This window comes from Perissodus microlepis, chromosome 8, assembly GCF_051167445.1.
Source record: "Perissodus microlepis isolate ML-2025 ecotype Zambia chromosome 8, ASM5116744v1, whole genome shotgun sequence".
In the NCBI taxonomy this organism is placed as follows: domain Eukaryota; kingdom Metazoa; phylum Chordata; class Actinopteri; order Cichliformes; family Cichlidae; genus Perissodus; species Perissodus microlepis.
In genome coordinates, this window is record NC_140468.1 from 846,199 (window position 1) to 907,146 (window position 60,948).

The window sequence follows — 60,948 nt, forward strand, 5'->3', positions numbered from 1 at the left end:
ATAATTCAGCAGAAAAGTAATAACTTTAGCAGAAATATTGGAAACGCAAAACGGCCAGCTTCAAAAAGCTGAAGTTCCCTCAAAAGATTAGTTATTGTTCAACTGTGAAAAATTGGCAGAAACATGAGAAAAGTTACAAAGGAACTGCCAGCAGATACACAAAGCTAAGGCAAAAATGACATGCCTAGCAATGTTTACAAATAGGGACACACACACACACAGAGAGACACATAACCCATGTTCAGAAAACAATGTGTACAAACATAGATGCAAGCATAAACACAGACATAGAAACATACACACACAAGGCCACACAGAGACAAACAGAGCATGAAGTGTCCTGTGTGTTTCTATGCCAGTCAATCAGTCTGAATCTGGTCAAGTTGAATCCACTAATGGATGCTGGTCACCAACGAATAAAAATTGAGTCACACAAGCACAGACAAAGACACACACACACACACACACACACGCACACACACACACACACACTTCTGTAAAGTTATTAGAAGTTAAAAAACTTTTTCAAACACTGACATCGGCTTCTTCAGGTTTTTTTTTCCAGCTGTATCTATGAGAGTCAAAAGAATAAAAATTGAGTCACTATACTATATATATATATATATACTATAATACTATATTAGGCACAAATCCTATAAAAAGCAGAAATAGTATGATTAAGCATAAATACTACATTTAGTAAAAATACTATGTTTTAGCACAAATAGTATAAAAAGCAGAAATACTATAATTGAGCAGAAATACTATATTAGGCACAAAGCCTATGAAAAGCAGAAATAGTATGATTTAGCAGAAATACTGTATTTAGCACAAGTACCGAAAAGTAGCAGAAATACTATGATTTAGCAGAATAGTAATAACTTACAAAATTACAAATATGGACGCATATTGAAATGCAAATGCACAGAGGGACACACAAACACAGGCTCTAATCCAGTCAAGCAGTCTAACTATATTCAATTTAAATCCTACAATGACATGCTGCCAAATAAGGGTAGGGTTCTCTCTCTCCCACTAAACACACACACACACACACACACACACACACACACACACACACACACACACACACACACACACACAAGATCCAATTGAGTCAACCAGTCTAAATATATTGAATTTGAATCTTACAATGACATCATCCCATAAAAAGGCTCTCTCTCTCTCTCTCTCTCTCTCTGTCACACACACACACACACACACACACAAGATCCAATTGAGTCAACCAGTCTAAATATATTGAATTTGAATCTTACAATGAGATCATCCCATAAAAAGTCTCTCTCTCTCTCTCTCTCTCTCTGTCACACACACACACACACACACTCACTCACTCACTCACACACAGAGGGTGAGAGAAGTAAGTTTGTAGTTCAGTCAAGCAGGCTGGGAGCTGCTGAATTTGAATCCACCAATCAGAGAGCCTGTGCACTTTTTCCCGCCAAAACAGGTGCACGCAGCACATAGAGAGACACAGGATTTTTGCAGTCTATTTCTCATAGTGACGACTCCCCTCAAAAAAATGACCATAATTTCCTAACCGTAGGGGCTAAAACGGTCATTCTTACACCGTTTTGTTCAGAAGAGATTGGGGAATCTTCAAGTGTTGACAATTTATCATTAAAATATGAATTTTTAGAGATATATGACATGGTTGACTTCTTGACTTAGAAGCCACGAATTCCCCAATATGCAAATTTGAATGCCTCAGCCCACATATATGATTGGCTGGCTGGGAAGCCGTGCAGGCCCTGATTTGTGGATTTGAATTCCTCAGCCCTCAGCTATGATTGGCTGGCTTGGAAGCCATGAAGGCCCCAATATGCAAATTTGAATGCCTCAGCCCACATATATGATTGGCTGGGAAGCCTGATTTGAAAATTTGAATGTCTCAGTCCTCACAGAGGATTGGCTGCCTTGGGACCTGGCAGAAATATATAGAAATAGTATGATTAAGCATAAATACTACATTTAGTAGAAATACTATGTTTTAGCACAAATACTATAAAAAGAAGAAATACTATAATGTAGCAGAAATACTATATTAAGCAATATAAATATCCTATAAAAATCCTATAAAAGCAAAAATACTGTACTATGATTTGGTAGAAAAATTATAATTAATCAGAAATACTATATTTGGCACAAATCTTATAAAATAGCAGAAATAGTATGATTTAGCACAATAGTAATAACTTAAACAGAAAAATTGGAAAAGCAAAATGGACAGCTGAAAAAATGCCTATCATGCTGAGGGTCCCTCAAATATACTTGCTAAATGAAAAAAATCAGCAAAAAAATATATAACAGCCACACAATCACAAAAAATTGTCACATAAGGAAACACACATGCACAGAGAGACACACACACAAGATCCAATTCAGTCAACCAGTCTAAATATATTGAATTTGAATCTTACAATGAGATCATCCCATAAAAAGGCTTTCTCTCTCTCTCTCTCTCTCTCTCTCTCTCTCTCTGTAGCACACACACACACACACACACACACACAAGATCCAATTCAGTCAACCAGTCTAAATATATTGAATTTGAATCTTACAATGAGATCATCCCATAAAAAGGCTTTCTCTCTCTCTCTCTCTCTCTCTCTCTCTCTCTCTGTAGCACACACACACACACACACACACACACACAAGATCCAATTCAGTCAACCAGTCTAAATATATTGAATTTAAATCTTAGAATGAGATCATCCCATAAAAAGGCTTTCTCTCTCTCTCTCTCTCTCTCTCTCTCTCTGTAGCACACACACACACACACACACACACACACACACACACACACAAACACACACACACACACACACACACACACACACACACACACACACACACACACACACAGGGAGAGAGAAGCAAGTTTTCAGTCAAGCAGGCTGGGAGCCGCTGAATTTGAATCCACCAATCAGAGAGCCTGTGCACTTTTTCCCGCCAAAACAGGTGCATGCAGCACAGAGAGACACAGGATTTTTGCAGTCTATTTCTCATAATGACGACTCCCCTCAAACAAATGACCATAATTTCCTAACCGTAGGGGCTAGAACGGTCATTCTTACACCGTTTTGTTCAGAAGAGATGGGGGAATCTTCAAGTGTTGACAATTTATCATTAAAATATGAATTATTAAAGATATTTGACTTGTAATGCACCATAACTGAGTAGAGCCGAAGCGAAAACTGCCTTGACCTGCCCTCAAACAACGCTTTGTAACTCGAAATCTATTTGGAGTATCGATATCATTCTTTCACCGTAAGAGACAGCAGGCTTTGGTGAACAGTCATGGAAATTTTCAGGTCTCTGTGGAAATCCAAAAAAAAGATATGACGAGAGAAAAAAGTGGTTCATTTCCAGAGTTTGAAATCTGAAGAAATCTGAGCAAAGGACGAATTTCCTACCCTCAAACAAGTCCAACTCATTTCAGAACGGTAATAGGTGAGAAAGAAATTCTTGAATTGTGAGCGTCAGGAGTGTCTGAAGATATACGGGGACAAGCCTTATGTCTTAACTTCGCTTCGTTAAGGAGATATGACGATTCAAAAATGCCTCTCATTACAGAAATCAAGCGGTGATTTTGAACAAACTCTCCATTGACTTTCTATGGAGAGTTTTGAGACTTTGTGTTGGTCTTAGGAGATTTGCCAAAATTCTATAAATCTCACAACAATGATAGTGACATTTTCTGAAAGTCAGCAAAAATACCTACGTTTTGATGTATAATTTGTGGAAGTTGAGTGAAAATTGAGCGAGTAGCGAGAAGTTGTTCGGACATGAAGAGAAGACTGCGAAAGCTAGAGTGGCTCACTTAGAACCAACTGCATAGCAACCATAACAACGCATGTATTTTGTGAAAATTCAAAAAGATGAAACACAAAACTTAAAGAGGGATAAGATGAAAACAGTAACAGATATGAAAAAGCTGAATCATACATGAATAGCCCAATAATTTGTGAACATTTTAAAGTTTAAATGGTTGTTCTATGTGAAAGTATGAGGAAGTAGTTAAGTTTCAAAAACAAGCAAGTTTTAGCAGAATTTTGGAAGTTTTCCATTCATTTCAATGGGACAAATTAAAGGAAAAAAGCTTAATATTTTAAAAAGTATAATAGCAGAAAATACCAAAAATCATAGCACACTTTAGCAGAAATAGCAGAATAGTTTAAAATTTGAACGGTGAAAATAGCACAAAAATTGTGGAAGTAGTTAAACAGCAAAAAACGTACGGAAGCAACTTGAAGAATATATAATAATAATAATAACTAGAAAAATTTGCATTTCCTGCGAAAATGCAGTGTGAATGCTGTAAAGCTGAAGCTGTCTGCTGAAAAGTGCTGAAAAGCTGAAAATAGCTGAAGAAGTTGAAGTCAGTATCAGAAAAGTTGTTGAAATTGTAATAAATTTGTAGATGAATAACAACTGAGCCAAAATATAATAACTTTGCAGAAACTTAAGAAGAAACATAAAGCATTTGCAAAAATACTATATCAAAGGAGAAAAAAGCAGAAATGTTGGAACTCAGCAGAAACATAGTAACTTGGCTGAAATAGTACAACATGGCAGAAGTGTTATAATACAGCAGAAATGTTAATATGTAGCACAAACCGAAAAACCTGGAAAAATGTTGTAAGAGTACAACTTAACATACAGTAGTATAATAGTAACACCTAGTAGAAATGCAACATAGGAGCTGAAATAGTATAATTCAGCAGAAAAGTAATAACTTTAGCAGAAATATTGGAAACGCAAAACGGCCAGCTTCAAAAAGCTGAAGTTCCCTCAAAAGATTGGTTATTGTTCAACTGTGAAAAATTGGCAGAAACATGAGAAAAGTTACAAAGGAACTGCCAGCAGATACACAAAGCTAAGGCAAAAATGACATGCCTAGCAATGTTTACAAATAGGGACACACACACACACAGAGAGACACATAACCCATGTTCAGAAAACAATGTGTACAAACATAGATGCAAGCATAAACACAGACATAGAAACATACACACACAAGGCCACACAGAGACAAACAGAGCATGAAGTGTCCTGTGTGTTTCTATGCCAGTCAATCAGTCTGAATCTGGTCAAGTTGAATCCACTAATGGATGCTGGTCACCAACGAATAAAAATTGAGTCACACAAGCACAGACAAAGACACACACACACACACACACACACACGCACACACACACACACACACACACACACACTTCTGTAAAGTTATTAGAAGTTAAAAAACTTTTTCAAACACTGACATCGGCTTCTTCAGGTTTTTTTTTCCAGCTGTATCTATGAGAGTCAAAAAGCCTGGATCTGCTCATTTTGAATCCACCAATCAGAGCTTTCACTTCTGTCTGCTTAATCAGGCTATGTAGTTGTCCCTGTCAATGCAGCTGCATCCCTTGCTCACACCGACAGAGACATGGGCTTTCTGTAATGTATTTCAGACATGGAGCAGTAACATAACATCTTAGCAAAAAAATTGTGACTTAAGAGAAACATAATAACTTAGCAGAAATACTATTATTTGGAAGAAATAATAGTATTAGAAAAATTTTGCATTTCCTGCGAAAATGCAGTGTGGATGCTTTAAAGCTGAAGCTGTCTGCAAAAACTAGCTGAAAAAGCTGAAAAGTTGCAGAAATTGTAATAACTTTGCAGAAGCAAAAGAAGTTTGCTAAAATGTAATAACTTAGCGGAAACATAATACTTGGCAGAAATACAATAGCATAGCAGAACTTAGCAGAAATATTGTAACTTACCAGAAACATGATAATTTCTCAAAAATACAAGAATTTAGGAGAAATAGTATAAGATAACAGAAATAATATATTTAGCCAAAAATACTTGAACATTACAGAAACACGATGATTTAGAAAAAGAGTACAACATAGCAGAAATACTGTGATTTACCAGAGACACTGTGATGAACTATGAATATTGTAATTTTAAATCAATACTATGTTTTAGCACAAATAGTATAATTTGACAGAAATACTATCATTTGGCAGAAATACTATGTTTCAGCAAAAATACTCTGGTTTAGCACAAATATTATAACATAGCAGTAATACAATTATATAGCAGAAATGCTATATTTAGAAAGAAAATTATAATATAGTAGAAATACTATGATTTAGCAGAAATACTGTATTTAGCACAAGTACCAAAAAGAAGCAGAAATACTATGATTTAGCAGAAATACTATGATTGAGCAGAAGTACTAAGGTGTAGTAAAACTACTTTGATTTAACAGAAATACAATTATGGAGGAGTAATACTTTAAAATGGGAGAAATATTGATACACACACACATACACAGAGCCTAAAGGGAAGAGTATTTGTGCCATGGAGTGTTAACAAGAATGTGAGGTCCAGATTAGAAAAGCTGGTAAAATCATAAAAGTTTGCAGAATTGTAATAAATGATGAATATGAATTACTGGTCTGTGATAGTGTATTAATTTGTAGGGAAAAAAACCTGTTGACTAAGGTGGAATCGAACCCACGACGTTTGGGTTGCAGTCCCGTGTCATTACCAACTGCGCCACTGGGAAAGAGAGAGGGCGCCTTGAAAAACAGGGTGATGAGCAGTCAGAATTAGATCGCGGTGAGAGGCAAAAAGCGCCGTTTTTTTGAGTTACAAAACGTTGTGTAACTCAAAAACTAGGTGGACTAGAAGCTTAATTCTTGTACTGGCTGAATCAGCGGACTTTGGTGTACTTTGACCGCGATTTTCATTGCTCTCTGTACATCCGTCGCTGAGATATGACGAGAGAAGAAACGGCAGACCTCAGATATGATTGGCTGGCTGAGAAGCCGTGCAGGCCCTGATATGTGCATTTGAATGTCTGAGTCCTCACAGAGGATTGGCTGCCTGGCAGAAATATATAGAAATAGCATGATTAAGCATAAATACTACATTTAGCAGAAATACTATATTAAGCACAAATCCTATAAAAAGCAGAAATACTATATTAAGCACAAATACTATAAAAAGCAGAAATACTATATTAAGCACAAATCCTATAAAAAGCACAAATACTATATTAAGCACAAATCCTATAAAAAGCAGAAATACTATATTAAGCACAAATACTATAAAAAGCAGAAATACTGTACTATGATTTGGGAGAAAAACTATAATTATTAGAAATACTATATTTGGTAGAAATACTATGTTTTGGCAGAAATACTATATTTACCTCAAATCCTATAAAATAGCAGAAATAGTATGATTTAGCAGAAATACTGTATTTAGCACAAGTACCAAAAAGTAGCAGAAATACTATGATTTAGCAGAAATACTATGATTGAGCAGAAGTACCAAGATGTAGTAAAAGTACTTTGATTTAACAGAAATACAATTATGGAGGAGTAATACTTTAAAATGGGAGAAATATTGATACACACACACATACACAGAGCCTGAAGGGAAGAGTATTTGTGCCATGGAGTGTTAACAAGAATGTGAGGTCCATATTAGAAAAGCTGGTAAAATGCTAAAAGTTTGCAGAATTGTAATAAATGATGAATATGAATTACTGGTCTGTGATAGTGTATTAATTTGTAGGGAAAAAAACATGTTGCCTAAGGTGGAATCGAACCCACGACGTTTGGGTTGCAGACCCGTATCATTACCAACTGCGCGTGAGAGGCAAAAAGCGCCGTTTTCTGGAGTTACAAAACGTTGTGTAACTCAAAAACTAGGTGGACTAGAAGCATAATTCTTGTACTGGCTGAATCAGCGGACTTTGGTGTACTTTGACCGCGATTTTCATTGCTCTCTGTACATCTGTCGCTGAGATATGACGAGAGAAAAAACGGCAGACCGCAGATATGATTGGCTGGCTGGGAAGCCGTGCAGGATTTTTGCAGTGTATTTCTCATAGTGACGACTCCCCTCAAACAAATGACCATAATTTCCTAACCGTAGGGGCTAGAACGGTCATTCTTACACCGTTTTGTTCAGAAGAGATTGGGGAATCTTCAAGTGTTGACAATTTATCATTAAAATAGGAATTTTTAGAGATATATGACATGGATGACTTGTTGACTTAGAAGCCACGAATTCCCCAATATGCAAATTTGAATGCCTCAGCCCACATATATGATTGGCTGGCTGGGAAGCCGTGCAGGCCCTGATTTGTGGATTTGAATTCCTCAGCCCTCAGATATGATTGGCTGGCTTAGAAGCCATGAAGGCCCCAATATGCAAATTTGAATGCCTCAGCCCACATATATGATTGGCAGGCCCTGATTTGAAAATTTGAATGTCTCAGTCCTCACAGAGGATTGGCTGCCTGGGGACCTGGCAGAAATATATAGAAATAGTATGATTAAGCATAAATACTACATTTAGTAGAAATACTATGTTTTAGCACAAATACTATAAAAAGCAGAAATACTATAATTTAGCAGAAATACTATATTAAGCACAAATCCTATAAAAAGCAGAAATACTATATTAGGCACAAATCCTATAAAAAGCAGAAATAGTATGATTAAGCATAAATACTACATTTAGTAAAAATACTATGTTTTAGCACAAATAGTATAAAAAGCAGAAATACTATAATTGAGCAGAAATCCTATGAAAAGCAGAAATAGTATGATTTAGCAGAAATACTGTATTTAGCACAAGTACCGAAAAGTAGCAGAAATACTATGATTTAGCAGAATAGTAATAACTTACAAAATTACAAATATGGACGCATATTGAAATGCAAATGCACAGAGGGACACACAAACACAGGCTCTAATCCAGTCAAGCAGTCTAACTATATTCAATTTAAATCCTACAATGACATGCTGCCAAATAAGGGTAGGGTTCTCTCTCTCCCACTAAACACACACACACACACACACACACACACACACACACACACACACACACACACACACAAGATCCAATTGAGTCAACCAGTCTAAATATATTGAATTTGAATCTTACAATGAGATCATCCCATAAAAAGTCTCTCTCTCTCTCTCTCTCTCTCTCTATCACTCACTCACACACAGAGGGTGAGAGAAGTAAGTTTGTAGTTCAGTCAAGCAGGCTGGGAGCTGCTGAATTTGAATCCACCAATCAGAGAGCCTGTGCACTTTTTCCAGCCAAAACAGGTGCACGCAGCACAGAGAGACACAGGATTTTTGCAGTGTATTTCTCATAGTGACGACTCCCCTCAAACAAATGACCATAATTTCCTAACCGTAGGGGCTAGAACGGTCATTCTTACACCGTTTTGTTCAGAAGAGATTGGGGAATCTTCAAGTGTTGACAATTTATCATTAAAATATGAATTTTTAGAGATATATGACATGGATGACTTGTTGACTTAGAAGCCACGAATTCCCCAATATGCAAATTTGAATGCCTCAGCCCACATATATGATTGGCTGGCTGGGAAGCCGTGCAGGCCCTGATTTGTGGATTTGAATTCCTCAGCCCTCAGATATGATTGGCTGGCTTAGAAGCCATGAAGGCCCCAATATGCAAATTTGAATGCCTCAGCCCACATATATGATTGGCTGGGAAGCCGTGCAGGCCCTGATTTGAAAATTTGAATGTCTCAGTCCGCACAGAGGATTGGCTGCCTTGGGACCTGGCAGAAATATATACAATTAATATGATTAAGCATAAATACTACATTTAGTAGAAATACTATGTTTTAGCACAAATACTATAAAAAGCAGAAATACTATATTAGGCACAAATCCTATAAAAAGCAGAAATAGTATGATTAAGCATAAATACTACATTTAGTAAAAATACTATGTTTTAGCACAAATACTCTGGTTTAGCACAAATAGTATAACATAGCAGAAATACAATTATATAGCAGAAATGCAATATTTAGAAAGAAAAATATAATATAGTAGAAATACTTTGATTTAGCTTAAATACTACAATATAGCATAATAACAATGATTTAGAACAAATACTATGATTGAGCAGAATAGCAATAACTGAAGTAGAAATATTGGAAAAGTAAAATGGCAAGATGAAAAAAAAAACAGAACATGGTTAAGTTCCCTCAAAATCTAATTGTTGTTCACCTGTGAAAAAAAAATAAAGAAATAAAAATAAATTAAAAAACAAGAAGGAACAGCCAACAGATACACATAAAATCAAATATGTATACACAAATGCACAGAGAGAGAGACACACGGAGGGTCTATGCCAGTCAACCAGTCTGAATATATTATATGTTTTTCCAACAATGAGATGCCCTAAAGTGGGTCTCTCTCTCTCTCTCTCTCTCTCTGTTACACACACACACACACACACACACACACACACACTCACACTCACACACACACAGGGAGAGAGAAGCAAGTTTTCAGTCAAGCAGCCTGGGAGCTGCTGAATTTGAATCCACCAATCAGAGAGCCTGTGCACTTTTTCCCGCCAAAACAGGTGCACGCAGCACAGAGAGACACAGGATTTTTGCAGTCTATTTCTCATAGTGACGACTCCCCTCAAACAAATGACCATAATTTCCTAACCGTAGGGGCTAGAACGGTCATTCTTACACCGTTTTGTTCAGAAGAGATGGGGGAATCTTCCAGTGTTGACAATTTATCATTAAAATATGAATTGTTAAAGATATTTGACTTGTAATGTACCCTAACTGAGTAGGGGCGAAGAGAAAACTGCCTTGACCTCCCCTCAAACAACGTTTTGTAACTCGAAATCTATTTGGAGCATCGATATCATTCTTTCACCGTAAGAGACAGCAGGCTTTGGTGAACAATCATGGAAATTTTCAGGTCTCTGTGGAAATCCATTAAAAAGATATGACAAGAGAAAAAAGTGGTTCATTTCCAGAGTTTGAAATCTGAAGAAATCTGAGCGAAGGACGAATTTCCTACCCTCAAACAAGTCCAACTCATTTCAGAACGGTAATAGGTGAGAAAGAAATTCTTGAATTGTGAGCGTCAGGAGTGTCTGAAGATATACGGGGACAAGCCTTATGTCTTAACTTCGCTTCGTTAAGGAGATATGACGATTCAAAAATGCCTCTCATTACAGAAATCAAGCGGTGATTTTGAACAAACTCTCCATTGACTTTCTATGGAGAGTTTTGAGACTTTGTGTTGGTCTGAGGAGATTTGCCAAAATTCTATAAATCTCACAACAATGATAGTGACATTTTCTGAAAGTCAGCAAAAATACCTACGTTTTGATGTATAATTTGTGGAAGTTGAGTGAAAATTGAGCAAGTAGCAAACAGTTGTTCGGACATGAAGAGAAGATTGCGAAAGCTAGAGTGGCACACTTAGAACCAACTGCATAGCAACCATAACAACGCATGTATTTTGTGAAAATTCAAAAAGATGAAACACAAAACTTAAAGAGGGATAAGATGAAAACAGTAACAGATATGAAAAAGCTGAATCATACATGAATAGCCCAATAATTTGTGAACATTTTAAAGTTTAAATGGTTGTTCTATGGGAAAGTATGAGGAAGTAGTTAAGTTTCAAAAACAAGCAAGTTTTAGCAGAATTTTGGAAGTTTTCCATTCATTTCAATGGGACAAATTAAAGGAAAAAAGCTTAATATTTTAAAAAGTATAATAGCAGAAAATACCAAAAATCATAGCACACTTTAGCAGAAATAGCAGAATAGTTTAAAATTTGAACGGTGAAAATAGCACAAAAATTGTGGAAGTAGTTAAACAGCAAAAAACGTACGGAAGCAACTTGAAGAAAATATAACTAGAAAAATTTGCATTTTCTGCGAAAATGCAGTGTGGATGCTTTAAAGCTGAAGCTGTATGCAAAAACTAGCTGAAAAAGCTGAAAAGTTGCAGAAATTGTAAAAACTTTGCAGAAGCAAAGGAACTTTGCTAAAATGGAATAACTTAGCAGAACTGCAATATCTTAGAGGAAACATAATACTTGGCAGAAATACAATAGCATAGCAGAACTTAGCAGAAATATTGTAACTTACCAGAAACATGATAACTTCCTCTCTCTCTCTCTCTGTCACACACACACACACACACACACACACACACACACACACACACACACAAGATCCAATTCAGTCAACCAGTCTAAATATATTGAATTTGAATCTTACAATGAGATCATCCCATAAAAAGGCTCTCTCTCTCTCTCTCTCTCTCTCTCTCTCACACACACACACACACACACACACACACACACACACACACAAGATCCAATTCAGTCAACCAGTCTAAATATATTGAATTTGAATCTTACAATGAGATCATCCCATAAAAAGGCTCTCTCTCTCTCTCTCTCTCTCTCTCTCTCTCACACACACACACACACACACACACACACACACACACACACACAGGGAGAGAGAAGTACGTTTCTAGCTCAGTCAAGCAGCCTGGGAGCTGCTGAATTTGAATCCACCAATCAGAGAGCCTGTGCACTTTTTCCCGCCAAAACAGGTGCACACAGCACAAAGAGACACAGGATTTTTGCAGTCTATTTCTCATAATGACGACTCCCCTCAAACAAATGACCATAATTTCCTAACCGTAGGGGCTAGAACGGTCATTCTTACACCGTTTTGTTCAGAAGAGATGGGGGAATCTTAAAGTGTTGACAATTTATCATTAAAATAGGAATTATTGAAGATATTTGACTTGTAATGCACCATAACTGAGTAGAGGGAAGCGAAAACTGCCTTGACTTGCCCTCAAACAACGCTTTGTAACTCTAAATCTATTTGGAGTATCGATATCATTCTTTCACCGTAAGAGACAGCAGGCTTTGGTGAACAGTCATGGAAATTTTCAGGTCTCTGTGGAAAACCATCAAAAAGATATGACGAGAGAAAAAAGTGGTTCATTTCCAGAGTTTGAAATCTGAAGAAATCTGAGCGAAGGACGAATTTCCTACCCTCAAACAAGTCCAACTCATCTCAGAACGGTAATAGGTGAGAAAAAATTCTTGAATTGTGAGCATCAGGAGTGTCCGAAGATATACCGGGACAAGCCTTATGTCTTAACTTCGCTTCGTTAAGGAGATATGACGATTCGAATATGCCTCTCATTACAGAAATCCAGCGGTGATTTTGAACAAACTCTCCATTGACTTTATATGGAGAGTTTTGAGACTTTGTGTTGGTCTGAGGAGATTTGCCAAAATTCTATATATCCCACAACAATGATAGTGACATTTTCTGAAAGCCAGCAAAAATACCTACGTTTTCATGTATAATTTGTGGAAGTTGAGTGAAAATTGAGCAAGTAGCAAGAAGTTGTTCGGACATGAAGAGAAGACTGCAAAACCTTCAGTGGCACACTGGAAGCCAAGTGCATAGCAACCATAACAACGCATGTATTTTGTGAAAAATCACAATTTTGCAACTGAAAACTTTAAGAGGCATAAAAGCAAAACGGTAAAAGATTTGAAAAAGCTGATTCATACCTGAATAGCCCAATAATTTGAGAACATTTTAAAGTTTGAATGGTTGTTCTACGTGAAAATATGAGGAAGTAGTTAAGTTTCAAAAACAAGCAAATTTTAGCAGAATTGCAGAAGTTTCCCATTCATTTCAATGGGACAAATTAAGCTTAATATTTTAAAAAGTATAATAGTGAAAAATACCAAAAGACATAGCACACATTAGCAGAAATAGCAGAATAGTTTAAAATTTGAACGGTGAAAATCGGCTGAAAATTGTGGAAGTAGTTAAGTGCCAAAAAGCGTACGGAAGTCCCAAGAGGAACTCAATAGTGTGGATGCTTAAAGCATCCACACAATAATAAAGAATAAAGAGAAACAGGAACTCAATAGCTGAAAATAGCTGAAGAAGTTGAAGTCAGTATCAGAAAAGTTGTTGAAATTGTAATAAATTTGTGGATGAATAACAACTGAGCCAAAATATAATAACTTTGCAGAAACTTAAGAAGAAACATAAAGCGTTTGCAAAAATACTATATCAAAGGAGAAAAAAGCAGAAATGTTGTAACTCAGCAGAAACATAGAAACTTGGCCGAAATAGTACAACATGGCAGAAGTGTTATAATACAGCAGAAATGTTAATATGTAGCACAAACCTAAAAACTTGGAAAAATGTTGTAAGAGTACAACTTGACATACAGTAGTATAATAGTAACACTTAGTAGAAATGCAACATAGGAGCTGAAATAGTATAATTCAGCAGAAATATTGGAAACGCAAAACGGCCAGCTTCAAAAAGCTGAAGTTCCCTCAAAAGATTGGTTGTTGTTCAACTGTGAAAAATTGGCAGAAACATTAGAAAAGTTATAAAGGAACTGCCAGCAGATACACAAAGCTAAGGCAAAAATGACATGCCTAGCAATGTTTACAAATAGGGACATACACACACAGAGACACATAACCCATGTTCAGAAAACAATGTGTACAAACATAGATGCAAGCATAAACACAGACATACAAACATACACACACAAGGCCACACAGAGACAAACAGAGCATGAAGTGTCCTGTGTGTTTCTATGCCAGTCAATCAGTCTGAATCTGGTCAAGTTGAATCCACTAATGGATTCTGGTAACCAACGAATAAAAATTGAGTCACACAAGCACAGACAAAGACACACACACACACACACACACACACCACAGATGCTGCTTGTGTCAGAAATATTATGATTTGGTAGACATACTATAATTAAACAGAAGTACTACTTTTAGTAGAAATGCTATGTTTTAGCAGAAATACTGTATTCATCAAAAATACCAAAAAGAAGCAGAAATACTATGATTTAGCAGAATTACTATGATTAGCACAAACCCTTTAAAATAGCAGAAATTCTATGTTTTAGTAGAAATACTGTATTTATCACAAATACCAAAAAGAAGCATAAATACTATGATTTAGCAGAAATACTATTATTTGGTAGAAATCCTGTAATTCAGCATAAATACTATATTTAGCACAAATCATATAAAATAGCAGAAATAGTATGATTTAACAGAATAGTAATAACTTAAATAGAAAAATTGGAAAAGTAAAATGGACAGCTGAAAAAATGCTGAACATGGTATGGGTCGCTCAAATTGAAAAATTGACAAAGAAAAAGAAAGAAAGAACAGCCAGCAGATACACACAATTACAATTATGGACACAAATGGAAACACAAATGCACAGAGAGACACACACACAGGATGTAATCCAGTCAACCAGTCTAAATATAATCCATTTGAATCCTACAATGAGATGCTGCCATAAAAAGGGTCTCTCTCTCTCTCTCTCTCTCTCACACACACACACACACACACACACACACCAGGAAGTGAACAGGGGCTTTTAATGGTGCTGCCTGTATGTTTCTACGTCAGTCAAATTGCCTGGGAGCTGCTGAATTTGAATCCACCAATCAGAGAGGCTGTTTACGTTTTCCCGCCAAAACAGGTGCATCTGTTTACACACGCAGCACAGAGACACAGACCTGCTTCTTTCAGTTTATTTCACATAGTGAGGATTCCCCTCAAACAAATGGCTATAATTTCCTAACCGTAGGGGCTAGAATGGTCATTCTTACACCGTTTTGTTCAGAAGAGATGGGGGAATCTTCCAGTGTTGACAATTTATCATTAAAATATGAATTATTAAAGATATTTGACTTCTAATGTACCCTAACTGAGTAGGGGCGAAGAGAAAACTGCCTTGACCTCCCCTCAAACAACGTTTTGTAACTCGAAATCTATTTGGAGCATCGATATCATTCTTTCACCGTAAGAGACAGCAGGCTTTGGTGAACAATCATGGAAATTTTCAGGTCTCTGTGGAAATCCATTAAAAAGATATGACAAGAGAAAAAAGTGGTTCATTTCCAGAGTTTGAAATCTGAAGAAATCTGAGCGAAGGACGAATTTCCTACCCTCAAACAAGTCCAACTCATTTCAGAACGGTAATAGGTGAGAAAGAAATTCTTGAATTGTGAGCGTCAGGAGTGTCTGAAGATATACGGGGACAAGCCTTATGTCTTAACTTCGCTTCGTTAAGGAGATATGACGATTCAAAAATGCCTCTCATTACAGAAATCAAGCGGTGATTTTGAACAAACTCTCCATTGACTTTCTATGGAGAGTTTTGAGACTTTGTGTTGGTCTTAGGAGATTTGCCAAAATTCTATAAATCTCACAACAATGATAGTGACATTTTCTGAAAGCCAGCAAAAATACCTACGTTTTGATGTATAATTTGTGGAAGTTGAGTGAAAATTGAGCGAGTAGCGAGAAGTTGTTCGGACATGAAGAGAAGATTGCGAAAGCTAGAGTGGCTCACTTAGAACCAACTGCATAGCAACCATAACAACGCATGTATTTTGTGAAAATTCAAAAAGATGAAACACAAAACTTAAAGAGGGATAAGATGAAAACAGTAACAGATATGAAAAAGCTGAATCATACATGAATAGCCCAATAATTTGTGAACATTTTAAAGTTTAAATGGTTGTTCTATGGGAAAGTATGAGGAAGTAGTTAAGTTTCAAAAACAAGCAAGTTTTAGCAGAATTTTGGAAGTTTTCCATTCATTTCAATGGGACAAATTAAAGGAAAAAAGCTTAATATTTTAAAAAGTATAATAGCAGAAAATACCAAAAATCATAGCACACTTTAGCAGAAATAGCAGAATAGTTTAAAATTTGAACGGTGAAAATAGCACAAAAATTGTGGAAGTAGTTAAACAGCAAAAAACGTACGGAAGCAACTTGAAGAAAATATAATAATAAAGAATAAAGAGAAACAGGAACTCAATAGTGTGAATGCCTACAGCATTCACACAACTAGAAAAATTTGCATTTCCTGCGAAAATGCAGTGTGGATGCTTTAAAGCTGAAGCTGTATGCAAAAACTAGCTGGAAAAGTTGCAGAAATTGTAAAAACTTTGCAGAAGCAAAGGAACTTTGCTAAAATGTAATAACTTAGCAGAACTGCAATATCTTAGAGGAAACATAATACTTGGCAGAAATACAATAGCACAGCAGAACTTAGCAGAAATATTGTAACTTACTAGAAACATGATAACTTCTCAAAAATACAAGAATTTAGGAGAAATAGTATAAGATAACAGAAAGAATATATTTAGCCAAAAATACTTAAACATTACGGAAACACTATGATTTAGAAAAATAGTACAACATAGCAGAAATACTGTGATTTACCAGAGACACTGTGATGAACTATGAATATTGTAATTTTAAATTAAGACTATGTTTTAGCACAAATACTATAATTTAGCAGAAATACTATCATTTGGCAGAAATACTATGTTTCAGCACAAATACTCTGGTTTAGCACAAATATTATAACATAGCAGAAATACAATTATACAGCAGAAGTGCTATATTTAGAGAGAAAAATATAATATAGTCGAAATACTATGATTTAGCAGAAATACTGTAATCAGGACATATACTGTAACATGACAGAAATTCCTCCACTTAGTAGTAATACTATAACATAAGACAAATGTTATGATTTGGCACAAAAACAAAGATTTGGCAAAATACTATGATTTAGCAGAAATACTATGATTGAGCAGAAGTACTAAGATTTAGTAAAAGTACTTTGATTTAACAGAAATACAATTATGGAGGAGTAATACTTTAAAATGGGAGAAATATTGATACACACACACACACATACACAGAGCCTAAAGGGAACAGTATTTGTGCCATGGAGTGTTAACAAGAATCTGAGGTCCATATTAGAAAAGCTGGTAAAATCATAAAAGTTTGCAGAATACTGTAAAAGGCTTTCTCTCTCTCTCGCTCTCTCTGTGGTTGTCTCGCACACACACACACACACACACACACACACACACAAGATCCAATTCAGTCAACCAGTCTAAATATATTGAATTTGAATCTTACAATGAGATCATCCCATAAAAAGGCTCTCTCTCTCTCTCTCTCTCTCTCTCTCTCTCTCTCCGTCACACACACACACACAAGATCCAATTCAGTCAACCAGTCTAAATATATTGAATTTAAATCTTACAATGAGATCATCCCATAAAAAGGCTCTCTCTCTCTCTCTCTCTCTCTCTCGCTCGCTCTCTGTCACACACACACACACACACACACACACACACACACACAGGGAGAGAGAAGTAAGTTTCTAGGTCAAAGCCTGGGAGCTGCTGAATTTGAATCCACCAATCAGAGAGCCTGTGCACTTTTTCCCGCCAAAACAGGTGCACGCAGCACAGAGAGACACAGGATTTTTGCAGTCTATTTCTCAAACAAACAAATGACCATAATTTCCTAACCGTAGGGGCTAGAACGGTCATTCTTACACCGTTTTGTTCAGAAGAGATGGGGGAATCTTCCAGTGTTGACAATTTATCATTAAAATATGAATTATTAAAGATATTTGACTTCTAATGCACCATAACTGAGTAGAGCAAAGCAAAAACTGCCTTGACTTGCCCTCAAACAATGCTTTCTAACTCTAAATCTATTTGGAGTATCAATATCATTCTTTCACCGTAAGAGACAGCAGGCTTTGGTGAACAGTCATGGAAATTTTCAGGTCTCTGTGGAAATCCATTAAGAAGATATGACGAGAGAAAAAAGTGGTTCATTTCCAGAGTTTGAAATCTGAAGAAATCTGAGCAAAGGACGAATTTCCTACCCTCAAACAAGTCTAACTCATTTCAGAACGGTAATAGGTGAGAAAATAATTCTTGAATTGTGAGCGTCAGGAGTGTCTGAAGATATACTGGGACAAGCCTCATGTCTTAACTTTGCTTCGTTAAGGAGATATGACGATTCGAATATGCCTCTCATTACAGAAATCAAGCGGTGATTTTGAACAAGCTCTCCATTGACTTTCTATGGAGAGTTTTGCGACTTTGTGTTGGTCTGAAGAGATTTGCCAAAATTCTATAAATCCCACAACAATGATAGTGACATTTTCAGAAAGCCAGCAAAAATACCTACGTTTTGATGTATAATTTGTGGAAGTTGAGTGAAAATTGAGCAAGTAGCAAGAAGTTGTTCAGACATGAAGAGAAGACTGCAAAACCTTCAGTGGCACACTGGAAGCCAAGTGCATAGCAACCATAACAATGCATGTATTTTGTGAAAAATCACAATTTTGCAACTGAAAACTTTAAGAGGCATAAAAGTAAAACGGTAAAAGATTTGAAAAAGCTGATTTATACCTGAATAGCCCAATAATTTGAGAACATTTTAAAGTTTGAATGGTTGTTCTACGTGAAAATATGAGGAAGTAGTTAAGTTTCAAAAACAAGCAAATTTTAGCAGAATTGCAGAAGTTTCCCATTTATTTCAATGGGACAAATTAAGCTTAATATTTTAAAAAGTATAATAGTGAAAAATACCAAAAGACATAGCACACATTAGCAGAAATAGCAGAATAGTTTAAAATTTGAACGGTGAAAATCGGCTGAAAATTGTGGAAGTAGTTAAGTGCCAAAAAGTGTACGGAAGTCCCAAGAGGAACTCAATAGTGTGGATGCTTAAAGCATCCACACAATAAAGAATAAAGAGAAACAGGAACTCAATAGTGTGAATGCCTACAGCATTCACACAATAATTAATGAATAAAGAAAGAAGATTAAAATGGACTAGAAGCATAATCTGGAGAAAAGCCTAATGTGGAGGGGCAGCTTATTCCATAATCTGGGGGCCACAACAGCGAAAGCTCGACCCCCGTGTTTCAGTCTCGACATGGGGACAGCGAGGAGTGACTGCGATCTGAGAGACCTCTGTGGAGTGCACAGGTGCAGAAGGTCTGCCAGGTACGTAGGAGCTCGGCCATTCGAATCTTTAAAAGCAAACATAACATTTTTAAATGAATTCTAAGATAAACAAGCAACAAGTGTTTGTCCCTGTCAGCAGGCGAGCAGCAGCACCTGGGCCATCTGTAAGCGTCACAGTGAGGCCTGATCAGACCGACATAACCTGCATCATTACCTGCATCAGCTGTGTCAACTTTCACTCCAAGGTTGGTGACGCTGGTCTGATGGTGGCACACGTGGCTCACGCACCCAGGTGTTTCACAGGTGATCACACTCAGCGTGCTAATTGGTGGAGGGCTCCACCTGCTGGCCATCTTTCTCGGAGTGATAACACTAAACACACCAGAACATTTGCTGTTGTCTGAAATGTTATTCATGTGGAAACCAGTGAATTAATGAACTTTGTAGATTTGATTATCACGACACATTCAGTTTCTCATCAAACACATTTCGGCCCTTCTGTCTCAGATCTGCCGGTTTTTGAAGAGTTATATTATTTATAATAAATATTTATATTAAATTTATATTAAATATAAAAGCCTTTAAATTTGTTTGATCTTATTTATCATGAAAAAAGAAAGAATCTGAAATTTAAGACAGACAGACATATCGGAGGACTTTAAAAAACCACACAGAGTCCAGCAGGCCATTGTTTTCATTTCAATGTGTCTTAGTCACAAAAATGGTGAAAATACTGTTTTTATTCAACCTTCATGCTCTATTAAAGAACACCGCAGACGGTCGTGTCTGTCTCAGATCTCTACATTTTCCTTTAAAGTTTGGACGTGTAAATTTTAGCTTCATATTTCAAATATTCTGTTCAGGATTTCTTTTTTAAAGGTCCATCGGTACAAGAATGCCTCAGGCAGCTGACAGCAGACAGTGAAGAGGAGCAGGTGGAGGACCTGCGATGGACGAGCAGGCCCATCGACAGAGGGAGTGACGGAGGCGCCGATCAGCTGCAGGCCCGTCGAGGAGACACACGGTGACATACAGCAGTTTAAACGTCACAGAGCTTTCCCAAACGCTGCTCAGAGCTCGAGGCTGCGTTCATGAGACCACTGCTGCTGTCAAACTCAAAGCCAGCAGCCCTCAGTCACAGTCCGGGTCCTGGTCCCAGTCTTTGTTCTGGTCCTGGTCCCAGTCTTTGTTCTGGTTCTGGTCCCAGTCACAGTCTGGGTCCTGGTCCCAGTCTTTGTTCTGGTCCTGGTGTATAGCACACACTGGTTGCCGTGGAACACACTGTGGTCTCTCTGGCCTGCCTGACTGGAAATGCTTGTTTGCGTCACCCGACACCTGAGACATCCTCCCCTCAGTCAGCCCCACCCACCCCTGGCCCTGGGGGGAGGTAGGGTGTGGAGAACTAAGCGCTCCCTTCGCAGCAGTACTCTTTGCTGACTCTGCTCTCATCAGGTCCGGGCTGGGGGCCTCAGTGTTCACACAGTGTGGTTAATGATTGAGGGGGGGTGGGGGGGGTGGGGGGGTGTCACTCATTGACCGCAGGAACTTTTAGACCCACAGACAGAATTAGGGTGGCGGGACTTCACTGTCACTCCACTGGGACTCTACTGGGTTCGACTCAGAGGAAGTTGAAGGAGACTTTTAATCTGCTGGACACAATCTGAACGTCTTCCTTTCCTTCTTCTGTCCTTCTGCCTCCCAGCTTCACCTGGCCGATCTCCACCCGTCATTGGGGGAGGGCTGAGTGCCCCTGGATACCTGATCACCTGCGGTCCAAGCCACACTTTTACCTTTGTTTTTGCTGTTGTGAAGCAGCTGACCAGCTTCAGGTTTGCACCAGAAGCTCCAGGATCAGCCACCGTGGTGAAGCTGCAGCGATGGCTGCTGGAAAGCAGCGGGACAGCCGGGGGGCGCCGCCGGATGGCGGGTGGGGGTGGGTGATTGTTGGATGCTGCTTCATGGTGACGGTGTGCACGCGTGCAGTGACCAGGTAATGCACACACGCACATCCATATACTGGTCTTTATAGCTGTGTGAGGACCCTTGCAGTCTGAGGCGCTTCACCTCAAAGGACTTGGTGCACAGAGTGAGGGATCGTGGACGTCCACACCAACACTGCACACAGCCGTGTTAGTGTAGCTACAGATGATGGTGTCTGTTAGACTGGCTGTTATATCGGAGTTTACTGATTTGTGCAAACATAAAAGAGACTGGCAAGAATCGCTTCTGTTGTTTTGCATTTTGAGGTCACTTTGGGTTCATTATGGCCCTGATACACCTTTAAAGAGGCACCTGAGTGTGTATGTGGACATGTTTAACCCTTGTGTGGTGTTCATATTTTTGTTACTCAGCCAGTGTTCATGGGTCTGGTGGACCCGCTAGAGTTTTGGCTTTCCAAATTAACACTATCAAACATTTTTATGTTAAATTACTTTATTTATTTATGTTTACTTCATCCCAATTACAAGCCATATGAACAGCAAACATGGTTAATTTTTTCCCTTTACCTTTGTTAGATCACATTTATGAATTTGATTATGATTTATGTTCTTCACAGAAAATAAGCCAAAGCCAATGAATTTCAGGTTGAAAAAATAATTAATTGTTTAATTTTTCTTTTGAAAAAAACTGAAAACGGCCCTAACCCTAACCCTAACCCCTAACCCACCATACAAGGGTTAAAGAGATCAAAACATTTTCAGAAACAAAATCTTCAGTGAAAGAAGAATCAAAGACATGCAGACAACAGTCCTGTGACATGACTCAGTAACGAGGAATTCAGGCCAATTAGAGTGATTGCCAAACAGCCTTTAACCATTCAACAGAAAACAGTCCAGAGATCTGCCCTAAAAATAAGTCTTCTCACTGTGACACAGCAGCATGTTACTTTGTTACTTTGTTACACACGCAACAAAAAAGGAACATTGTGTACTACTTTTAAAAAAACCTGCTGGAGAAACATCTGCCAATTACTGAGGTTAATTATAGGGATGGCACCGGATACCATAAACGGTAGTAACCAGACCGAAAAGCAGCGCACATTTCTTTTTTTTCCTGAGATGTCATATACTTTGAATTCTAGCCAATCATTTTACCTTTGCAAGGATAGTAGGCGGGCCCAGGTACGTACGTTCTTTTAGAGCAGAGCTACAGATTAAAAATGCCCAAAGCGAAGTCTGGCTGTACTTCACAGCAAAAGATGCAAACTAAGGTGATACTGTGATACTGTCAAAGGAGGTAACACCTAGAATCTGATGAAACACCTGGAGACGCATAGCATTTTGTTAAAAGCCGAGAAATGCACCGTATTTGATAGCTTGCTGCGAGACCTCACACCGAGCACATCTACTGCGGGTGTGGTGCCTGTTATCGGACCCGGAGTTAGCAACATCCCCCAAAAACCCGAAGAGGAGAGTCCTGGCCCCTAGCCCTGCCAGTGTAGCAGAAATGATGAGGATGATGATGCAGCAGCAGCCGTTCTTCTCTGCGTCAGTAGCTTAATGTTGTTCATGTGTAATTTATGTTGAGTAGGCTAACCACGTTATTACATTAATGCATGTGAGGTGAACTAGCAAACACCGTCGTAGTTACATGCAGCTGTCTTCTTGTTTGATGGCAGATGCTCCCTTCACCCTGGCCAAAAAGGTTAAAATGACCAAAGAAACAGTGGAAAACAGTTAAACATGAGAGGTTTTTGGACAAAGTTTGTGTTTCTTCCATTGTTTAAGCACTGCTTCCAGCCCAGAGTGATACCATATATGCCCTATAGCTGCAGAAAAGGCTAACATTGTTATCTTTTTACAAAAAAACAGCTGAACATGAGAGGTTTTTGGACCAAGTTTGTGTTCTCCATTCTTTAAGCACCGGCACCGTTTCAAAAGTACCGGTTTGGTACTGGTATCGGATAAAACCTAAACGATACCCATCCCTAGTTAATTAGTGACGTGGCTGCGTGTGAAAAAGCGTCTGAGGCCTGAAACTGGGTGGCGTGAAGTAGGGGTGGGCGATATAAACGATATACGATAGAAACGATATAAATTTGGCCAACAACAGAGATTTTGACTTTATCGCTTTATCGCGATAGCGCATGTTGATGATGTCATCAAGCTGCGCCTGTTTTGGTTGGCTACAACCATTATCATCTGCAAATTATGGCGGGTGACAGTCATAGCAAAGAGATGAAGCACTTTTGAAATATGGGGAGAGCCAAAAACTGCGCTTCCTCCACTTCCGTAACATTGATTCATTAATGTTGAATTCTCTCGCAGCTGTTCTGTTCCCATGTTGTTGCAGTATATTAATAACTAACCTCGTATTGTGGATGAATAATCTCAGTTGTTCTCCTGACTGAACTTTGGCCCGTGAAGTTTGGCCCACTGCTGTTTAGTTTTCTGTCTTTATGTTGGAAGTGGTAGCAGAGCTGTACGTTTTACTTAGTTTCAAAAATTTCTCAGTAAGAACATGGTATGTCATGTTTAGGTGGAAACTAGCGAGCTAACTTCCTGTTAACTTCTAACTCCGTTAAATTTAATAACTTCTGTTTTCATGGATGCCTGGATGTTAAACTTCATAGTTACACCTGGTAAAACAGAAACGCTGATGATTTTATTAAAGATGAAAAAATTTAGACCGTTTTTAACTCTCAGTGTTCGTTTGACTTTGGGACCTGAAGCAGACGGAGTTTTGGACCCAGATTACTCCGTGAAGCTCCTCACTACGGGTAATGCTCTGACAATCCATCAAAACATTTTTAACAGATTTCTGCAGCCAAAATCGGTTCGAGGTCAGTAAGCACAACCAGAATTCATACATAAGGCACACTCTCGATTTTTGAGAAAATGAAAGGATTTTAAGTGCGCCTTATAGTGTGGAAAATACGTTATACAGAAGAAAAGAATATATCGCGATATATATCGTTACCGCACATGCTTCAAATTATATCGCGATATGAATTTTAGGCCATATCGCCCAGCCCTAGCGTGAAGCTGGGTGGAGTTCAGCACTTAGCCAGAGGATGTGTGGGCCAGAGTTCAACCGCCTCTCAGAATCACTGATTCACAATTCTGCACAGAAGTGAGAGCGCACAGAGAGCTGCTGCATGTTTGTTGCTGGTGTTGCTGCATGTTTGTTGCTGGTGTTGCTGGATATTGTTGCTGGTGTTGCTGGATGTTTGTTGCTGGTGTTGCTGGATATTGTTGCTGGTACTTAGCATCCAAAGTTTTAAAGAGTATGAGCCTCAAACATGCCTGACGAGGTCTACAGAATTCATCCTTCTGCACAAAAAGATGCGACTTCTGCTCCGCCTCATTCACCATCACACACATCCACACCATCAGTGTGAACGCCCTGCATTAGGAGCATGCTCAGTAGAAGTAACTTATAATTATATTGGTCACCTGTGGCTTGTTTGTTAGAGTGGGCCATCGGTGGGATATCTCGTTTGAATGAAGTGTGTGAAAACTGAGACTGAGTAAAAAAGCACTATAAGTACCATCACACCAGCTAGTGCTACGTGTTTATGATGAAGTATTACACTCTGCAGGTCGGGGAATAATAACAGTAAAAACACCTCACAGGTATTTTCAGCAACATACAGGGGTGTGTCTACAGGGGGGCATGGGGTGTGCACTATTTTACACTGTAGTTCCTCGTTATTCTGCAGATTAAGATTATTAATAAAATATTTAAGAATATGTTATGTTATGTGGTTACAGAGTAACCAAACCAGCAGCATGTAAGCATGTTTACCGCAGGCCTGCAGAGCACCAGTCAGACCAGGCAGAAACCAGAACACACAGATTCAAAAACACACCATGTTTCTCAGCACGTGACACTGATCTGAGAGCAGTCAACATCTAATTATGTGTGTGCGTGTAGCTGGTCTCACTGGGAGATGGGGGCTGTGTGTCGGGGTGAACTGGTTTTAATGGGTGGGGGAGGCTGAGCTGGCATTGGCTCCACAGTGCGTGCAGGCTGCTTGTTTCAGGTTCAGTTAGTCTTAGTACTCAGATTACTTTTTCCTCGTAAGGCGTAAGCTGCGTGACCGGTTTTCCCTCTGAGATCGTCTCCGAACAGCCTCGGCCGGTGTTTGCTCACCTTCTACCCTCAGAACGTTGTTCCAAGCTAAAAGCAGAGCTCTCCAGCAGGAGAGCGTCTTTGTATGTGAAGGACACGTGCAGCTCAAAGACTCTGGAGCTCTGCTGCTCGCTCTGCGCTCGGGGGATTTACAGCCCCACACCTTCTACACCAAACACCTGCACCGCTGCACCACCAGCAGCATCTGTGATGTTGTCGTTAAAGACTCCGCCCCCTGAGGACGGCAGAGCGGTTGACATTTCAGAAACGCCCTGACACTGCTGTCAGCCAAAGGAAACCTGCTTCCATCCAGTGATTAGTGACACTCAGCTGTGATTCCCGGGTGGATGCGTCTGACGGAGGAATCCTCGGTGCTCGCAGTGACCGGATCGTCTATGCTATTCCTTTCCTCCAAACAGGAAGTTTACCGGAGGCGCCGGGTCCGCCCTGCTGCGGCCTGGCCCCCGGGGCTGAATGGGTTAAACACAGAGACACGCGGCCTCCTTCTGTGACCTTTGACCCACATTTCCTGCTCCGACCGGAGACCGGCGCGACTGCTGCTGCAGCTGGAAAACTTCTCAGAAACATGTGTTCAAAGCTCCGCCTCCCCTCCATCAGCTCGCTGTGAAAGAGTGTGTTTGTGCGTCTGTGTGTGTGTTATGTCCTCACAGTGAGGCGAGAGAACAGGCCCGTCCTATGGGCTCAAAATGTGGTCATAAATATTTTGTACTTGTAAAAAAGATTTGTGTGTGCGTAAAAAAGATTTGTGTGTGTAAAAAAGATTTGTGTGTGCGTAAAAAAGATTTCTGTGTGGACTTAGCCCAAAAAAACCCTGCAAGTTACAAGTACGAATTTTGACCCTATTTTTCTTCCTTTCATCTGATTGGTCAATGTCATGTCAATCACAAATGTAACAATCCAATCAGAGAACAGATGGGTTTGGCTGTTGGAGGGGCGCTTTTTTTGAACTGCAGGTCTTTGAAGGGAATAAATGCCCTTTTACATGCCAACCCAGCGTTTTCCTTCATCACCACGAAGGAAAACAGTCTGTGGTCGTCCGAGTTTGGTGATTTTTGTGTCACAGGTCTACGTGTTTAATACAGGGACTTCCACAGCCTTTTCAACAGCGCTGCGGACCGCGGGGTGGGGGCGGGCAGTGTTTTGGAAATGACAGTCTTCATTACAAAGCTTTCTTAGTTATGAATTAGCATAGATGTTTTTATTGAACATTTGAAGAACCAGCAAAAAAAACAGAAACTCTTGTAGAAGACATAAAGTCAGAGACAGAAAAGACAAGGAGCAGGTGCATCTAGTACAGGTAGAGCTGCTGCAAAAACCCACAGAGCCCAGCAGCCAGCAACAAATTCTGGATCCTTTGCTTTTAGTTAGCAGTTAGCATTAGCAGCACATCCTGCGTCTGATGTGAAAGGACTTTTATGCTGCGCACTGTGACTCACAGCAATGGTCCCGGGTCAGCCCTGACTTTGTGTTAAACTAATCCTAAAGTAATAATGGTGTTTCTAACCACTGATATAGCACAACTTTATCCTTTCAACAGCTGCTGACAGTTAGGGGACCTAGCTGCTATCGGATATTTATATAGAGATCCTCCAGCTTCAAACTGTATCACCCTTCAAGGACCTGCAGTTCAAAAAAGCGCCCCTCCGACAGCCAAACCCATCTGTTCTCTGATTGGATTGTTACATTTGTGATTGACATGACATTGACCAATCAGATGAAAGGAAGAAAAATAGGGTCAAAATTCGTACTTGTAACTTGCAGGGTTTTTTTTTCTAAGTCCACACACAAATCATTTTTACACACACAAATCTTTTTTACAAGTACAAAATATTTATGACCACATTTTGAGCCCATACCGTCCTCCATGTTTCTCACTGCAGTTATACAACAACACATTAATCCTGAAGTTATGTGTGACTGGCACACATTACATAACAAACACACACACACACGCCTGCCCTGCTGGTTAATGGGGACTCTGTCTCTGCTGATAGGAAACAGGAACAGGCTTTCTGTTCTGTTCACTGACAATGCTTTGTTTACAGGAAGTGCCGCCTTAAACCCTCCCCTACTTCCTGTTCTGACTCTAATCAGCATTATGAAGACTTAACTTTACGTCCATCTTTATGTACAGTCTGTTTTGGGGGAGAACTACAATTCCCAAGATGCATTTAAGCAACAAACATCCAATCAGTGAGCTACAAATCTTTGTGTGCAGCGCTTTGTGACTGCCTGTCTGTGAAAAGCGCTTAATAAATAAACTTTACTTACTTACAAAGTCAGCTGACTGCAAAAGATGAAGAAATTCTATTTAAATCTGAGCAGCAGCAAAGAATGATGGGTACTGTAGTGCACTGAAACTTTTTTCAGGGACAGCCATGGTGTGTCTTTGCAGCCGAGCGTCAAACGTGGGGGCAGTGTTAACCCTCTCTTGTGTCTGCAGGTGTGTCTCCATCTTCTTCGTGGAGTTCCAGGCTCACTTCGGGGCCGACTACGCCGCCACCGCCTGGATCCACAGCCTGCTGGACTGCAGCACCATGCTGTGTGGTGAGTACCGCCAATCAGACATCACAGAGTGGTTCTTGTGGTCACGTGAGGCTGAGCGTGCCTGTGTGTGCAGCTCCCGTCGGCAGTCTGGTGGGGAGCCGCTGCTCCTGCCGGGCGGCGGTGGTGGCGGGGGGCCTTCTGGCCTCCTGCGGCCTCCTGCTCAGCTCCTTCGCCACCAGCCTGGAGATGCTTTACTTCAGCGCCGGGATCCTGACAGGTCAGACTCAGACATGTCCTCCCCATCTTACAGCGGCGTGCTCTTTATCATGCTGACACGTAAAATCTGTCCGCAGGTCTGGGCTTCGCCCTCTGCTACACCCCCACCATCGCCCTGGTGGGCTGTTACTTCCAGCGGAGGAAGGCGCTGGCGTACGGTGTCGCCATGTCGGGCAGCGGGATCGGGACCTTCGTGCTGGCTCCGGTGGTGCAGATGCTCATCGAGTTGTACTCGTGGAGGGGGGCACTGCTCGTCCTCAGCGCCTTCGTTGCAAACCTGTGCGTCTGTGGAGCGCTGCTCCGACCAATAGCACTGCCGGAGGAGCAGTGTGGTAGGTGTTCTCATCAATCACGTTCCCTCAGCGGGCCAATCAGAATCAGACTCACCTGTGCGTTCTGGTGCAGGTGACATCTCACAGCAGGACGTGGAGAAACCTCCCAAAGAGTCTGTGGACCTCGTAGCTCCGCCTCCTCCACCTGAAAGCTCCGCCCCCAGGCTGAGGAGAATGTGGCGCCTCCTGTCCTGTGGGGAGTACCGCTTCCTGCTGCTGCCTGACTTTCTGGGTCTGGCCGTGTCCTTCCTGTTTCTGGCCAGCGGCTGCAGCCTCCCCTTCGTTTACCTGGTGCCCTACGCCCTGAGTGCCGGCATCAGCCACCAGCACGCCGCCTTCCTCATGTCCATCCTGGGGGTCATCGACATCGTGGGGAACATCACCTTCGGCTGGCTGACGGACAGAAGGTAAGGCGAGTGTGCGCGAGGACGAACACTGACGCTGGCCTGTTCCACACGTTACAGCCTCGTTCCAGAGGGGAACATTCGACACCCACAGCGAGCGCGAGCACGTTTATTAACACGTACATAAGACTCACAGCCTTCCTGTGACTCTCAGGGCTCAGCGCAGGTGCTTCCTGCTTCCACTGCTCTGGACCTCAGACTAGGGTGAAGGTTCATCCTCCACCAGGTCATTGTCCTGGTGGAGGATGAACTCCGTCCACACGTGACGCTTAAAGACCTGAGGCTGTACCTGCTGCCAAAGGTGCTTCAACTAGGTGCTTTGGGGTTCCTGTAGCTCAGGAGGTAGAGCAGGTCACCGATCAGAAGGTCGGTGGTTCGATCCCTGGCTCCTCCCTGGATCCCTGGCATGCCAAGTGTTCTTGGGCAAGATACTAACCCCAGGTTGCTCTCGCAGTGTGAATGTAGTTAGAAAGCGCTAAGTACACAGAAAGTGCTTGTGAGAATGGCAGTGATTGGGTGACTGAGCGCGTTGAGTACTCCGGGTGAGTAGAAAAGTGTTACATAAGAATCAGTCCATTTACCGGACCCAAGCTGCGAGTCGTCTCCTCCATGTTAGATTTTACTTCATCTTTGATACGTTTGCGAGAATTCAAAGCACACGTCCGGCGTGTCGCTCTGTGTTTAGGATTTTGACCTTTACTTGGTGCTGCTCAGCGCCTTCGAGCTCGTGCAGGCGTGACTTCAGCATCACAGCGAGCGTCACAATGTTTGCAGGTGACAGCGATGGAGACGCCCACTCGACTTTGCAGCAGAACGCTTTCTGTCTGCTCAGCGAAAAACATTTTTAAAGGGACAGTTCACACAAACATGGCTGACATTTGAGTGCTGATGCCGTCGGGCGTCCTGTTTGTCTCTCAGGTGTTTGAAGCCGCACCGCCTGGCCTGTTACGTCTTCTCGGTCGGGATGGAGGGTCTCTGCTGCCTCTTCACGCCATTACTTTGTTCCTTCCCGCTCCTCGTGCCCTTTGCCGTGCTCTACGGCTACTTCGACGGCGCCTACGTGGCTCTGATCCCAGTGGTGACGTCTGATGTGGTCGGAACTACGTATCTGTCCTCAGCTCTGGGCGTTGTCTACTTCCTCCACGCCATACCTTACCTGGTCAGCCCACCCATTGGAGGTGAGGGAAACAGCTCCACCCTCCTGCTTCATCCATCTTTAAAAGAGAAAAAACTTTAAATCCACTTAAATTTTAAATATATGTGTTCAAAGACCGTCCGTCATTTCAGTACAAGCAGTAACTTATGGAGCGTGTAATTGTCCTCACAAACGTCATTGGATATTTGAAATCTGATGACATCACTCTGACATCGCCTGCTGATGATGTCACACCTGAAACTCTTCTTCTCTTTCTGCAGGCTGGCTGGTTGATGTTACAGGAAGTTACACAGCCACTTTCTTCCTCAGCGGCGCCGCTCTGCTGGCCAGCGCGGTCATTCTTTCCGCCGTCACTGGAATTCGCCATTGCCGCCATCGATCAGATTTGGTGCTGCTGCCATCTTCTGAAAACCGTCATCAGGGAACCCGAGCCCCTCCACCTCAGTCTGTCTGACCAATCAGGTGGTTTCATCACCTTCAACAGGAAGGTGTTACCTCACAACCCTTAGGCTACGTTCACTCTGCAGGTCTTGATGCTCAATTCAGATTTTTTGATCAAATCTGATTTTTTGTCTGCTCGTTCACACTACAAATAAAATGCGACAGCAAACGCGCTCTAGTGTGAACGCTCAAAGCGCCACATGCGCAAAAGAAGACGTCACACACAACGGCTCTGTTTAGACCCAGAGCAAACAGTGTTGTTTGACTGATGGCCTTAATATAAAGACTTCGGACTTTACGTTTCCCAATTTTTGCTTTAAGTTATTTTGTTATTTACATAATAATGTAAATAACCTAACAATGATCCTTATTGCTGTTGTTTCTCCAACGTTGTTCCCAACAGTTTCACTGGATGGACAGGAAGCGTTCGCGATGTCTTCTCCGGCGCTGATAATCGGCGTCTGTCTTGTGTCGGTGACGTAAAAGACGGATTTAATGCGACATGACCATTCAGTAGCACATATGAAAGTGACCCAGGTCAGATTTGAAAATATCGGATTTGTGCCGTTCACACTGTCAGACCATGATCGGATAGATGGGTCGCACAGGGTCAAAAAAGTCAGATTTGATGCTTTCGCCTGCAGCGTGAACGCAGCCTAAGAGAAAAGTACCAATCAGATTCCTCGACACCAAAACCAAGCAGACGGCTAAACAGGCTGACTGACAGGTGCCAATCAAACGATGACTTCACAGGAAGTGAAATCCTTTTAGTCTGCTGAAAACGATAGAATGATTTTGTTTTAATGTTGAAGAAACTCACAGCTTCCTGTCTGAGCTGCCTCATTATGTGTGTGTGTGTGTGTGTGTGTGTGTGTGTGTGTGTGTGTGTGTGTGTGTGTGTGTGTGAGAGAGAGAGAGAGAGAGAGAGAGAGAGAGTGAGAGTGTGTGTGTGTGAGAGAGAGTGAGAATGGACCAGAATCATCTTCAGGTGTAACTCAGGTTACCTGTACCTGAGTCAGGTGCTGGTAGATGTCAGCGTGTGAGCAGCGGGGCTGAAAACGCTGCTGATTGGTGGAGAGCGTGATGTCACTGCTGATGTCACAGTCAGAGTGATGCTGATGTTTGTAAGGTGTTACAGGAAATAAAAGCTGTGCCTCAGTTTGTGCCTCCTGCGTTTTCTTCATGGATCAGCTGGACCTCTGCGGTCGTCCAGCTCACGTTAGCTTAACCCTGAAATAAATAGCGAGGACAACTTTGCTCCGCCCTCCTCCACCCAGCAGGTCAGCCAGCGCAAGGAGAAGCTGCTGGTGACAGACCTTGAGCTGAGGAATCAGCAGCTTCATCCTGATTCTGCGGCTCACCTCGAGTCCTCGCTGCCAGCAGAGGTTATGTCATTGAAGGAGCCCCAGGTGGCTCAGGTAAGACCTCTGAAGCCACTTTATCTGACACGCCCACCCCGACACGTCAGCGTGAACACGTCAGCAGCGACTCAGAGGTCAGCGTGTTGCCCAGGGACAGACTGGAGCAGGGATCCAACTCCCAACCATCGGCTCCGTCTCCTGAGCTACAGCCGCCTCAGGTGCTCCCTCAAACACTGGAGTCTGAACGTTCATGTGACATCTCCACATTTCAGCACCAGACAGGAAGTGAAGTCACACACTGAGGAAGCTACAGTAAAACTTTATTTACAGCATGAATCCCATTGAGTCACTGCAGACAGACTCAGAGCTCGAGCAGAAACTTACCGAGGCGCCCCGGCCTCCGCCCGCTGCAGGGACGGACCGAACACCGGTCACCGAGACATTTACTTTGTCTTTATGTCGACGACCTCACGTGAGTGCGGCCGAAAGAAGCTTCACCTGGACATGATTCAGCTCACCTTTATTTACATCACAGCAGTCACAGAGATCCACCTTAAACAATTCCACCTTAAATTTAAAGCCTCACAAAGGTGAACTGGTGGGTTTCTGTTTTTTTAAAGGTCCAAACATTAAAAAGAAACAAACAAACAAACTGATGACAGACGAAGAACGCCGTACATTAAAGATCAATCATGATGTCACTTCCTGCAGGTTTGAGAGCGTAGCTTCCTCTTCATGATGCTGTGGTCGCTCTCCCGACCCTCCTCCGCTGCTCCGGGCGTCTGACGGGACAAACAAAGACGCATTCATATTTAGAAACAAACAGCCAACTCCGCTTCACGCCTCAGAGTCAGACTCCGTCTCACCGTGTGTGGCGAGTCCACCATCGGCGCCCACGGGTCCATATTGTAAAGCTTCCTGCGGCCTCGCCGGGGTTTGGTTGCCACGGTTACCGCCTCCTTCTCCACCGAGCTTGTGTTTTTATCTGCAGAGAGGACGGGACGGTGAGTTCGCTGTGGAGCCGCAGGGCCTGACGAGCCTGTTAGAAACACTTCAGCTAAACTTTTTTCTGTTGTAACATAAAGTCAGACACGGTGGCAGCTCAGCGCTGCCCCCTGCTGGCGCTGGGTGATCGAGGTGTGGCTGACCTTTGCTGCCCAGGACGCACGGTGAGGTGTGGATCGCCTCTTCAATCTTCTGCAGAGCGCATCCTCTCTCCTGCACCACAGAAGAAGAAGGAGGAGGTTTCAGGTGAGGGCTCTGAGGACGTGTGAGTTCATCTACCTGTCGGCTGGGACGGCTCACCTGAACGCAACGGGCGTTTCCCCTCGGTTTGTTCCTCTTGTTTTCACTGGACACCAAATGCTGAAACACAACAGCACACACATGTCAGAGCGCCTGAGACACACAAACAAACACACTCTGGGAGGCGGCTCCACCCTCTGGTGATTTTCAGCGCTGCAGACAGATTTATACGAAAGGAAAGAAGAAGAACGGAGTGTCAGCTTGTTGAGGTGATGCTGGTGGCGGCACCTGTCGTTCAGGAGAATACTGCGGCGGCTTCCTGCTGTATAACGGATAGACTGAGTATACTGGCGCCCTTACACTCCTCCGTGCTGAGAAGGCTGCTGGCGGCGAGAATCTGCCAGTCTGGCACAGTGAGGCGAGATGAGGCGGCGCTTCAGAAGACGATAAAAGTCTAACACGTGGTGATTTTAACCCGGGATGCAGTGACGGGTTAAAATCTTAATTATTCACCCAACCACAGCGATAGGCTTAAATAGGCTCCGCCCTACCTCCAGCTCGCAGCTCTTCCTCTTCCTCCCCGTGGTTCTGGGAGTTTTCTTCCTGGCGGCCATGTTGGACCTAAGAGGAGAGTCTCGAAGGTCCTGAAAGAAAAGTAAAAACATAAAGCAGAACGCTCCTTCGTGAAAACCCGTCAGCATTTCTTCTTCTCTTGTACTTTTTGAGGCTGACTTACCTGAGTGTCTCTCTGCTTCATCACTGCCTCACACTCCCCACTCTTCATCCTCTTGCCCCCCCCATCCTCCTCCTGTCTCCTCTCCTGCAGTTTCTGGATCTCCTTCTTCAGCTCTTCCACCAGAGGCAGCGTCTTCTCCTCCTCCATGGCCCTGTTCTCCTTCTCCTCCTCCCTCCTCCGCAGCTCTGACAGGAAAAACAGGTCGGAATCAAACCAAAGACACACACAGACACACACACAGACACACACACGCACAGACAGACACAGACACAGACACACAGACAGACACAGACACACACACAGACACACGCACGCACAGACACACGCACAGACAGACGCACAGACACACAGACAGACAGACACACGCACACGCACAGACACACACGCACAGACAGACAGACACACGCACAGACAGACAGACACACGCACAGACACACAGACAGACAGACACACGCACACGCACAGACACACACGCACAGACAGACACACGCACACGCACAGACACACACGCACAGACAGACGCACAGACAGACACACACACAGACAGACACACACACAGACAGACACAGACGCACAGACACAGACACACACACGCACAGACAGGCACACACACGCGCGCACACACACGCGCACACGCACAGACAGACACACAGACACACACACGCGCACAGACAGACACACAGACAGACACGCACAGACACACAGACAGACACACACAGACACACACACAGACACACGCACAGACACACGCACAGACACACACACAGAGACAGACACACGCACACACATAGACAGACACACGCACACACATAGACAGACACACACACACCGTGTGCCCTGACGTGCGCGTTAACAGGAAACAGTTTTCAGGTAACCAATCAGAGAGCGCGTTACCTCGACTGAGCGTCTCCACCTGTTGGCGGCTTTCTTCCAGACGTTTCTCCTTCTCATCCAAGACTCGCTGCAGCTCTGATACACAAACAACATCATCAGCCAATCAGCTGAGAGCAGCAGCCAGCTGACCGTCCCCTTCGGCTCATCTGATTGGTTACTTACCTCCCACCTCCATCTCCCGCTGCCTCCTCCTTTCCTCGCTGTCCTGAAATGCTGCTTGTAGGGCGTCGCCTTCTGAATCGAGCTCCGCCCTCAGGCTCTCCAGCTGGTGGGAGAATTCTGCTCTCTGATTGGCCAGCTCCTCTCTGAGCTCAGCGCACCTGTTCTCACTGCAGGAGGAGAAGACGAGTTTTAACCTCTGTTTATGGATCGATAAAACCTGATTGGTGGCAATATCGATCACCTGAGCGTAAGCTCCGCCTCCAGCCGCCGCTTGTCTGTCTGCAGCTCTTCGATCTGTTGGGATTTCTGAGCCGAGCGCTGGAGCGCCGCCTCGCTCTCCTTCTTCAGCTCCTCCATGGCGGCGTGGAAAACGCTGCTGCTCTGCCCCTCCTCCTCCTGAAAACATCAGCCAGTGAGTCATCATGAACACGATCCAGGATCAGCCAACCGGCTTTCACAAAAAAAAAAAAGAGAACCTTCACTTCCTGTCGAAGGCGCTCCAGTTCCTGTGTCAGACTGCTGACGGAGTTGTTCTTCTCCTCTGACTGGTGCTCCAGGTTGTGGAGGCGGGTCTTTGTGGCTTTGAACTGCTCTGATAGGCTGTCGGACCTGTCAGTCTGCTGTTTGAGCTGCACCTGCAGGCTGGTCACCTGGAGGGATGCAAAGACCGTCAGCAGAAGAAGAAGCAGCAGAAAAAGAAGGAGGAAAAGGAGAAGAAGAAGAAGCAGAAGACCTCCGTCTGCAGCTGGAAGATCCCGTTCACCAGAGCTTTGTTCTCCTTCTGCAGTCTGGACGCCTCCCTCTGCTCCGCCTCCAGAGACACCAACACAGTGTCACAGTTTGGACACCCGTCCAGGTCTACAGCAGGACAGAAAGGGGAGGAGTCAGGAGAGGAGACAAAGTGAGATAAGTTCAGTGTTTCTCTGTGATGAACAAAAGTATGTGGACGTGTGTGCTGCATATGCTGATGTTCCTGTCTACATACTTTTGAGTGCCAGCAGCTGCTCCTCCAGCAGCACCTGCTCCTTTTTCAGCCCCTCCACCTCCGCCACCCGGCTCCTCAGCTCCTCCTCCAGCCTTGCCTTCTCTTGCTGCAGCTCCTCCTCCCTCCCTCTGAGCTCCACGATGGCCTCGTTCTTTCTGTCATTTTCCTCCTGCAGCCTCCAGATCTCCTCCTCCAGGACCACTGAGGAGGAACATGATGATAGGAGCATGAAGGTTCAGCACAAGCGCTCCATGTTTCCCCCCTCCTCCTCCTCTCCCCTCACCTCTCCTGTTTGCTCCTCGCTGCTTCTCATCCTCCACAGAGTCACGCTGATGTTTCCTGCTCCTCTCCTCCTCCTGTCCTCTCCTCGTGCAGCCGCAGGTCTGCTGAAGCTCCAGCAGCTGCGACCGTATTGACTCCACCAGCTGCTTCTGCACGAAAGAACACCGCGTTAGGCCTCAGTGGGAATCGAACCTGGAAACCACGAACAGAGCCCACTCACGTCTCGGGTGGCGTCCTCCACGGCATCGTCCATGGCTGCCTGGAGCCCGGAAAGGGCGCCGTCCTTCTGCCGACACAACTCCATCAGTTTCGACACCTCCTGCTGCTGCTGCTGCAGACGCTGGAGGAGAACACGAGGAGAAGAGTTAGTGGAGCAGAGCCGAGTGAGAGCAGGAGCCAGGACACCACAGGAGGAGGACGCTCGGAGGTACCTTCTCGGCTTCTTGCAGTTGGTCACGTGACTGCTGGTTATCCAGTCGCAGCGCCTCCAGCTCTGCAGGGACAAATCAGAGTGACCTCAGCGAGAAGTGTGCACGTGTGTGTGCACGTTACAGTCAAAGGGCCGCGACTCCTCGGCGACTCTTCAGACACTTAGACAGACAACTGTCTTTAACAAACAGCGAGGGCTGTTTTACACTGCACGGCGAACACGCTACAATAGTCACATGACCGCCTATGAGCACGCGCTGTGGCGACAGTGGGACGGAAAAAGTCCCGTTAAACAGGAAGAAACCAGAAGCAGAACCAGGGAGGAAGACGGGACAAAGACGGGCTGAGAGCTAGAGACTAAGAACAACTAATGATTAAAGATGGAGGCCTGACGGCTCCACCCAACTTTAATCATTAAGTACTAATTTCACCTGCTGGCGTCCTCTTTAAACCCCGCCCCCTGGTCCTGTGCTGTGTGTGTGTGGTACCTGTGCTGTGTGTGTGCTCGGTCAGACAGCGGTGGACACTCTGAGCGTCCTCTCTGATCTTCTCCAGGTCTTGACTCATGGAGCTGATGATTCCCTCCAGCAGCACCACCTGCTCCTCCTAACAGTCGATCACGATCAATACTGAGTAATGGATCCTGCCTGTGTGTGTGTGTCTGTGTGTATTCCTGTGTGTGTCTGTGTCACCTTGTTGCTGTCCGTGCTAAGAGCAGACAGGTCGACCGTCTTACTGACGAGGTTCTTCAGGATCTCCACCCTCTTCTCCGCCCGCTCCTCCAGGATCTCCCGCTCCTTCTCCAGGCGGTCGCTGACAGACACGTGGACAAACCTGCCGTTAAAACGTCACATGATCGCAGCACCGGTCACATGACGGCAGGCCTGCACTCACCTGTAGTCCTTCTCCATCTTTTTAAAGAGCTCCATGAACTCAGCGCTGACTTCTTCTCTGACCTGAGCCTCGAGAACGAGACGCAGCGCCGCCTCCCTGCCCTCCTGCTGAAACACGCACATCAGCAAACAACACACCGGTTTTAAGCCCCTCCTCCCTTGTAGGGGAGACGTTACTGACTGAAGCGCAAGGACTCCTGGTGGCATTATAAACATCAGGATGTGCACGCCGTCGTTGACGTTTTAATGAAAGCGGCTGAAAACTAACATCAGTGATGACATCAGCAGGTTCAGCATCGTTACCTTCTCTTCCTCCTCCATCGTCACGTCCCACTCCTCCTCATTCTCGCCTCCTGCCTCCAGGACCGTTCCCTCCATCATGCTCTCCTCCTCCCCATCTTCCTCACCCTCTTCGCCATCTTCGTCCTCCAGCACGTCCTCCAGGCTCGTCTCCCAGGCGACCAGCGAGCTCTTTCTGCCCCTCCCTGCCACGTTTCTGCGGCAGTCTGCCTCGTCGATGATCAGCGACAGCTCCATGGCCGACCTCTGGGAGGAACCGGGACCGTCGGGGACCGTCGGCCTCGAGTTCAGCACCACCACCTGCGCCCAGGTGGGAATGTGTCAACAGTCCTTAACCACACGTTTCCAGCAGGTCTCACGATGGAAACAGGAAGTCTGACACGCTCACTGACCTTCTGAGCCAGCGCCGAGAACTTGAGCACGTTGAGCGTCTCGTCGAAGCACGACGAGTTCTGGTTGATGTTGACCACCATGCAGACCCGCCCGGCACCACAGAAGAAGAACTGCAGGAAGTGTGTGAGCTTGGACTCCCTGAAGGGAATGTGGTGCTGAAACCTGCAGCGAGGACACAGGTGTCATAGTTCTGACGGGATGATGTCACAAACAACAACGTGACAATAAGTAAAGTTGCTTTGATGGGAGCGTGGCGAGGAGATAACAGTGTCGGGCTGATGACGGCCCTCCATCAGAGCCGTTCTTACAAACTCAAACGTGCTCTTTGCCGTCACGTTCCTCGTCTACAATAATGAAATTATTTAGATCAGAGTAAAACGACGGGTTTAGTCAGGATGAGAAACATGACGTCATCACAGTAAATCATTTCTTCCGATGAGGACGCGCGGGCTCGTCCCGACCCTCCGTGCACAAACTAAACCTCAGTGTGACTCTTACTTGGCGTTCTGGTTGAGCCTCATGGCGTGGATGCACTTTCCAAGCGTGAGCAGCGAGCTGTTGATGTTCCCTGCCTCCTTCAGCCTCTCGCCGGTGTTGTGCGTCCGCGAGCACCTCTCCGACCCGGCCAGATCGCACAGCGCGAGTCTGAACACACATATACAGGGAGTGCAGAATTATTAGGCAAGTTGTATTTTTGAGGAATAATGTTATTATTGAACAACAACCATGTTCTCAATGAACCCAAAAAACTCATTAATATCAAAGCTGAATGTTTTTGGAGTAGTTTTTAGTTTGTTTTTAGTTTTAGCTATTTTAGGGGGATATCTGTGTGTGCAGGTGACTATTACTGTGCATAATTATTAGGCAACTTAACCAAAAACAAATATATACCCATTTCAATTGTTTATTTTTACCAGTGACACCAATATAACATCTCCACATTCACAAATATACATTTCTGACATTCAAAAACAAAACAAAAACAAATCAGCGACCAATATAGCCACCTTTCTTTGCAAGGACACTCAAAAGCCTGCCATCCATGGATTCTGTCAGTGTTTTGATCTGTTCACCATCAACATTGCGTGCAGCAGCAACCACAGCCTCCCAGACACTGTTCAGAGAGGTGTACTGTTTTCCCTCCTTGTAAATCTCACATTTGATGATGGACCACAGGTTCTCAATGGGGTTCAGATCAGGGGAACAAGGAGGCCATGTCATTAGTTTTTCTTCTTTTATACCCTTTCTTGCCAGCCACGCTGTGGAGTACTTGGACGCGTGTGATGGAGCATTGTCCTGCATGAAAATCATGTTTTTCTTGAAGGATGCAGACTTCTTCCTGTACCACTGCTTGAAGAAGGTGTCTTCCAGAAACTGGCAGTAGGACTGGGAGTTGAGCTTGACTCCATCCTCAACCCGAAAAGGCCCCACAAGCTCATCTTTGATGATACCAGCCCAAACCAGTACTCCACCTCCACCTTGCTGGCGTCTGAGTCGGACTGGAGCTCTCTGCCTTTACCAATCCAGCCACGGGCCCATCCATCTGGCCCATCAAGACTCACTCTCATTTCATCAGTCCATAAAACCTTAGAAAAATCAGTCTTGAGATATTTCTTGGCCCAGTCTTGACGTTTCAGCTTGTGTGTCTTGTTCAGTGGTGGTCGTCTTTCAGCCTTTCTTACCTTGGCCATGTCTCTGAGTATTGCACACCTTGTGCTTTTGGGCACTCCAGTGATGTTGCAGCTCTGAAATATGGCCAAACTGGTGGCAAGTGGCATCTTGGCAGCTGCACGCTTGACTTTTCTCAGTTCATGGGCAGTTATTTTGCGCCTTGGTTTTTCCACACGCTTCTTGCGACCCTGTTGACTATTTTGAATGAAACGCTTGATTGTTCGATGATCACGCTTCAGAAGCTTTGCAATTTTGAGACTGCTGCATCCCTCTGCAAGATATCTCACTATTTTTGACTTTTCTGAGCCTGTCAAGTCCTTCTTTTGACCCATTTTGCCAAAGGAAAGGAAGTTGCCTAATAATTAGGCACACCTGATATAGGGTGTTGATGTCATTAGACCACACCCCTTCTCATTACAGAGATGCACATCACCTAATATGCTTAATTGGTAGTAGGCTTTCGAGCCTATACAGCTTGGAGTAAGACAACATGCATGAAGAGGATGATGTGGACAAAATACTCATTTGCCTAATAATTCTGCACTCCCTGTAGAAGTATCACCTGCACGCCCCGCCTCCGCCGCACACTCATTGCAGAACTGTGAGCCCGACTTACTCGCTGATGCCGAGGACTCTGGGAACGCCGACGTCATCCACGCGCAGGATCCTGATGGAGAAGATGCTGTGGCTGCAGAACACAGAGTGGGCGTTACTGAAGCTAAACAACCGCAGGTGGAAACAGGACGACGGTGTCTGCTGCTGACCTCCTGCTGGACAGCTGGTTCAGGCGGGTGGAGGAGAAACTCTGGTTCCTCTTCCCGATCTTCATCACTCTGTACGCCTCCTCCGAACTGCTCACCTGGACCCAACGCAGGTCTGAGGGACATCGCAAACACAGTCATTAAACGGCGCGGCGAGCCTCAGCGCCTTGCAGCCGGCTGCTTTGATTTAGAAACACCATGACAACAAGCGCACTCGGCCACGCGAGTATTCGTGATGGTGAATATCTCGTGTCGACCACGGCAGGTTATCATCGTCACGGTAACCTACAGTGTCACAATCAACTTATTTATTTTCAGCTCCTAGCAGGAACTTCAAAATAAAAGCGCAGAGATCGTTTGCGAGGAATAGAGCAGCCGGTGTGAGAAACAATGGATTCATCAAACACGGTTAATCATTAATATTAATGATCAGCGACTCAGCTCTGTCTTATCCGTGTAACAGGTTTGATTTCAATATAATAATCTGTCGTGCCCACCGACAGTCATGGATTTAAAGTACTTCCTGTGTGTGGCTCACATATTGCAGTGGTTTCAGTGGGCGTGGCCATAGCTGGGCGGGACGTGAGGCGGACTAAACGAACTCCGACCCTCGGATCGTCTGTGAGAGCGAACGTTACCTTTGATGAATGAGTTTCCTTTCACGTCCTGAGACAGACGCAGGACCGTCCTCCTCTGCTGGCCGCCGGGAACCTGAACATCACACAGTCAGTCACATGGTCACAGGAGGCACAGCGCCCCCTGCAGCTGCACCGACACCACAGACATTGACACACATGCAGTAAAAGCAGCTGTAGACTGAGGGAATAAAGAGTAAGGCAGCCATGCTCAGAGAAAACTGAAACGTGTGTGTGTGTGACTGTGTGTGTGTGTGACTGTGTGTGTGAGCGCCTGCACCACGTGCTCAGTCCTGTTATTGGTTGGTAGCGGGTCAGCTGATCCTTATAAAACCAGAGAACAAAAAGAAGTGCAGGCAGAAGAAACCAGCCCTCGGGGATGAGAACCTACAGGTCAGAGGTCGTGACTGCTGAACACCGTTGATGCCCGGTGTCCATGGCTGTATCCCAATTCAGGGTCTGCAGCCTTAAAGGCCGCATTTTAAGGCCGATTACGTCACCGCGACGCGACGAAGGCTGTCCCAATTCAAAGGCTGCTCGAAATGCGGCCCTCAAATGCGTCCTTCATGTCACTGAATTTTAAGGATGTGGCGGTGTAGACTTCGTGGCCCAACATATCCCAGAATGCATAGCGCGGCGGTGGGTGTGGATAATTTTGCCAAAAAATAACGGCGGATGAGGGGCGCCCGAAGAGTAAACTTTAAGTACTGAATATGATGTCACTTATTTATGTGCAAATGTTTACTAACGAAGAACATGAAAACATTCCTGTTGGCCACATGTCGGCAAAGTTATGTGACATCAGTGACGTTTGTACTAACTTGGTTTTAAAGCCTTTACTTTAAAACATACGCCGTTCAATAGCTGAGCTTAATCTTACAGAGAATGATCAAAGCTCATGTAGAAAGAAACAAACAAATGAACAAAAGATTTTCTCCTTCATTTCTGTCAAACAAAGCTGTATGACACGTTTCCAGCTGTTAGCATCATGGTTGCTAGGCAACCTGGGCAGCACGACGGAGGCTAGACCGCCCATTTCACGAGCCTCGCACTTCCGGCCTTAGCGGTCTTTGAGTACGCGGCCCTTGAGGACCGTTAAGGCTGCAGACCCTGAATTGGGATACAGCCCATGTCAACACCTTCACTGAAGGGGACATCCCAACAAGAAAGAAGAAGGCTCCACCTGGTGGTGGAGCCTGGTTTCTTCTGCCTGCACTTCTTTTTGTTCTCTGGCTTTATAAGGATCAGCTGACCCGTTACCAACCAATAACAGGACTGAGCACGTGCTGCAGGCGCTCAGTAATTACAAGTTAAAGTCTCAGTGAGGCAGAGCTTCAGCTGTACAAAATAAAACTGAGGAAAAACAGTTAGTGATGGGTTCAGCCAATCACAGCCAAGATCATCAAGGCCGCCGGTGAGGTCAGAGCAGCATGTCTGCAAGGATCCATGTTTTTCCTCTTTAATGTACCCTGGGTCATTTGTTGGTTTATTGTGTGTACATTCCAGACGTGTCCAGTCTGCAGTGTGTGTTTGGTTTTCATGGATTTACTGTTATTGTTGTCATTTCCTGTTTTAATGGTAAAATCTAAAATTTAAAATAATGTTTTAATGGTTTACTTAAAGAGGCTCAGGATGAAAATGTGCAAACAAAACATGAATGTGTTCGTGTACTGGGATCACACACACCCACTCTGTGTGTGTGTGTGTGTGTCACCTGTTCGAGAAGGTCGTGGATGTTCTCGTTGTAAATCTCACAGAAGGAAACCCAGACGGAGAAACGGACGTTTGAGTCGACGTCCAAACAGAAGCTGTCGGCCTCTGAGACGCTGTTCACACTGCTGTCACTGCTCAGAGACGAGCCTGCACACACACGCGCGCACACACACACACAGCTCGTTTTAAAGTTTACAGTTAATCAGACGTCCGTTTGTTTTCTTTTCTTTAATAATTCACAATTTTATTTATAGAAAAACTGTTTGAGGAAAGCTTCAAACATCAACCTCTCAGCCAGGATCTGCAAATGAGTCCATCTGTTGTTGGACTGAGACACTGTTTGTTTCATCAGAGTAAATCAGTGTGAGGTGACATTAATAACCCACACACTCAACTCCTGCAGTTTATCTTCACAGATCAGTGATCACGCCTAACACCACCTTCAAAGATCATAAGCTCGGCGTTTCTCCAGCTTTTAGTCCCATCCTGATTAAATCAGAGTCACTGACCTTCGAGGAACGCCGACCTTCCAGTTGTCGCGCTTCGGTCGCTCTGTGGAGAGGAAGCAGAGACAGCTCAGCTCACCTCACGCGCTCACAACATGCTGCGACGCTCCCCGTCGCCCGCCTCACCTCCTTTAGCATCCTCAGCAGGTTCCTTTTGCTGCTGCTCTCGGCCGCCTGCTGGTCTGGAGTCAGTCTGCTGAAGTCTCGGCAGCGCTGAGGCTTCAGGTCGAGGCGGCCGTACAGGCGGCCTTCGATGCTGTTGAAGATGACCGACAGAGACCTGGGCAGCAGACCCGAGTCGTGGTCTGGACCTGAGCGACAGATGGACAGTTAGTCAGAGTCGGGCAGAGAGGCGGGTGATGGCAGACAGGAGGGGGCGGCGCTCTGACCGAGGAAGGTGAAGGTCTTCCCGGCGTTGGTGACTCCGTACGTGAAAACCAGACAGTTTCCCCCCTGCAGAACGTCTCGGACCAAACCCCGAACGGAGCCCTCGAACACCTTCCTCTGACTCGCCTCCGGACCGAACACCTGAAATACAACCACGACAGAAACAGCACACCTGAAGGCACCACGGCAACAACAGCGTGAAGCAAGTGGGACGGGTGTGCACAGCTCCGGTCAGGTGACACGTACCTGCGTGAAGGTGAACCTCTGGGCCGTTTGTGGGAGGGACTTGTCGCTCTGTCGGTTTGACTGGCAGCTCCTGGGAGGCTTGAGGACCACAGTGTCCGGCCCCTCGATGGTCACACAGTCCTACAGAGGAAAACACACCTGCGCTGCTCATTCAGGCCTACAGACTGTGAACAGTCCAGGTCTGTGAGCAGGTCACAAAGACGTGGCGGTGTGCGTGTGACAGATCTGATCCATAACCGATGATGGAATCAGGAATAAGAAAGTTTCCCTCTGCGTGTAAACGTTATGTGAGGAAGAAGTTTCTGCCTTATCCTCCTTAATATTTGTGTTTAGTGAAGCTTTGCTGAGCGTGGACTGAATGGAAGTTTGGTTCCTGCCAGCTTCACCTGTGTTTCACATCAGTCCTCTGTTTTTAACTGAATGACATCCAGCATGCTCCTCGGTGAGGAATACAGAACTGGTATCGATCCATTGATCTCTGCTGTAGACACCCAGAGCAGGAGAAAGCTGGAATAGTGAATCCCTGTAAAACACTGCGGTGTGTGTGTGTGTGTGTGTGTGTGTGTGTGTGTGTGTGTGTGTGTGTCACCTGTGCCTCTCCGCTGCCGCTCTCGGCTGCAGTAAAGGGTCGAACCCTCAGGTAAACCTGCAGGTTCTCTGACTGCTCCTGAGCGTCGTCCTGCAGAGAGAGCAGCATCAGTTACATGACCTGCATCCAACTCTAGAACAGGTAACCATCAGACAGCGACAGCATGTTACAGGAAACAGCAGATACAGATGTGCATGTGTGTGCATGGAGGATGAACACACTGGATGCTTTTAATGGGAAGTTTCCTGGAAACCAATAAACAAAAAACAAAGAAGATGGTTCTGATTTCACAGCAAACTGGAAGAAAATGGTGACTGTACTGATGCTTTGAATCAACCCTACACACATCAGTGGGCTTCAAACATAAAAGGACCACAGAGATCTTCGTTGTGTGGAAGACAGTTTGTGGTGTTTGTGGATCTCTCTGTGTATGTGGTTCAAAGGAAGAAACTCTGATTTAAACATGCGCAGGAACAACAGCACAGTGTGACGTTGCTCTGCAAGTCCCATGGATGGGTCCGTGATGTACTACAGCCTGTCCGAGGTCAGGGCAGACCGTGGTGGACCTACCTGTGTTGGCATGGCAGAAAACTCAGCCAGCAGGTCCTTCTTTATGTCCCCCACTTCCACTGGTCCCACTCTCTCCGGCCTTCCAGCTAAACTGGAATCCATTCTCTCTGCAAACACATCAGTCCAATCAACCACCGTTTTATCAAAGTCTCCCCGCGGGGAGTTTTACCTACAGCTCACAGGCAGCCTAGACCCCCGCTGAGTGCCTAATAGAGCTTTAATCTGCGCCGATTTTACCAGCTGGATGAGGTTCTGCCTTTAAACATGTCTCCCATGATCAGCCGGCTTCTGTGCGACTGAGATTCAAACGAGAGTTTTAATTTCCCAGAAATGATAATGGAGTTCGGCCTGACTCCAGCACTGCCCCAATACAAACTACTGGAGTGTAAACAGCCTGACTAAAACTGGCCACCACAGTCTCACAAACACAGCTCAGAGTAAATCACAGCTTTGACCAATCACAGCAAACAAACACAAAGAAACAACAGCAAACAGAAGGTAAACAAACACCGTTTTTACACTCCGCTAGCTTTGTTGTTAGCATTAGCCACCTCATCTACGCGTTTTTACGACTTCAGCAAAGCGGAACTTCGTTTTAAATAACAGGATTACGAATTAAAGCGATATTGTATGAAACTCGAACTCACGTGTCGTATATTTTATTTCACACACACTCTATTTACTACCGCAAACATGAGAAACAATCACTGCCTGTCGGCCTTGCTGCGCTGTCCTCTCCGCGGTTTACTTTTTAAACTAGAACAGTACGACCAATCAGAGAACGTATACGAAGTAACGTCACAGAATCGTTGTTGCCTTCATATAGAATCTCGCGAGATCACTATAGTGTTTCTTTTTAACAAATAAAGTCACACGACGCTGCTTTTTGTTGTTCCTGGTTTTGTTTAGTGACTGTCGAGTTTGGAGTTTTCTATATTTCAGAAATATAGAAATAAGTTATCGAAGCCAGTAACAAATGAACAAGTGTGTTAAAGAAATCAACCGTCATATTTGAAATTAAGAATAGCTGTCAGCCCTTTCAGAAAAAATGTAACATAAACTTTATTTAATTTTCTCTTCTCTTCGACTGAATTTTCTTCTATGTATGAATTCTTGTTCGGTAAAAAAAACCAAAATAAAACACCGCCGCATGAAATTGACGTCATCATGTGGCGTCGGTAACGGGCAGGAGGATTGAAGGGGATTTGGGGATTAGATGCTGACTGCAGTGGATCCAGCTGGACTTACTCTTCTTTATCGGGACCAAAGTGACTCCGTGAGGCGAAGCTGCAGCGGCTCCACCGAAGAAACGCCGCGAAAAGAAGCAAACGGGCGGAGGACGGATACGAAGCGACACGGTTGCCTTGACAACGGTGAGACAACCCGGGAGGAGGGGAATTATTTTTAGTGCTGCTATTGATTAACTCTTTGCGTCCATAGTGTGGCGATTCACCTCTAACAGGTGAGAGAGTTCTGGAAATCAGATCCATCAAACACGGTACGCGAGCTGAGAGGGGTCAATTAATAATACACATGACAGGAGGCAGAGGATACTGATAGAGACTAACATACAACGATTAAATATCGTTGCGTCTCGAGAGAGCAGCACATGTGTGTAGGTAACAGCGCCCTCTCACATCACAAACTGTTATTAAACCAGGAGTGAAATAAAAAGCAGATCTGTGGGGAGAGAAAGGAGCGACTGGAGGAGAGCCTGGAGGGTGGAGGTATGAAAGGTGTTTGAATGAGAGGGAGACAGGTGGAAGGAGCAGAGGTTCAGGTATTGATAGAGAGTGGCTATATGGGCCAAAGGTGGATGAAGATGGAGCTGCGGGCAGGAGGAGACGAAGAAGACCTCAGAGGAGGTTCATGGATGTAGTGAAGGCGGCCGTGCTAACACTTTTTATTCAGCGTGACCAAAACGAGCCACTCAGCTACAACTGTCGCCACCTGGTAGCTTTCAGATAGAATACAGCGGTTTCCGACCAGAAAGCTGTTTCCATGTTTTTACGGTCTGTGCTCAGGACTCTTCCTGTGACGACCCTGTGTGAATAAAGCTTCACCTGCCCCTTCTGCTGTGATGTCCTCCGCTGAGTCGAGTGGTGATGGAGGGAAGTGGCTGGACGCTCACTACGACCCGGTGGCTGGCATCTACACCTTCTCGTCCTGCGTGGACCTGGCAGACCTGAGCGGGGACGGGGAGAACCGGCTGGTGGTCGGGGATCTGGGCTCCGGGTCGTCAGGGATGAAGCTGAAGGTGTACCGCGGCACGGCGCTGATGAGCGAGAGCACCCTGCTTGACCTGCCCGCTGGCCTCGTCGCCTTCTTCATGGACCTGCACGAGCCCCGCATCCCCGCTGTCGCTGTGGCCTCCGGACCCTGCATCTACGTCTACAAGAACCTGCGGCCATATTTCAAGTTCACCCTGCCTGGCCTGGAGATCAACACACTGGAGCAGGTCTGTCTGTGTGCATGTGTGTGCTTATATTACCTACATCATGGGGACCCTGGTTCATCTAAGGACAAACAGTCCTTAGATGAACCAGGGGTCCAGTTATGTTCATCCCCAGGCACTTCATCTTCTGTTTGGCTGTAGCAGATGTGCAGATGACCACAGACCATTCTATCCGAATTAAAATCCTGGGTTAGCTCTAATTTTCTAAAACTCAAGGAGGATAAAACTGAGATCCTCCTTATTGGCACCAAATCCAACCTTTTGAAGGCGAACCATTTCTCACTCACCATCGATAACTCCTCAGTTTTCCCTTCTCCTCAGGTTAAGAGCCTTGGTGTCATCCTAGACAGTTCGCTTTCCTATAAATCTCACATCAATAATCTCACCCGTTCTGCCTACTTCCATCTACGCAGCATTAAGAGATTACGTCCTTCACTTTCCGCCCAGTCTACGTCCATTCTTGTCCACAGTCTCGTTACCTCCCATATGACTACTGCAATTCTCTTTTGCATGGTCTCCCCCAAAAATCCCTCCATAAGCTGCAACTGGTTCAGAACTCTGCTGCTCGCATTATCACCAGATCCCCTCCTACCAGCACATCACCCCTGTTCTTCAGGAACTTCACTGGCTCACAGTGAAAATCCAGATAATATACAAACTTCTTCTGCTCACCTTCAAGGCCCTTCATAACCTCGCTCCTCCTTACCTTTGTGACTTGTTAAGCACCATCTCTTCTACCCGCTCACTTCGATCTTCTCCTTCTATCCAGCTTGCTGTACCTTCCTTCTGCCTCAGCACCATGGGAAGCAGAGCTTTTAGCTGCTCTGCTCCCAGGCTGTGGAGCTCTCTACCCCCAGAAATAAGAAACACTGGTTCTCTCCCCCAGTTTAAATCCCAACTCAAAGTCCATCTGTTCAAATCTGCATATTCACTGTGAACCCACTGTTTGTTCATTTTATCTTGTGCTTTTGTTTTTATTGTTCTTCATTGTGTCATTGTTCTTTTATGTGTTTTATCCTATTGCAAAGTGTCCTTGGGTGTCTTGAAAGGCGCTTTATAAATACAATTTATTATTATTATTATTATAATTACAGTTGGAGGATTTGGAGCGTTTAGATCAGTCTGAAGCCTGAACAGGATGTCACTGTGCCCTGATGATGTGCTGTCTTATGTTGAGGAGCCATATCAGCTACTGTGCAGTGGATGTTAGTCGGAAATCACCACACTGACCCTAATGTCATTTAAAAGCAGTGAGCGTGTCCTTTTTACTGTAAACACACCTGAATGTACCTGTGACGTGCTGCTGCGCTTTGATTGGTCAGGATGTGTGGCAGCAGGCGAAGGAGGGGCAGATCAACCCTCTGACCCTGAAGGAGATGTTGGAGAGCATCAGGAAGAAGGCCGATGTGCCGCTGTCGGTCCGCTCGCTCAACTTCCTGTCTCTGGAGCCCCACGAGATGGACGAGTTTGTTGAACTGCACAAACACCAGCCGATCAAGCGCCAGGTAACTCCCAGGTCGCATCGTCCACAATGACATCACCGCAGTCCTTTTAAATCTGTCTTTATGATTCATGTGGTTTTCTTCTTCTACCTATTTCACATGTCAGCTCCTGTTTGTGTTGATGGTTCACTGTATAAATCTGTAACTCATCACCAACAGTCCAAAACACTCTGTCATCATGTAAATCAAAGAATGATTTACAAGATGGCGCAGCCACGTCCAGACGCCTTCCTGACCGCTCCGCACAGACTGTGCACCTTTTTAGCTGTTTACTTGGTTATTACCTTGTTATACATTCCAGGAACTTCTAGTTTTATAGTTTATGACAGTAGTTCCCTTCTCAACATCGGTGATCTTGGACACTTTTAAACCAGACCCATCATGGCCGACCGAGATACTACGCGGTGCGGCCAACAACAATGGACAGGACGCTCACCCCAGGCGCCGAACAAAGAAACGCCGGGGAAATGCGCTGGCGTTCGGAACAGACTGAGACAGCAGGCGCACCGCGCACCACTGCCCAGTATCCTGCTGGCTAATGTACAGTCGTTGGAGAACAAACTAGATGATCTGAGGGCAAGAGTCACCTTCCAACGTGACATGAGGGACTGCAACATGCTGTGCTTCACGGAGACATGGCTGACCCCCACCGTGCCGGACCGTGCCGTAACTCCGTCGGATTCATTCTTCGTGCTCCGCGCAGACAGAACGGCAGAGTCGAACAAAACAAAGGTGGAGGAGTGCGTTTCATGGTAAACAGAAAGTTGTGTGACCCCAGGAGCATTTCTACTCTCTCCACCGGCTGCTCGCCACATCTGGAATTCCTGAGCATTAAGTGCCGCCCTTTCTACCTTCCCCGTGAGTTCACCTCGGTAATCGCTGCAGTGGTCTACATCCCACCCCAAGTAGACACAGGTATGGCTCTATCCGAACTACATGATGTGCTGAGTGCCTTTCAAAACAGGGATCTGGGCTCAGCCCTCATTGTAGTAGGAGACCTAATGAAGCGAACCTCGGACAAGTCATGCCGACCTTTCACCAACATATCACGTGTCCGACGAGGGGGGATAGGATACTGGACCATTGCTACACGCCATACAAGCAGGGCTACAAGGCTGTTTCACACCCGGCCTTTAGGAAGTCGGACCACAACGCCATTTTCCTCATCCCAGAGTATAAACAACACATTCGGAGGGATGAAGTAACTACGAGGGAGGTGAAATGCTGGTCTCCCCAATCAGAAGCTACGTTACAGGACGCGCTCAACGACGTCGACTGGGACATGTTCAGAGCATGCGCAGTCGACGGATGTAGCAGTAAGCTTCGTAAACATGCTAGTGGATGAGATCATCTCCACTGCGACAGTCGTGACATTCCTGAACCAGAAACCGTGGGTGGACAGATCGATCCGCGCTGCAGTGAACACCAAGACCGCCACCTACAACGCGGGTCTCGCCACTGACAAAAGTGCCCAGCAGACTGTTCACAAAGCTGAGGGATCTGGGACTCAACAGCCGTCTGTGTGCGTCGGTGTTGGACTTCCTCACTGGCAGAACTCAGGTGGTGAGGGTGGGCAGGTGCATCTCCAACAGCACCACCATCAGCACAGGAGCGCCACAGGGGTGTGTCCTCTCGCCACTGCTCTACTCCCTCTACACTTCAGACTGTGTGGCCACCCACGGCTCCAACACCATTGTGAAGTTTGCTGACGACACAGTGGTGTTGGGCGCCATCTCCAACAACGATGAGGCGGCCTACATGGACGAAGTGAAGAATCTGGCATCGTGGTGCCAGGACAACCATCTCCAGCTGAACGTCGGCAAGACCAAGGAGCTGGTGGTGGACTTCAGAAGGAGTCAGCACAGAGACTACAAGCCCATTATCATCAATGGAGCTCCAGTGGAGAGGGTGCAGTCCTTCAAGTATCTCGGTGTCCACATCTCCTCAGACCTGACATGGGCTGCCCACATTCAGGTCCAGATCAAAAAGGCTAGGCAGCGCCTGTACCACCTACGACAACTGAGGAAGTTCAGGGTCTCTCCAAAGATCCTCAGGATTTTCTATACAGGCGCTGTGGAGAGCATCCTCACACAGAACATCACATCGTGGTTTGGGAACAGCTGTGTGAAGGACCAAAAAGCTCTGCAGCACAAGACACTTTAACACCCTCCTCACGCAACGTACACAAGCTGTAAATTTCCACATTGTTTTATTTGATTTTATTTCTATTTATATAATTGACATAACTCACCCACTTGCTGCACATAATGTCCTCCTTGTATGCACTCATTCACTGTATATAAAGTTCTGTCTGTCTCTCTTTTCTTTGCACAGTCGAGGAGCGTATCAGGTCACATTTCACTGCGTGTTACACCTGTATAACCATGCACGTGACAAATAAAGAATCTTGAATCTTGAATGGCGAGATGTTCTCTCGCTGACAATGCAAAACTTTATTGGGCAATAGTTGCTGATCTATCGGCCAGGCCTGTGGACCGAGGGCTGGTGCTTCGTAGTTATCTAATGTATCACATAAGTTTTTCAAAATGCTCAGGTTTTACAGCAGGTGATGTTTTACATTTTGTAAAATGTAAGTCTGTTTCGTGGAAGGTCAGGTTTCAAAGCTTGTGACAATATCAGATTTCACAGTTTAGTTAGACTAGTTTAGGTTAGTTTGGTTAGTTTTCAACCATCTGACAGGTTAATTCACCTTTTCATAGAAAAGTCAAACCGAAGAGGACCTACAAGCTATCCCTGTGGGACTCCATATGCAGCCTGTGTTGCAGACATAAAGCAGTTCTGACCAGTGTTGGTCAAGTTACTTGGAAAAAGTAATCAGTAACTAATTACTGATTACTTCCCAAAAAAAGTAATCCCGCTACTTTACTGATTACTTATTTTCAAAAGTAATTAATTACTTAGTTACTTAGTTACTTTTTAAAAACACGATTTACAACCTGAATAGGTGATAAAGTGATAGATCTTTCAGCCCAATTCTACTTTTTCTGCATAATCCATCATACAAAATGTAACCAAATGGAAAAGTCTCTTTTTAAAACTTGTTTTATTAGTTTTAACCTTTTAACTTTATGCATCAAGCAAAAATTAAATTATATGCAACATTCTCTGACTGGAAGAAATTTGTTTAATATTTAAACCTGTTTTCTGCACATTCCTGCACATAAAATAAAATATTTTTTGTGTTTACACTCAGTCTTTCAAATAGATGCAAGTAAAACACAGCAGAAAATAAATAAAGTCACAGACTAGCGGTCCTGTTGCTCTATTTTCACCTGTAAAGCAGGAGTGGGGTAGGCGGAGGTTTACCCTGGTGCAGGTGAGCCGCAGCGGTCAGTGGAAGAATCCGCGAGTTTCTCTGTGAGTTTCCCATTACGTGGCAGCTACTCGGTGCTTGTTTAGGGTTTTTTTCGCTGTAAAAAGAAGTTTTCTTCCCACGCACAACGGACACTAATGTTTTTGTCACTTTTTATGGAATCAAACTCAAAGTAAGGTCAGTACTTCCACGCTTTAAACGCTGCACGCTCATACTCTCTCCGCACTCGATATATGATCCATTGTTGATCTGCACACAGCTGTTGTCACGAACGTCGCACTCGCTTACGTCACTGTCATGAGACATTCTCGCAAAAAATCACGGTTTTAGTAACGCAGTAACGCAGCGTTCCTACGGGAAAGTAACGGTAATCTAATTACCGTTTTTGCAATAGTAATCCCTTACTTTACTTGTTACTTGAAAAAAGTAATCAGATTACAGTAACGCGTTACTGCCCATCTCTGGTTCTGACAGATGGCTCATCATCTGGTCTGTAAGTTCTCAGGAGCATAAAGACAAATGGACATAAGGAGGGAGCAGCGCCTCATCAAAGGTCTAAATATACAGATAGCAGTTTCTCAGTTTCTGTCCCCAGCTCATGTTCCCATTGGCTCATTCTTTCAGACGGTCATCACCTGCATCGGGACTCTGAAGAAGAACATGGCAGATGAGGACGGCGTGAGCTGCCTGGTGATCGGGACGGAGAGCGGCGAGGTCTTCGTTCTCGACCCCGAAGCTTTCATCATCCTCTCCAAGGTAAAGTCGCTCCACGGCCCACTGTGGGACCGACCGCATCTGTTTATTTACTTCTAAGCAGCTGAGGCCAGCCTGTGGAGCGCCACAGGGATCAGCACTGGGCCCCTATCAGATGCACTCACTGAAAGATTTAGACACATTTCTGAGACGTCCTGGAAAATAACCCCCGTCCCGAACACCGGTCGTCTCCGTGTTTACCTGAGAGCAAACCTAAAGAAAACAAAGGTCACTTTTTAACTGAACCCTTGTGTTGAAGATGTCGCTGCCGGCCGTCCCCACCATCATGGATGTGACGGGTCAATTCGACGTGGAGTTTCGCATCACGGCGGTGTGTCGCAACGGCAACATCTACATCCTGCGCAGGTGAGGCACACCTGTAGATTCCTTTCACAATAAAGGCTGTAAAATGGGAGGAGTGGGCTCATGCTAACATCTCCAGATAGAAGTGGAAGCACATCGTTAACCTTTTAGCAAAAGGCCCGATCATTTCATGAACCCGAACAAACAGAACGTAAATATGAGTCTAAAAAGAAATACAGGAACCCCTCGGGACAGGAACCCGGTCTGCTGGGTGAAAGTGCTGACCAACCTGTCCGAACATCTGACCCATGCTGGTCAATAGAACAGAATGAAACACAGCTGTCTGTGAAACGTTCATGGATGTGGAGCAGAGGCCGGTGTGACAGGGCCGACTTCATGTCCCTGTGCAGGGCAGGAAGCTCTATCCCTCGCTCTCGTCCTCTGAAAAATGACTGCAGAAGGAACGCAGGAACACTTATCTTCCATTTTCATTTTCCAAAGTGCAATTTAAACTTGATTCCACTGCGACATCATCAGTGAGCAGAGACACACCTACAGAGCTCCGAGTTTCAGGGCCAGACGAGCGTAGCTCAGTGTTTCCTTTTTCCTTCAGCGGTGATGAAGCTGCTGCAGATACTCAAGAATATTCTTTAATATCTCTCTTCAATGTTACGGTCCAGTAATAAAGACTTTGTGGTCGCGCTGCTGTGTTGATGTTGGACTGCTCGCCACTCTGTCGGTGTGTGGACAATAAGCTCCCTGACCCTGACACACGTTTCCTCGTTTGTGCGTCCTTCAGGGAGTCGGACAAACCCAAGTACTGCATCGAGCTGTCGTCTCACGCCGTCGGCCTGGTGAGAGTCGGGAAGAACGTGGTGGTCGGCTGCACTGACGAGACCCTGCAGGGCTTCACACAGAAGGTAAGCCCCGCCCCTGCAGCCACATGTTTGTGAATCTCGCGGTCGCGATAAACCATGTTTGTGTTTGATGTTCAGGGGAAGAAGCTTTGGAAGACCGTGCTCGCCGCGCCCATCGTCACCATGGCCTCCATGGACCTCCCTACCAGGGGCTTCCAGGCGGTCCTGGTGGGTCTGGCCAACTGTGAGGTGCAGCTGTACCGGGACAAGAACCTGCTGAGCACCATCAAGACCCCCGACGTGGTCACCAGCATCTGCTTCGGCCGCTACGGCCGCGAGGACGGGACCCTCATCATGACCACCAAGGGCGGCGGTCTGATGGTGAAGATCCTGAAGAGGACAGCGACGTTCGATGACAGAGACAGCGCCCCCGGCCCGCCACTGGCCCAAAGTGTTCGCCTCAACGTGCCCAAGAAGACGAAGCTGTACGTGGACCAGACGCTGAGAGAGCGGGAGAGCGGCCTGGCCATGCACCGCGCTTTCCAGATGGACCTGAGCCGCCTGCGGCTGGCCGCCGCCAAAGCCTACGTCAAAGCGCTGGAGTCCAGCCTGACGCCGATGTCCGCCAGCCTCGCTGAGCCGCTGAAGATGAACGCCGTGGTGCAGGGTCTGGGCCCGTCCTTCAAACTGACCCTGAATGTCCAGAACACGGCGGCGTGCCGGCCCGTCACGAACCTCGCCATCAGCTTCCTGTACGACGAGAGCCTGTACCGGATGAGGAACCCCTACATGAGGATCCCACTGCTCGTGCCCGGGCTCATCTACCCCGTGGAGACCTTCGTCGAGTGCACCAGCGACAAGGGCATCTCTGACATCATCAAGGTGTTCGTCCTGCACGAGGGGAGGAGCTCGCCGCTGCTCACCGCCCACATCAACATGCCCGTGAGCGAGGGGCTGACGCTCAACTGACCGCACGACAGCACTCGTCATCCAGGCTGGATGTGCAGATGTGAGGTCATCGCTACGTTTCCCAGTTTTTCATTCTTCGTTTGTTTTCATCGTTTTATCCAGAAAGACTTTCACTGGTCTCGCTGTCACGTTTACGCTAATGACGCAAATTTATTAGATTCAGAAACGCCAACCTTTGTCACGTGACCAAGAAACGCGTCAGCCCGTCTCTGCCCCCGTGTGACCAGGACATCGTGTGTGTGTGTGTGTGTGCGTGTGTGTGAGGTGTGTGTGTGTGCGTGTGTGTGTGCGTGTGTGTGTGTGTGTGTGAGGTGTGTGTGTGCGTGTGCGTGTGTGTGTGCGTGTGCGTGTGAGGTGTGTGCGTGTGTGTGTGAGGTATGTGTGTGCGTGTGTGAGGTGTGTGTGTGTGTGTGTGTGTGTGTGTGTGTGTGTGAGGTGTGTGTGTGCGTGTGCGTGTGTGTGTGCGTGTGCGTGTGAGGTGTGTGCGTGTGTGTGTGAGGTATGTGTGTGCGTGTGTGAGGTGTGTGCGTGTGTGAGGTGTGTGTGAGGTGTGTGCGTGTGTGTGTGTGTGTGTGTGTGCGTGTGTGTGTGTGTGAGGTGTGCGTGTGTGTGTGTGTACGTGTGTGTGTGTACGTGTGTGTGTGTGTGTGTGTGTGAGGTGTGCGTGTGTGTGTGTGTACGTGTGTGTGTGTGTGTGTGTGTGAGGTGTGTGCGTGTGTGTGTGTGTGCGTGTGTGTGACGTGTGTGTGTGTGTACGTGTGTGTGTGAGGTGTGTGTGTGTGTGCGTGTGTGTGTGAGGTGTGTGTGCGTGTGTGTGCGTGTGTGTGTGAGGTGTGTGTGTGTGTGCGCGACGTGTGTGTGTGTGTGTGTGTGTGAGGTGTGTGTGAGGTGTGTGCGTGTGTGTGTGAGGTGTGTGTGTGAGGTGTGTGCGTGTGTGTGTGAGGTGTGCGTGTGTGCGTGTGTGTGTGTGTGTGCGTGTTTCCATGTGTTGTGATTGTCACGTTTGTAAAGTTTGTATAGAAAAGTTTTAATGGAGAATAAAATCAAGTGTGTGTCAGAGTGTGAGGTGTGTTTTCCTTCAGAGATTGTAACGTTTGTGTTGGTTTAGACTCGAGATGAGTTTTCTTCACTGTAACAGAAACAGCTGAAGCTCAGAGAACATCCGGGCGCTTCGGCACAGACTCTGTTGTGGTCCTGACCTCTGAGTTCGTTCACTCAGTCTGTGCTGTGGAGACGAGGTCACATCAGGGAACGACAGATGCCAACTCAAACCACTCAGATTAACCGTTGACCTGTGGACTCGAGGACCCCGCATGCGCGATGGGAGCCTTCGGACCCATCAGAACTGACACTCGGATGATTTTCACTGATTTTCACTCTGTGTTTGGACAGCTGCTGTCTCCGGGGTCAAAGGTCACACGTTTCCAGGGTTTCACGTTTCGTGGTCCTGCTCAGTTTGTCACATTCAGCTGATGAACTTGGAAAATCAGTGTAAGCAATCAAAATGTTTTCTAGGAACAACGGCTGAAGACAAAAGTGAGAAAACCAGTGAAAACAGTCACAGACTCACTGACAGCACATAAACGTTATAATTCGTCACGTCATTGTATTATTCACGTATAGATCTTGTATTACATGATCGTCATTTTATGTTAGTTTTCACACTGTGAGGAGCGTCAGCTTAATGTCATGATGAAATCCTGAATCTGTATGATTCATGAGACACAAGCAGTCCGTCAAGCAGACTGAATATTATTATAGTATAACAGTGCTATGAGCCGGAGCTGCTGACTGCAGAGAGCTGGATCATCAGGTCTGCACAGCGACTGATGCAACACAAATGCAAACACTGAGTTTCATCATTGCCGTTTTCTCTGCTGTGGCAAAATAACGAAAACTCCTTAAAGTGTTTGTTTGTTTTCAGCCTTTAAAGTCTGCGAGACGACGAGCAGATGCTCAGCCTGAGGGTCGCAGCTGCAGCTGAAGATGAGACGCCTCCTCGTTTTACTGGGTGAGGAAACTTTCAAAGATTAAACCGTCACAGCTTAAAGCTGCCATTCTTTGAACTCGTATTATTTCTGAAAACAGCATGTAGCATGTGAAAGTTCACTGTGGATGACACAGAAGGACGAAATTTAAATGTAAACTGACCTTTGTGACATTATGGGGACCTCCATACATGGGCTCACCAACCACACAGGGACAGATTCAGTCCCTGCAGTGTAACAATGTAAATTTTGGGGTAAAAGCTTGATTTGCATGTTTTTAAATACACTTATTTAAAAACAGAACAAAATGTTCACCTTTTAAAGGAACAGATGAACCGATGTTGTAACCAGGTGATGTTGTTTACCTTTGATCAGTCAGGTGTTATCACAGTGTTTACACCTAATCAGCTGATCACCCGAGTCACGCTGTTATTCTCTCAGGACGTTTAACAATTCAAAGATCATTTTTAAATATGAAGTTGTTTCTAGAAGACCAAATCCACTTTGTAACTTAATGTATTGACAAGGTTTGTAATAAAACCCAAGGCTGTGTCCATAAAAGTCTAAATCTGTGTGTGTCCAGCTATTTTGTGGGTGTGTGACAGCGTTAAGTTTGGTCAGCTGTGCAGCAGTAACCCGAGCAACAGCCGGAGGACGTCGGACAGATGGGGACAGGGACAGTACGGAGCCGGACGGTACTCAGAGATCACGTTTTTGTTGTAAGGCTGGTGTGGACGATGTGGCACAGCTGCTCACAGCTGGATGTCTGCTGGTTACAGGGGGACCAGACTCCACCAAGGGGTGGACATCAAGTGCGGTGACGGCGCCGCTGTCTACGCTCCGTTTGACGTGACTCTTAACGGGAAACTGACTGTCTACACCGACCCCAATAAGGCAGCCATCAACGAGGGCATCAACCTGTCAGGACAGGGTGGGTCATCACGCGCAGCCAGCACTAACAGAGTTACTGATCCTGGTACTGATTCACTGATCGAGGCGTTGCGTTTGTGTCCTGCAGGTCTTTGTTTCAAGCTGTTCTACGTGAGGCCGGACCGAACCTCAGGAACAGTGAGGAAGGGGCAGAGGATCGGCACCATGCTGCCCATGCAGAGCGTTTATCCGGGAATCACCTCACACATCCACATCCAGATGTGCGACAGGAGCGACCCCACACCATACTTCTGATCCACCTTTAAACACCGTCGACAACCTTCATTACTAAAGAGGCTTTTCTCTGAATGTTGGTGGAAAACTAGCTCCTCATCCATATAAAAGGATTCTGATGGGCTACATTGGCTACAATAAAACACTTTGAAAACCGTTTATTTCTTTAGTGTCTGTTGTATACGTGCTGCTTCGTAACAGCTATAGTTATAAGTCAGTCATTATTAGGGGCGTGGCCACTTTGACTGGCAGGTGGATGTTGACACAGGTGGCTCTAACTGCTAGCTTCAGCTTAGATCTCAACACCTTTGTTTAAATGTAAAAAACAACATAAACCAGTGAAAGCCATCACAGTGGCTGCAGTAAGTGCTAAAACTCACTCACCTGAACTTACAGGTTCAGTTTAGTTTTATTTAATTTTCAGTTTAATTCAGTTCAATTTTATTTATACAGCGCCAAATCACAACAATAGTTCCCTCAAGGCGCTTTGTATTGTACAGTAGACCCTACAATAATACATACAGAGAGAAACCCAACAATCATATGACCCCCTATGAGCAAGCACTTTGGCGACAGTGGGAAGGAAAAACTCCCTTTTAACAGGAAGAAACCTCCAGCAGAACCAGGCTCAGGGAGGGGCGGGGCCATCTGCTGTGATTGGTTGGAGTGAGAGAAGGAAGACAGGATAAAGACATGCTGTGGAAGAGAGACAGAGGTTAATAACAGACATGATTCAATGCAGAGAGGTCTGTTAACACAGTGAGTGAGGAAGAAACACCCAGTGCATCATGGGAATCCCCGGCAGCCTACGTCTATTGCAGCATAACTAAGGGAGGATTCAGGGTCACCTGGTCCAGCCCTAACTATATGCTTTAGCAAAAAGGAAAGTTTGAGGCCTAATCTTGAAAGTAGAGATAGTTTCTGTCTCCTGAATCCAAACTGGAAGCTGGTTCCACAGAAGAGGGGCCTGAAAACTGAAGGCTCTGCCTCCCATTCTACTTTTAAATACTCTAGGAACAACAAGTAGGCCTGCAGAGCGAGAGCGAAGTGCTCTAATAGGGTGATATGGTACTACAAGGTCATTAAGATAAGATGGGGCCTGATTATTTAAGACCTTGTATGTGAGGAGCAGGATTTTGAATTCTGGATTTAACAGGAAGCCAATGAAGGGAAGCCAATACAGGAGAAATCTGCTCTCTCTTTCTAGTCCCTGTCAGGACTCTTGCTGCAGCATTTTGGATTAGCTGAAGGCTTTTCAGGGAGTTTTTAGGACTTCCTGATAATAATGAATTACAGTCGTCCAGCCTGGAAGTAATAAATGCATGAACTAGTTTTTCAGCGTCACTCTGAGACAGGATATTTCTAATTTTAGAGATGTTGCACAAATGGAAGAAAGCAGTCTTACATATTTGTTTAATATGTGCATTGAAGGACATGTCCTGGTCAAAAATGACTCCAAGGTTCCTCACAGCGTTACTGGAGGCCAAGGTAATGCCATCCAGAGGAAGAATCTGCTTAGAGACCATATTTCTAAGATTTTCAGGGCCGAGTCCAATAACCTCAGTTTGATCTGAATGAAGAAGCAGAAAGTTAGCGGCCATCCAGGTCTTTATGTCTTTAAGACATTCCTGCAGTTTAACTAATTGGTGTGTGTTATCTGGCTTCATGGACAGATAGAGCTGGGTGTCATCTGCATAGCAGTGTAAATGTATGCTATGTCTTCTAATGATGCTGCCTAAGGGAAGCATGTATAATGTAAACAGAATTGGTCCTAGCACTGAACCCTGTGGAACTCCATAATTAACCTCAGTGTGTGAAGAGGACTCTCCATTTACATGCACAAACTGGAGTCTATTAGATAGATATGATACAAACCACTGCAGCACAGTACCTGTAATACCTACAGCATGTTCTAATCGCTCTAATAGGA

At 44.9% G+C, this 60,948-nt stretch overlaps 4 protein-coding genes across 8 annotated transcripts; 3 read left to right on the plus strand and 1 right to left on the minus strand.

Moving 5' to 3' along the window:
• Positions 1–28,198: 28,198 nt before the first annotated feature.
• slc16a12b (solute carrier family 16 member 12b) lies at positions 28,199–32,069 on the plus strand. The gene is made up of 6 exons (XM_084938612.1): positions 28,199–28,386; positions 28,460–28,603; positions 28,680–28,934; positions 29,008–29,341; positions 30,257–30,516; positions 30,755–32,069. The coding sequence occupies exons 1-6, from the start codon at positions 28,218–28,220 to the stop codon at positions 30,946–30,948; spliced, it is 1,356 nt and encodes a 451-aa protein (XP_084794738.1). The 5' UTR covers positions 28,199–28,217; the 3' UTR covers positions 30,949–32,069.
• A 730-nt stretch (positions 32,070–32,799) lies between these two features.
• LOC146380972 (kinesin-like protein KIF20B) lies at positions 32,800–46,737 on the minus strand. 3 transcript variants are annotated; one of them, XM_084936923.1, is made up of 32 exons: positions 46,341–46,737; positions 45,694–45,800; positions 45,124–45,213; positions 44,535–44,654; positions 44,291–44,429; positions 44,028–44,212; positions 43,905–43,947; positions 43,397–43,542; positions 41,686–41,758; positions 41,051–41,162; positions 40,903–40,974; positions 39,114–39,260; positions 38,615–38,777; positions 38,226–38,522; positions 37,924–38,027; positions 37,722–37,842; positions 37,518–37,635; positions 37,032–37,093; positions 36,821–36,940; positions 36,602–36,749; positions 36,319–36,519; positions 36,067–36,191; positions 35,810–35,983; positions 35,575–35,729; positions 35,334–35,500; positions 35,172–35,246; positions 34,278–34,462; positions 34,093–34,185; positions 33,602–33,661; positions 33,445–33,514; positions 33,163–33,281; positions 32,800–33,078 (listed from the first exon to the last, which is right to left on the minus strand). In XM_084936923.1, the coding sequence occupies exons 2-32, from the start codon at positions 45,793–45,795 to the stop codon at positions 32,995–32,997; spliced, it is 3,870 nt and encodes a 1,289-aa protein (XP_084793049.1). In that variant the 5' UTR covers positions 45,796–45,800; positions 46,341–46,737; the 3' UTR covers positions 32,800–32,994. The 3 variants fall into 3 exon arrangements, with proteins under 3 accessions (XP_084793049.1, XP_084793047.1, XP_084793048.1); XM_084936921.1 differs by having other exon boundaries at positions 37,924–38,030; XM_084936922.1 differs by having other exon boundaries at positions 37,924–38,030; positions 45,694–46,737.
• A 128-nt stretch (positions 46,738–46,865) lies between these two features.
• bbs1 (Bardet-Biedl syndrome 1) lies at positions 46,866–56,928 on the plus strand. 2 transcript variants are annotated; one of them, XR_014800967.1, is made up of 8 exons: positions 46,866–47,066; positions 47,718–48,151; positions 49,471–49,653; positions 53,609–53,740; positions 53,997–54,103; positions 54,840–54,960; positions 55,036–56,743; positions 56,810–56,928. XR_014800967.1 is itself a non-coding variant. In XM_084936924.1 (7 exons), the coding sequence occupies exons 2-7, from the start codon at positions 47,774–47,776 to the stop codon at positions 55,864–55,866; spliced, it is 1,752 nt and encodes a 583-aa protein (XP_084793050.1). In that variant the 5' UTR covers positions 46,866–47,066; positions 47,718–47,773; the 3' UTR covers positions 55,867–56,928. The 2 variants fall into 2 exon arrangements, 1 of the variants encoding a protein (XP_084793050.1); XM_084936924.1 differs by having other exon boundaries at positions 55,036–56,928.
• Positions 56,929–57,031: 103 nt separating this feature from the next.
• Positions 57,032–59,177, plus strand: LOC146380974 (leukocyte cell-derived chemotaxin-2-like). 2 transcript variants are annotated; one of them, XM_084936939.1, is made up of 5 exons: positions 57,032–57,679; positions 57,791–57,877; positions 58,438–58,549; positions 58,634–58,785; positions 58,873–59,177. In XM_084936939.1, the coding sequence occupies exons 2-5, from the start codon at positions 57,853–57,855 to the stop codon at positions 59,037–59,039; spliced, it is 456 nt and encodes a 151-aa protein (XP_084793065.1). In that variant the 5' UTR covers positions 57,032–57,679; positions 57,791–57,852; the 3' UTR covers positions 59,040–59,177. The 2 variants fall into 2 exon arrangements, with proteins under 2 accessions (XP_084793065.1, XP_084793064.1); XM_084936938.1 differs by having other exon boundaries at positions 57,032–57,877.
• Positions 59,178–60,948: the final 1,771 nt, after the last annotated feature.

Bases quoted from the DNA above. Each gene is read 5' to 3' on its own strand.
- slc16a12b (XM_084938612.1), top strand. From the start codon at position 28,218: ATGGTGTGTCTTTGCAGCCGAGCGTCAAACGTGGGGGCAGTGTTAACC. The intron at 28,604-28,679 runs GTCAGACTCAGA...ATCTGTCCGCAG, and splicing joins CAGCGCCGGGATCCTGACAG to GTCTGGGCTTCGCCCTCTGC. The intron at 30,517-30,754 runs GTGAGGGAAACA...CTCTTTCTGCAG, and splicing joins GGTCAGCCCACCCATTGGAG to GCTGGCTGGTTGATGTTACA.
- LOC146380972 (XM_084936921.1), bottom strand. From the start codon at position 45,795: ATGGATTCCAGTTTAGCTGGAAGGCCGGAGAGAGTGGGACCAGTGGAA. The intron at 40,975-41,050 runs GTCAGCAGCAGA...TGTGTTCTGCAG, and splicing joins AACCAGCTGTCCAGCAGGAG to CCACAGCATCTTCTCCATCA. The intron at 39,261-40,902 runs GTAAGTCGGGCT...ATGTGTGTTCAG, and splicing joins AGAGTCCTCGGCATCAGCGA to ACTCGCGCTGTGCGATCTGG.
- bbs1 (XM_084936924.1), top strand. From the start codon at position 47,774: ATGTCCTCCGCTGAGTCGAGTGGTGATGGAGGGAAGTGGCTGGACGCT. The intron at 48,152-49,470 runs GTCTGTCTGTGT...TTGATTGGTCAG, and splicing joins AGATCAACACACTGGAGCAG to GATGTGTGGCAGCAGGCGAA. The intron at 54,961-55,035 runs GTAAGCCCCGCC...TTTGATGTTCAG, and splicing joins TGCAGGGCTTCACACAGAAG to GGGAAGAAGCTTTGGAAGAC.
- LOC146380974 (XM_084936938.1), top strand. From the start codon at position 57,853: ATGAGACGCCTCCTCGTTTTACTGG. The intron at 57,878-58,437 runs GTGAGGAAACTT...GTGTGTGTCCAG, and splicing joins ACGCCTCCTCGTTTTACTGG to CTATTTTGTGGGTGTGTGAC. The intron at 58,550-58,633 runs GTACTCAGAGAT...TGCTGGTTACAG, and splicing joins GGACAGTACGGAGCCGGACG to GGGGACCAGACTCCACCAAG.